We start from the raw sequence: 72,089 nt of genomic DNA, 5'->3' as shown, positions 1-72,089 counted from the left end.
ATCTCCGATTCATGGTTGCATCTTGACACACCGGAAATGCTCACTATTTGAGTCAATGGCAGAGTCAGGTAACTCTTACTTAAGGGAGAGAATTGGACAAAGAATCATTGAATGGAGGTGGAGTAATAAAAATGATTATAGTTTTCTAAATTTTTGCCATTTGTTGCTTCTTGCTGTCTCCACAGATAATATCAGCATTCTGTTTCCTTGCTTCCTAGATGGCCTCTGTTGTGGCATGGGTAAGGCAGTGGTAAGTCTAATTAAACTTCCCCTGCAATTTCTGTGCTGTGAAGATGTGGTTTAAGCCTGTCACTGCACTACCTATGCGGCCATGGTGGCCATCTTGGAAGCCGTAAGATTGGAATGCTGATCTAAGAAGAGGAGGTAGCAGAGGCAAACTTTTCAGTCCCAGGTTAGAGAGTCCATTTAAGAGAAGAGATCATAGCTCGAGATGAGCAAATTTGATCAAGTCAGGGCTTATTTGGCAAGCTATAGCACTTACCAAATAAACTGCAGAGGGAACCCGGCTTCCTGGATTACTCCGGCTGTTCAGCTCTTTGGCTCCGCAGCTGCATGTGTCACGGCTGTGTGATAGTCACGACACATGTATGGAGAGTCTTCAATATTTTATTTCCCCCACTGTAAATAACCCACAAATTTGTTGGAATTCTGTTCTGTTGAATGATGAAATGTGGAAAGTGGAATATATTGGGCTCATGGATCACCAGCATGTCCGTAGGGGGAAGAATGACAAATATACTGTAAATTACACCCTGCTTACAGTGAAGCATGGCGGCAGATCAATAATGTTCTGGGGCTACTTTGCATCCTCTGGCACTGGAAACTTGCAGCATGTGGAGGGCAAAAAGAATTTAATCAAGTGTCAGGAAATCTTGGGAGAAAACGCTATGCCTTCTGTGAACCCCATTTAAATTATTTGGTGGGATTTGAAGATGATTGTTGCAGCATGTAAATCCCCATACATTACTAAACTGGAAGTCCATGAGAACTGCCCTATGATCCCTCAGAAATGCTGCTAGAAGCTGGTGTCTGGCTAAGCATCACATTAGCAGCAGTTCATAACAGTCAAAGGGTCTCTAAATAGTAAGATGCTTGTCATGATAAAAATAATTCTGAGACTGCAGTAGTCTGTAAAAATTACATTTTGTGCTGAATTTGCAGAAATCACTTTTTACTATTTACATTGTTCTTATTTGATTGTTTTATTATTAGCATCATAAAGTTTGTAAATGTAGATAATAAACCTAATTTGCAATGAGGTTTCAATAAGCTTTACATATACTGTATATATACACACATATACGGTACAAGTGTATATACCATATATATTTAAACACTGGTATATATGCACACACATATTATAAAGTAGATATGTTCATATTAATATTTCAGCTTGCTCTGTACTCAAAAAGACTTTAGTTCAGAGTCTCATAAATAGGTCTGAAGGAAGCTGGCAAATCGATTAGCAGTAATAATTTATTTGCTATGCCAGGCACAGCCCAACTGTGCTGATAAACTCAGTGAAGTGAAGCAGACAGCACTTACAAGATCCACAGTGAATAGATGCTGAACGGCTCAGTCTGAAATGATTGGATTTTTCTCTTTTTTTATACCTCTTATTTTATACTTTGCAACACATTCCTGCACATATACATATATATATATATATATATATATATATATATATATATACATACACTAGATGGTGGCCCGATTCTAACACATCGGGTATTCTAGAATATGTATGTAGTTTATTTATGAACATTTCAGAATAATGCAATGAATACACAGGATTCAGCCGGCTGGGCGCAACCAATTAGCAAAGCGTGGTTCAAATCCCGAGCCAATTCGCGGCCAGCCTGTGTCTGTTGCTAATTGTTCGTGGCCGGGCGCGACCAATCAGTGAAGCCAGAACTAGCTGCAGGTTTGTGAGGGCCCCATGCGAAAGAGTGTCACAGGCCGCATAGCATATAACCATATAACACAGCCCACGTAGTATATAGCACAGCCACGTAGTATATAGCACAGCCATGTAGTATATAGCACAGCTACATAGTATATAACACAGCCACATAGTATATAGCACAGCCATGTAGTACAGTATATTGCACAACCAAGTAGTATATAGCACAGCCATGTAGTATGTAGCATAGCCCACACAGTATATAACACTGGCCATGCAGTATATAGCACAGCCCACATAGTATATAGCACAGCCCACACAGTATATAACACAGCCCACACAGTATATAACACAGCCCGCATAGTATATAGCACAGCCCATGTAGTATATAGCACAGCCCACGCAGTATATAACACAGTCCAAGTAGTATATAACACAGCCATGTAGTATATAGCACAGCCACGTAGTATATTGCACAGCCACATAGTATATAGCGCAGATCACGTAGTATATAGCACAGTGACACAGTATATAATAGAGCCCACGCAGTATATAACACAGCCCACACAGTATATAACACAGCCACGTAGTATGTTGCACAACCACATAGTATATAGCACAGCCACATAGTATATAGCACAGCCCATGCAGTATATAACACAGCCCATGCAGTATATTGCACAGCACACATTGTTTATAGCACAGCCCACGCAGTATATCACAAAGCCCACGCAGTATATAACACAGCCCGCGTAGTATATAGCACAGCCCACGTAGTATAAAGCACAGCCCATGCAGTATATAACACAGCCCACATAGTATATGGCACAGCCCACGCAGTATATAACACAGCCCACGCAGTATATAGCACAGCCCACGTAGTATATAGCACAGCCAATGCAGTATATAACACAGCCCACGTAGTATATAACACAGCCACGTAGTATATAGCACAGCCACTTGGTATATACCACACCCCACGTAGTACATAGCACAGCGACATAGTATATAATACAGCCCACGCAGTATATAACATAACCCACACAGTATATAACACAGCCCACGTAGTATATAACACAGCCCACGTAGTATATAGCAATGTGGGCACCATATTAAAAAAAGAATTAAACTAAAAAACAGTGTAATGCAATCCGTTAACACTGCCATTATCCCTGTAAGTGTGACCAACTTTTTACTATTGATGCTGCCTGTGCAGCATCAATAGTAAAAACATATCATGTTAATAATAATAAACCAAAAAAATCATTATATTCTCACCTCCCTGCATCTGCGGCAGCATTTCCCGCTCCTCGCGATGCTCCGTTCCCAGTAATGCCTTGCGGCAATAACCCGTGATGATGTACTGGTCTCGAGAGACCGCTACGTCATCTGGGGTCATTGCCGCAATGCATTCTTGGGACCGGAGCATCGCGATGAGCGGGAAATGCTGCCGCAGACGCCAGAAGGTGAGAATATAATGATTTTTTTTTCTTTATTATATTTAATATTATATGTTTTTACTATTGATGCTGCATAGGCAGCATCAATAGTAAAAAGTTGGTCACACTTACAGGGTTAATGGCAGAGTTAACAGACTGCGTTACACCGCGTTATGCTGCGGTGTAACACAGTCCATTTAATGGACTGCAAAAACGCTATGTGGGCACTGACTGGAGGGGATTATGGAGGGGGAACTGACTGGAGGGAGTAGGGAGGGGCCAATTCACAGCCGGACTGTGCCTGTCGCTAATTGGTCGCGCCCAGCCGGCCACGACCAATCAGCGATGCGGAATTTCCGGGACAGACAGACAAACAGACGGAAGTGGACCTCAGACGATTATATATTCTAACGCATCGGGTATTCTAGAATATGCATTGTAGTATATAAAAGGGTGGTGGCCACTCTTGCACAGGGGCCCACCCGAGGATTCTCCTGTTCCCCTGTGGGCTAGTCCAAGCCTGGATGCAGATGTGAACAGAGTGTTAAGCAGGGGTCACACTTGCGAGTTCAATGTGAAAAACTCGCGCGAGTATCTCGCCTCAATACCCGGCACTGCTTCCGGCACTCGGGACCGGAGCGTGCAGCTACATGTATTTCTATGCAGCTGAACGCTCCATTCCCGACTGCCAGCATCAGTGTCGGGACTTGATGCGAGAGACTCATGCGAGTTTCTCACATTGAACTCGCAAGTGTGACCCCGGCCTTAGAGTAACTCTCTGTTACATCATTTTAATTTAATAGGTATATTTTGTCTGCCATTAACATGTAATATATTTATTTATGACTTGCATGGTTTTTTAAATTATTACAAGTGTTTTCTGCTTAGCTGCTGCCATTAGTGATGAGCGAGTATGCTCGTTATTCGGGTTTCTCCAAGCATGCTTTGGTGGTCTCCGAGTATTTTGGCATGCTCAAAGATTTAGTTTTTGTCGCTGCAGCTGCATGATTTGTGACTGCTTGACAGCTTGAATACATGTGGGTGTTCCCTAACAAACAGGCAACCCCCACATGTAGTCAAGCTGTCTAGCAGCCGCAAATCATGCAGCTGCAGCGACGAAAAATAAATCTCTGAGCACGCCAAAATACTCGGGGACCACCTGAGCGTGCTCAGAGAAACCCGAGTAACGAGCATACTCGCTCGTCACTAGTTGTGTGTAGTTGTCATTACTTGACCACAGGACAGAGCTCTTGGGACAGTGCGAAATACTGTAGCCTGCAAAATAATTATGACTATGGTTCATTTATTTGTTCTAACTTCAGCACAAACAGTGGATTAGGCATGGAATTTTTTTTTAAACTTTATTATTAGCTAAACTGGTCTTTTGTGTCTAGTTGCCTTTGCACTGGATTTAGCTTCATGCAATGAGTCTGATCTCTAGGGTAAGGCTACTTTCACACTGGCGTTTTTTTTAATACGACGCAATGCGTCGTTTAGGGGAAAAAACGCATCCTGCAAAGTTGTTTGCAGGATGCGTTTTTGCCCCATAGAGTTACATTACCGACGCATTGCGACGTATTGAAACACGTCGCAACTGTCGCAAGACGGTTGCGCCGTGTTGTGGCGGACCGCCGGGAGCAAAAAACGTTAAATGTAACGTTTTTTGCAGCCGACGGACCGCTTTTTCCGACCGCGCATGCGTGGCCGGAACTCCGCCCCCACCTCCCCGCACCTTACAATGGGGCAGCGGATGCCCCGGAGAAATGCATCTGCTGCACCCCTTGTGCGGCACAACAAACGCTAGCGTCAGAATCTCGGCCCGACGCAATGCGACGGGCCGAATCCGACGCTAGTGTGAAAGTAGAATAAGGGATAGAGATGGGCAATAGCAAGTAGTGTTTATACAGGCCAATACATCAAGATGTTATCTTAAATTTATTTTTTGACCTTTTTAACTTTTTTCCCTAATTTTTTTATATCACTATTTATATTAAAAAGAAAATCCTTGGAGTTTGCACAATAGTCACTAAACCAAAGATTAGGCAGGTATTGTTCAGTAGTTATCTCCCTATTATTAATGGCAGGATAACAATGGTAGGTAACATCTATACTGTGAGCCCTCATGGGCAGGGTCCTCTCTCCTCCCGTACCAGTTGTGACCTGTGTTGTTTAAGATTACTGTACTTGTTTTTATTATGTATACCCCTCCTCACATGTAAAGCACCATGGAATAAATGGCGCTATAATAATAATAATATTAATAATACAAGGGCAAGTGAGTGCACATCATTTGACTTGCATCGTTAAATGAACACCAGTCAGCTAACTCGTTTCCTCATAGGTGGTCGTTTAGTAGCAAGATTACGTGCACAGAACTGTCAGTAATATCATGTTTTCCCCAAAATAAGACAGGGTCTTATATTATTTTTTGCTCCGAAAGATGGGTTAGGTCTTATTTTTTTCCATGAACATCAATCCACATTTATTTTTTAACAAAAATTCAATATTTATTCAAATACAATCCTGTCATCACATACACATGTATATACACACACTGCACATACTAGTTTTATACACACACTGCTTATACACGTTTATACACACACTGCACATATGGTACTTAAAGGGACATAGAGGCGGGGTTTTTGGGTGTTTGATTCACCCTTTCCTTACCCGCTGGCTGCATGCTGGCTGCAATATTGGATTGAAGTTCATTCTCTGTCCTCCATAGTACACGCCTGCACAAGGCAAGATTGTCTTGTGCAGGCATATACTACGGAGGACAGAGAATGAACTTCAATCCAATATTGCAGCCAGCATGCAGCCAGCGGGTAAGGAAAGGGTGAATCAAACCCCTGATAACCCCGCCTCTATGGCTGAAGATTGTTCCCTCCAAATTCAGGTGACAGAGTCCCTTTAAGGATAGCACCATGAATGGATCCATTATTCACAATAGATGATGGTCACAGCTTACCTCCTCCTCCTCCTCTCTGCACAGAATACAGAGCATGCATATAAAACTTCCCTTTAAAAATCAATGTGTGAGATCCTGTCAATTGCGGTATGGCCCAGGTGCCTATGGAAAAGCATACCTGAACATGCTGTTATCTGCAGTTAAGACAACATGTTCGCCTCCATTATCAAATAAATAAAATAAAATAAAAATAATACAATAAAAACAATAAAAATAGATTAGAAAAATGAATATGCAATATATGCATTTGATTAATTAAATACTGTAGGTGATAAATTCCCTTTCAATGAAACTTCTCTTTATCCAAGTCTCTATCAGATACACTTAATGTTAGCTATTCTTTACTATTTCCTGGTCTAATGGGTGGAGTAGGAACATCTGGAAAAGAAAACATTTTTTTCGAGGCACTGATTTGATTTTATGAGAGGATAAATAAGCATCAAGTAAATTGTAAGAAAGGAATAAGATTTGATGATAGCTGCCACTGAGTAGCACACAATACCCAGGCAGGAAGGAAGATGAGGACATGGCTTAATGTAAGAAAGGAAAATAACATTAAAACAAACATGGGAGATCCTGACAAAACTCTTGTTTTTCAGGGAATTAAAGTAAACAAGAACTACAGGAACAATATGGAAAGTTCCATCCTGAAAGAAGAATCCAAAGAAAATCCTAATGGCATTGTGTATTACAGATTGGTGGATTGGCTTCTTCCTGAAGGACAACATTTTAAGAATCTAAACCTTCTTTATATCCATTGTGCTAAATCTTATCCATGCTGGTTTGCCAGTGCTTTTTACAATATGAGATATGCAAAATACAACTCTCAGCATATGTGGTACCCCAGGAGTCCAGTTGCTACAGTGGCATTGCCTCCCTCACAGGGGGTGAAGTCATGCCTGGAAGTATGGAGGGGTCCCCTTACCAGGTAATACCAGCATACAACACCTTCCTGACTCCAGACCAGAACGGGGAGCTCTAACACCCGGTTTCAGGGGAGCTTCCCTATAAGTTCTGGCCTGGAGGCGGAGTTAGAGACTGAGTCCGAGAGGGAGAGGAGAGCAGGCAAGTCGAGGAGAACTTCATTTCAGCCTTCTTTTCTGCTCGCTTTCTACATTTGAACATGAACAAAACAGAATTCATCATCTTTCCCCCATCTCACTCTACCCCTCCACCAGACCTATCCATCAATGTCAATGGCTGCTCACTATCCCCAGTCCCACATGCCCGGTGCCTCGGGGTGATCCTCGACTCTGCCCTCTCTTTCAAGCCACATATCCAAGCCCTTGCCTCCTCCTGTCGTCTCAAACTCAAAAATATTTCCCGGATCCGTGCTTTCCTTGACCGCAACACTGCAAAAACGCTAGTGCATGCCCTTATCATCTCCCGCCTCGACTACTGCAACCTCCTACTCTCTGGACTCCCCTCTAGCACTCTGGCACCACTCCAATCCATCCTACACTCTTCTGCCCGACTAATCCACCTGTCCCCCCGCTATTCCCCAGCCTCTCCCCTGTGTCAAGCCCTTCACTGGCTTCCTATCGCCCAGAGACTCCAGTTCAAAACCCTCACACTGACATACAAAGCCATCCACAACCTGTCTCCTCCATACATCTGTGACATGGTCTCTCGGTACCTACCTACACGCAACCTCCGATCCTCCCAAGACCTCCTTCTCTACTCCCCTCTCATCTCTTCTTCCCATAACCGCATCCAAGACTTCTCCCGTGCTTCCCCCATACTCTGGTACTCTCTACCCCAACACATCAGACTTGCGCCTACCATAGAAACCTTCAAAAAGAACCTGAAGACTCATCTCTTCCGACAAGCCTACAGCCTGCAGTGATCCTCAACCTACTGAACAGCCGCACAGCCAGCTCTTCCCTCTCCTAGTGTATCCTCACCCACCCCCTGCAGACTGTGAGCCCTCGCGGGCAGGGTCCTCCCTCCTTATGTACTCGTGTGCCTTGTTATCTGCTCATGTTTAATGTATTTGTCTATATTTGCCCCATATTCACATGTAAAGCGCCATGGAATAAATGGCGCTATAAAAATGTATAATAATAATAATAATAACCTGGGGAGTGGAGCTGTAGCCAGGCTCACCCTAGAACAGAGCACTAACAAAGAGGACGCTAGAGTCCTTGGCTGTGTGGGTGCTGTACTCCTCGACAGCCGAATCTGGAGGGCAAGGAACTGCAAGCTCCCTGGCCACACTGAACGCCTGGAGGTACCGCAGCAGACCAAGAGCCAGGGCTGCCAGTGAAAAGGCATTGCCCGTGATAGGCCCATGTTGTCTGCCATACAGGTTAGAAGCAACATGCAGGAGAGGAACTTGAACAGAGCTTAAAGCAGCAAGGACCTAATAGAATAGCACAGTAGGAAGGCCTCCAAACCCACCTGGCTAGGTGAACCCTAAGTTGCTTCCAGGCTGCCTGGACCCCATCATTACCTGTCACCCATGCCCCAGAATGCACCTGCACCTAACAAGTAAAGGTAAAAGAATCTGCAATCCTTGTGTCCTCCAGTCATTTCCTGCACCCTCAGTCCTTTACCCCATTGTCCACGATCCAACTATATCAGTAGCCCTGGGGCCCCGCTCCACCTGTGGGGAGCAGAACCATCCCAGCTACATCACCATCGGTCCCAGTGGTCCCCTTAAGCAGCGTCGGCCATCCATTGCTGAACACCACAGGTGGAATCACGAACTAACTCCCTATAGACTCTGTTTCCCTTCATTTCATTAATTTTATTGGACGCCTGGGACCATGGACCGGGTCACTGCTGCCGTGACCACCCCCTTAAGAACCGTCGGACCCGAGTACCCCATGGCCCTAGAGGGCGCTCCATAAATGCCAAATTGATATTTTGTTTGAATAAATTTACATTTTATTTGCTCTCCTTTTTTATGTTCAGACATTATTATTTATTATTATACACTCCCTGACAGAAGTTATGTTGCTTATCCATGTTATGTAAATAAAAGCTTATAATCTGACGTTAAATTCATCCATTGGTTGTATAAATGATTCCTTTGAAAGCTGAAACCCTCCGAAATGTGGTTTAGGTTAAGAAAATAAATTGGTATCAATGCAGAAATATTGATCAGTTAATGGACACAGAATGGTCAGATTTTGGCAAGACAAATGTTTTGTCGCCTGGTCATATAATGCACCCAATCCTAGTTTACATCCTCACCTGTGGTCAGTAAATGATCAGTTAATTAATATGTGTGTGTATAAAAAGAAACCCAGCACCGCAGACCTTCACTTGAACTGCAACTTAAGCTCTGACAACATGCCGAATATCCACCCTGCACCCAAAAACTGGATTATCAAGAGGTTGAAGACCAGATCCACTGCAGAGGTGGCTGGTACCTTTAATGCTACTCAGCGTCAAGCACAAAGAATTAAAAAAAGGTTTGAAGACACTGGAGATGTGTTTGACAAACTCAGGTCCGGCAGACCCCGCAAGACAACTGCTCAAGAGGAACGTTTGTTGGTTAGAAAATCCAAAGCAAGCCCCTCTTCCACTGCAGCAGAGCTCCAACAGGCCTGGTCACCTCAAGTCCCTGTGTCAACTAGAACAGTTTGTAGGATTCTGTCTTGAAATGGCTTCCATGGTCAAATCAGTGCCCAGAAGCCAGCACTAAACAAAAGGCAAACAAAAAACCGTGTGGCATTTGCAAAGTCCCACAGCCTGCTAAACAGATGGATGCTGAAAAAAGTGGCAGTAGTTGGATTTCTCTTATGAATCTTCAGTAGAATTACACCACAGCCACCTCAAATACTGCAGGAGACCTATTGGAGCCTGTATGGATCCAAATACACCCAGAAAACAGTTACATTTGGTGGTGGAAAGATCATGTTCTGGGGTTACATTCAGTATGGAGGTGTGCGAAACATTTGCAAGGTGGAAGGCAATATCAAAAGCCTAAAATATCAAGAAGTATTAGCTACCTCTTATATTCCAAATCATAAAAGGGGTCAAACTCTGCAGCAGGATGGTGCTCCATCTCATACATCCATCTCTACAACAAAGTTCCTCCAGGCAAAAAAGATCAAGGTGCTCAAGGACTGGCCAGCCCAGTCACCAGACGTGAACATCTTTGAGCATGTTTGGGGTAGGATGAAAGAGGAAGCTTGGAAGACAAAATCAAAGAATCTAGATGAACTCTGGGAGGCATGTAAGACTGCATTCTTTGCTATTCCTGATGACTTCATTAATAAATTGTATGAATCATTGTTGAATCACATGGATGCAGTCCTTCAAGCTCATAAGAGTCACACAAAATATTAAATATGACTCTAATAGCACCACAACTTCATTCACCAATGTTATACAACATATATTTGTATTTTAAGTTAATTATTTGTTTGAATATCACATTACCTTCTGTGGGCGACAAAACTTTTGTCTTGCCAAAATCTGACCATTTTGTGTCCATTAACTGATCAATACTTCTGCATTGATGTCAATTTATTTTCTTAACCTAAACCACATTTCGGAGGGTTTCAGCTTTCAAAAGAATAATTTATACAACCAATGGATGAATTTAACGTCAGGTTATAAGCTTTTATTTACATAACATGTACAAGCGACATACCGTATATACTCGAGTATAAGCCAAGATTTTCAGCCCATTTTTTTGTGCTGAAAGTCCCCCTCTCAGCTTATACTCAAGTCACTAGAACAGAAGAAAAGTTTGGCACTCACCCTTGTAAGCTGTAGAATTCGTGTTCTTTTATTTGGAAAGTGACAAAAATTTTTTTTAATACATCCGTTAAGACATCAGGTCAGATACAAGGGTGCGGGAGTGGAGAAAGGACTTTCTCCACTCTCGCACCCTTGTATCTGACCTGATGTCTTAACAGATGTATTAAAAAATTTTTTTGTCACTTTCCAAATAAAAGAACACGAATTCTACAGCTTACAAGGGTGAGTGCCGCACTTTTCTTCTGTTCTAGTGGACTGTTTTGGCTGTATGCTTTCAGTGCAGAGCACCATATGCCCAGCTTATTCGTGACACCTGCACATATGTTCGGTTTTAAGATAGAGTCCTAAGTCCTTATGCAGATATACTCTTCTAGTGCCGTCCCTTTCTATATTTCTGTTTTACCTTGGGATTATACTCAAGTCATACCCAGGGGTCGACAGGGGAGGGGAAGCGGGGGCTGTCTAATTATACTCACCTGCTCCTTGCGCGGTCCCTGCAGGCCCCAGGCTCCCCGGCACCCCAGCTTCTTCCTGTATTGAGCGGTCACCTGGTACCACTCATTACAGTAATGAATATGCGGCTCCACCTCCCATAGGGGTGGACCCGCCAATTCATTACTGTAATGAGCGGTAACGGTGACCGCTCCTTACAGGGAGGAGCTGCGGCACCGAGGAAGCAGGGACTGTACAGCTCCAGAAGCAAGTGAGTATAATGGGGAGGGGAGCACAGCGCTGCGTGATATTCACCGGGTGCCGCTCCGTCTTCAGCATCTTCTGCAGTGACGCTCAGGTCAGAAGGCGCGATGATGTGGTTAGTGCGCGCCCTCTGCCTGAACGTCAGTGCAGAAGACGCTGAGGACGGAGCGGCACCGGAACAAAGTCAGGTGAATATTGAAAGTGCCTGGGGCCTGAGCGACAAAGAAGTATGTGATTTTTTTTTGTTGCAGCAACAGCAAATGGGGCAAGTGTCTGTATGGAGCATCTTATGGGGCCATAACGTTTGTGCAGCACTATTATTATTATTTATTTATATAGCACCATTAATTCCATGGTGCTGTACATGAGAAGGGGTTACATCAAAATACAAATATCACTTACAGTAAACAAAACTAACAATGATAGACTGGTACAGAGGGAAGAGGACCCTGCCCTTGCGGGCTTACATTCTACAGGATTATGGGGAAGGAGACTGTAGGTCGGGGGTTGCAGTAGCTCCAATGGTGTTGAGGTGGCCATGTGGTCTATACAGGCTGTAAGCTTCCTTGAAGAGGTGGGTTTTCAGTTTTCTTTTGAAGGATCTAAAAGTAGTGGATAACCGGTTGTGTTGGGGCACTGAATTCCAGAGGATGGGTGATATTCGGGAGAAGTCTTGGAGGCGATTGAGTGAGGAGCGAATAAGCGTGGAGGAGGTCTTGGGAGGACCAGAGATTACGTGAGGGAAGATATTGAGAGATTAGTGTGGAAATATACGGAGGAGAAAGGTTATGGATTGCTTTTTAGGTCAGTGTTAGTAATTTAAACTGGATACGCTGGGAAATTGGGAGCCAGTAAAGGGATTTGCAAAGAGGTGAAGCAGGAGTGTAGCGAGGAGAGAGATTAATTAGTCGGGCAGCAGAGTTAAGGATAGACTGGAGGGGTGCGAGAGTGTTAGAAGGTAGGCCACAGAGGAGTGGGTTGAGGAAAGGACGGATTCTGGAAATATTTTTGAGCTGGAGGCGACAGGAGGTGGCAGGAGCTTGGATATGCGGTTTGAAGGACAGGGCAGAGTCAAGGGTTATTCCGAGGCAGCGGATTTTGGGGACAGGGGAAAGTGTGATTTCATTTATTTTGATAGATAGATCAGGTAGGGAAGATATGCGTGATAGATGAAAGATAATGAGTTCAGATTTGTCCACATTGAGCTTGAGGAAGCGAGAGGAGAAGAACGAGGATATGCCTGATAGACACTCTGGGATTCTGGAGAACAGAGAGGTGACATCTGGGCCAGAGAGGTAGATCTGAGTGTCATCGGCATATAGATGGTACTGGAAGCCATAGGACCTTATGAGTTGTCCCAGGCCGAGTGTATAGATTGAGAAGAGTAAGGGTCCTAGAACAGAGCCTTGGGGGACTCCAACAGAGAGGCGGCGAGATGAAGAGGTAGTATGGGAGTAGGAAATGCTAAATGTGCAGTTGGCAAGGTATGAGGAGAACCAAGATAGGGCAAGGTCTTTGACCCCAAAGGAAGAGAGGATCTGTAGTAGGAGGCAGTGGTCAACTGTGTCGATGGCAGAGGACAGGTCTAGGAGGAGGAGGAGTATAGAGAAGCTATATATGGGGCAAGTGTCTGTATGGGGCCATAATCAATGTTTGTGCAGCACTATATGGGACAAGTGTCTGTATGGGGCCATAATTAACGTTTGTGCAGCTCTATATTGGGCAAATGTCTTTATGGAGCATCTTATGGGGCCATAACGTCTGTGCAGCACTATATGGGGCAAGTGTCTGTATGGAGCATCTTATGGGGCCATAACGTTTGTGCAGCACTATATGGGGCAAGTGTCTGTATGGGGCCATAATCAACGTTTGTGCAGCACTATATGGGGCAAGTGTCTGTATGGGGCCATAATCAACGTTTGTGCAGCACTATATTGGTCAAGTGTCTGTATGGAGCATCTTATAGGGCCATAACATTTGGCAGCACTATATGGGGCAAGTGTCTGTATGGGGCCATAATCAATGTTTGTGCAGCACTATATGGGGCAAGAGTCTGTATGGAGCATCTTATGGGACCATAACGTTTGTGCAGCACTATATGGGGCAAGTGTCTGTATGGGGCCATAATTAACGTTTGTGCAGCTCTATATTGGGCAAATGTCTTTATGGAGCATCTTATGGGGCCATAACGTCTGTGCAGCACTATATGGGGCAAGTGTCTGTATGGAGCATCTTATGGGGCCATAACGTTTGTGCAGCACTATATGGGGCAAGTGTCTGTATGGGGCCATAATCAACATTTGTGCAGCACTATATGGGGCAAGTGTCTGTATGGGGCCATAATCAACGTTTGTGCAGCACTATATTGGTCAAGTGTCTGTATGGAGCATCTTATAGGGCCATAACATTTGTGCAGCACTATATGGGGCAAGTGTCTGTATGGGGCCATAATCAATGTTTGTGCAGCACTATATGGGGCAAGAGTCTGTATGGAGCATCTTATGGGACCATAACGTTTGTGCAGCACTATATGGGGCAAGTGTCTGTATGGGGCCATAATCAACGTTTGTGCAGCACTATATGGGGCAAGTGTCTCTGTATGGGGCCATAACCAACGTTTGTGCAACACTATATAGGTCAAGTGTCTGTATGGAGCATCTTATGGGGCCATAACATTTGTGCAGCACTATATGGGACAAGTGTCTGTATGGAGCCATAATCAACATTTGTGCAGCACTATATGGGGCAAGTGTATGTATGGGGCCATAATCAACGTTTGTGCAGTAATATATGGGGCAAGTGTCTGTATGGGGCCATAATCAACATTTGTGCAGCACTATATGGGGCAAGTGTCTATATGGAGCATCTTATGGGGCCATAGTTAATGTTTGTGCAGCATTGTATGGGGCAAATGTCTGTATGGAGTATGGAGTATCTTATGGGGTCATAACATTTGTGCAGCACTATATGGGGCAAATATCTTTATGGAGCATCTTATGAGGCCATAATTAATGTTTGTAAAGCATTATATGGGGCAAGTGTCTGTATGGAGCATCTTATGGGGCCATAATCAAGGTTTGTGCAGCATTATATTGGGCAAATGTGTCTATGGAGCATCTTATGGTGCCTTTATTAACCTTTACGCAGGATTATATGGGGCATATTTTAATATGGAGCATCTTATGGGGCCATCATAAACTTTATGGAGCATTGTATGGGGCTCCTGATTAATATGAATATTCAAAAACACTTAACCTACTGATGTCTCAATTAATTTTACTTTTATTGGTATCTATTTTTACTTTTGACATTTACCGGTAGCTGCTGCATTTCCCACCCTAGGCTTATACTCGAGTCATTAAGTTTTCCCAGTTTTTTGTGGCAAAATTAGGGGTCTCGGCTTATACTCGGGACGGCTTATACTCGAGTATATACCAGGGAGCCAGGGAGTGTAGTGGCATTTATTCCATGGCGCTTTACATGTGAAAAGGTGTATACATAATAAAAATGAATACAGTAATCTGAAACAATAAAAGTCACTACTAGTACAGGAAGAGAGGGCTGCGAGGGCTCACAATCTACAAGGGATGGGTGAGGATACAGTAGGTGAGGGTAGAGCTGGTCGTGCAGTGGTTTGTTGGATTGGTGGTTACTGCAGGTTGTAGGCTTGTCGGAAGTGATAGGTCTTCAGATTCCTTTTGAAGGTTTCCACGGTAGGTGAGAGTCTGATATGTTGGGTTAGAGAGTTCCAGAGTAGGGAGATGCACTGGAGAAATTGTGTATGCGATTGTGTGAAGAGGAGATAAGATTGGATTAGAGAAGGAGATCTTGTGAGGTTGCGTGCAGTTAATACTTAGGCATACTTATGTATATCGACATAGGTTTACCTAACGGACACTTTTCTGCTATATATGCTTCAAAGCATATGTATACCATAGGAGGGGAGAACATGATTCTGCTATGCTAACCCTTGGAGAGAGGAGGTCCAGCACTGGCAGGTTCTATGTTCTTTGCCACTAGTTAGACCTGTACAGGACTACTTTAATATCAACAGTGTTATTAGCAAGAAAATGGATGGAAATTGGCACAAATGTCATGTAAAGGCTTCCTCTTCATAAAGTTGGCCATACATATGAGTATACTGTCAATGGATGGTGTATTCAGTAGATAGCTTTGTCTCCTGGCATGCACATGGTGTATTTCTCAACTGAGTGTTCTGTTCACAGCCAAACACCTCTGAAAACCACTGTTTATATTCCAATGTTTGTCAATTTCTCTGCCCCAACATCATCTGTCGGGCAAGAGTCGAGCAATCGCCATACACATCAGGTAGTGGAAGAAATCAGGGAGTTTGGCCAACTTTGACCTAATGTATGGTATATGGGAACCTTGCCGAAAAAAATCCTGGAACTAAAAGCACCAGATGCTGCTCTTCAGGTTCCTTTTTTGATACATACAAAAAAATCATATGAGACGTTTCGGCCACACAAGGCCTTTATCAAGCAGCAAACGTAAATGGATTCATCTAATGCAAGTATATGGGGGCCTTATTATGTGACATGCTTAGTGGCAAAACTGCAAACATAAGGGGTGCAAGGCATTTTTACCTTTGCTACAGGGACCCCTTTCTTCTGGAACATTTGATTGGGAAACTGAAGAATGTCAAGCATAGCATAAACATGGTGTTTATGCTATATATGCTGTGTAGATCTTTCACTCATTCACTCATGTATTGTCTCTTAAATATTGGATTATACCATTGTACTGTACTAGCCATGGAAATGACTTCGTCAAGTTGATCGATGATATGAACTACATGCAAGGTGAATGAGCTTTTAAAGACATGGCTACTATTATTGTGTTTAGTATTGTGTTGGAATGGGAATAACTTGCCATACCAGTCGCATCCTAAGAACAAAAGTGAAAAATCTCATAGACAAAATCCCTTTAAATATTCTTTCATCAAAGTGTCTGCAGAATGAACAAATTGTAAAGAAATTGTTTGCTGATCCCAAGCAACTTGTAAATGTAACCACTCCTAATTCTTAATGATTAATTCTGACAGTTCACAGTCCTTTCTGACATACCGGTATATTATTTGCATCAAAAATGTTTCAATCTGCCAATACAGAATACACTTTTAATCAGCTCAGCAATAGAAATTAAATAAAGGGATTCATTTGTGCCCCATAGAAAAACCCAAAGCTAAATGTGTTCATCACCTCAATTAACACATAGTAATATGCATGAGCCAAAATGATTTCATGCATCAATGTCTTCTGTGCAATTTAATCAGTTTTTGTAATTTACTTAATTTTATGCATCAAATTGATTGCATAAAAAAGAGGTCACATTTTCCAACAAAACTATTTGTATGACGTGCAGAACTTGACAGTTAACATTGCACTTTTTAAAGAGTTTCTGCGGATAGAATTTGAGTTTGCTGGAGTGGTATCTATCTTGATAACATGCACAGAGCAGGGAATATTTCTTGGGGATAGTTAACATGCAAGATATACTCAAGGGCATTTTAATAATGCAAATGTATTGTGATCCAATACAAAAATACAATGTTAAATGTGTAGATTGTTCATATATAGAATGTTTCTATGGAACTCACTACAGACACAGATGGCAATCCGGTAGTAACTAACAGCCCATTTAGTAATAGTGCACACATTTCATGTTTTTTAAAAATGATCCAAAAATTATCCCTCTTAGTCATTTGTGATCAGACTATTCCTTGCAGAACAATGACTTAAACTGATGATGTCACTTTCAGAGGTAACAGCACCTTGCTGTGACTGAAGCAAGTGATGTGCCATACAGCCTTTTTTACCTCTAGTAAGCATATTCATGGGTAGGAAGAAGAGGTCACTTTGCTTATTTGACTCTCCCCCAATCAATTAAATGTTTGTATAATTCACAGACACTTTTCTTCTTCAGTGCTGCAGTTGTACAACAAAAACCTGAATGCATTTGCTCAATATTATAGGACTTTGCCTTCCTTTCTCTATTGCTGAGTTGAACTCGAATGTCCTTTAGCTATCCTATATCACCCTAATATGGCACTTGTATTCCCTGCATTGACATTTATACAGGCTATGATAACCCTTCCTGATTGGCTGTGCTATGCTACGTAATGTGACAACTGCAAGGCATTATATGAAAGCCCTTTTTCACCTGAGGTCATCAGACTTCTGCCGGTGATGCAATTTTCTGCAGGCATTTTTGGGTGACTTGCAAAAATCGAATTGCAAATTACTTGAATTCATCTGAAACAGTGAATTTCATAATATTTTACATGAATTTGATTTACATCAAATCAATTCACTCACACCTGGAATATTAACATGAAGCTTTCTACAGAGCTGTCTGCACAACTGTACTGATCCTTGCTTCTGCTTCTCTTGGTGATCAGGTGAAGAATGACTGTCCAAGGCCAAAATGCACTGGACCATCTAATCACTAATGACGATCCTGTAGGTAAACCATCTTTCAGACAATTGTTCTTTACCTCAATGGTGCCAATGGGGGCTTTTCTTTTTCTTCTAACCAGAAGTCTACAATGGGTAATCCACTGGAGCTTACTTACACAGGTTACTGTTCATATACGACTTGACCTGCAGCTTAGTGGCTTCATGGATTTTATGACCAAAAAGTGTTCATAGATTTGTGCTTAGTTTGAGAGAGGACATCTGAATTCCTATATCTGGACTAAAAGAGTGAATACAAACGTTTTACATATAAAATCAAAAGAAATCCGACACTCAAAGTCTGCAATTAAGTTTATTTAGATCACGCAATCCCATGGTTCATAACGTTTCGGTCCTACACTTGGACCTTCATCAGACTAGGATTGAAAACAAAAAAAAACAAATAGATCAATGTATAAATATATGCCTTACACACGACAAATTCATATAACAAATAACGGTTTCCATACAACGTCACATTAGGTAGCAATAATTTAATTTAAGAGGGGACTGGATACCTTTCTGGAAAAGTATAATGTTACAGGATATATACACTAGATTCCTTGATAGGGCGTTGATCCACAGAATTAGTCTGATTGCCGTATATGTGGAGTCAGGAAGGAATTTTTTTCCCCAATGTGGAGCTTAAGGCCCCTTCACATTAAGCGACGCTGCAGCGATACCGACAACGATCCGGATCGCTGCAGCGTCGCTGTTTGGTCGCTGGAGAGCTGTCACACAGACCGCTCTCCAGCGACCAACGATGCCGGTAACCAGGGTAAACATCGGGTAGCTAAGCGCAGGGCCGCGCTTAGTAACCCGATGTTTACCCTGGTTACCATCCTAAAAGTAAAAAAAACAAACACTTCATACTTACCTAACGCTGTCTGTCCCCGGCGCTCTGCTTCTCTGCACTCCTCCTGTACTGGCTGGGAGCACAGCGGCCGGAAAGCAGAGCGGTGACGTCACCGCTCTGCTTTCCGGCTGACCGACGCTCACACCCAGTACAGGAGGAGTGCAGACTGCAGAGCACAGCGCCGGGGACAGACACCGTTAGGTAAGTATGTACTGTTTGTTTTTTTTACTTTTAGGATGGTAACCAGGGTAAACATCGGGCTACTAAGCGCGGCCCTGCGCTTAGTTACCCGATGTTTACCCTGGTTACCAGTGAAGACATCGCTGGATCGGTGTCACACACGCCGATCCAGCGATGTCCACGGGAGATCCAGCGACGAAATAAAGTTCTGGACTTTGTTCAGCGACCAACGATGGCACAGCAGGGGCCTGATCGTTGGTCGCTGTCACACATACCGATTTCCTTAACAATATCGTTGCAACGTCACCAAAAGCAACGATATCGTTAACGATATCGTTATGTGTGAAGGTACCTTTACTCTTTGCCACATGGGTTTTTTGCCTTCCTCTGGATCAACATGTTAGGGCATGTTAGGTTAGGCTATGGGTTGAACTAGATGGACTTAAAGTCTTCCTTCAACCTCAATAACTATGTAACTATGTAATAATGAACAATAGTATACATGATAATGATAAACGTATTGAAAGCAGTTGAGACAACTAGGCATCATGATCACTAGTGATTTCATAAGAAAGTATGCAATTTGTAAGAATATAGATTCCATACCATAAGTTCAATGTCACTGCGGACAGCTGTGACACATATAGAAGTAATCAAGCACCATGCGGGTTTTCCGGAGGTGAAATGAAAAAACTTTTTAAGAAAAAATTAAGAGAAAAAATTAAGGGAAAAAAATATAAAATGTAAAATATTTCTTGGAGGGAAAAAAAAGACGCCAACCAACTGTGTATATTCATGGCACAAACTTTTTACACTTAGGATAGTTCTCCTCCGTGGGGTTGCCAGTTCTGAAGACCCTTGGCACATGCCCTGGACTTTTTTGCCTCTTCGAAATTTCCAGGCAAAGACCCCTCAAACTATATCGTTGTCAACATTGGTGTTCCTCTGTTTTTTTTCTCCTTTTAATTTTATCTTCAAAGCTTCAAATAATTCTTAACATATAAAAAATGTTCATGTTATTCAATGATTGGAGTGAAGATGAAGCTGATACCATGAAGTGGGAGGTGTATGTCTTTGCACTACTGATCCACAGGAAAGCACAAAAGAAACTATAAGGAAAAAATTCTCACTATCCGTATGCTGCAATCAGGCTTCATACAAATTATAAATTTTTAATTTTACTTTATTTTTATATCACCGACTCACAGTATTCAATAGAACTAACAGAAAGTGTTCATTCACAGTCCACACAAGTAAATAATCCTCTCCATTCAGGCATTGACCTTGAGATCGGGTCTCGAAGGGCAAATTTAGCAAATTTGCGCACTACATGTTCTATGTTATTAAAGAACTATTTATATGAAATGAAAGACCGGCATAAAATGTGTTCTTTAGTTTAGAAATCTACAAAAAAAATATTGAAAAGTCCATTGACTTGAAAAAAGGTTAAGAGTTTTATTCTGTAGGTACGGAAAAAAAGTCTCCAAACATATTTTTTTTTGCATTCTATTGACAACATTAACATTTGGAAGTGAATTTGTCAAGGTTATGTTGAACATTATTTTTTATTTCCTTTTGTCAGAAAAAAGATAGTTTGCTGAAAAACATAAAAAAGGAAAAAAAGTATGAAATGTTGTCATTAACATAAAACATAACATAAGCAACATAAAACAGATAACGCCATCTGCCAAAGATGTAAAGGTAAATTTCATTTCTGCTGCACATAGTATGCTGAAGTTCAAAATTAAATAGATATTGGAAAGTAGTACTTAGGCTGTGGTCACATGTGAAAAATGTGGTGGATTTTTTTGTCTGTGATTTTTTTGAAATTGCCGCAAAACTAGAGCGTTTTTTGTACAATTTTGGAATATCTCACCATTGGTTCAATTTGTACACTTATTCTTATAAATTCAGTTTATAAAATAGTTTCCTTAATTAACCTCAATTTATATTTATATATACTGGGCTCTATAGAGACTGAGATGCTACATTTTAATTTGGTCCCAAAACATTTATTATGCATGGCTCAAAAGCAAATTGTTCTGCATTGGTAAGCTAAAATTACCACAAACCTTATGAGTTCGCTGATGAATTGAATTGGTTAATTGGAAATGAAAAAGGGATTGACACAAAACAGAGAATCCTTAAAGGGAACCTGTCACCAGGTTTGGCCGATATGAGTTACGGCCATCCCCTTTCAGGGCTTATATACAGCATTCTATAATGCTGTATATTGGCCCCTAACCCAACCTGTAAGAGAAGAAAAATAACTTTTATTATACTCACTGGCGGGGTGGTCTGGTCCGAGGGGTGTCACTCTTCTTGGTCCAGCGCCTCCCATCATCTTACATTCTCCGTCCTCCTTCTTGGTTCCTGTGGATGAAGCGCCCCTGCATCATCCACACAGCATCGTGCTCATGCGCAGGCGTAATTATCTGCTCTTTTGAGGTCAGAGCAAAGTACTGCAGTGTGCAGGCGCCGGGAAAGGTGAGAGAGTGATTCTAGGAAAATTGCGACCAAGTGGTTACCATTTTACTAGATTCTGAGGGCTGTGCAGGATTTCAAGACCAACCTATTAATCCCATTTCCCCTCTTTCCTACCCATTTTTGACCTGCTGCTTCCAGATCCTTTGGTCCTCTATTCCCCTGTTTCTCGTTTTCTCCTTTTTGGACTCCTTTTTCTTTTGAGTCTTCTGAAGTCAATGATGTGTATTGTGTTCAATGTGGCGGTGTGAGTCCTATTCAGCTGTGGTTCCTGCGGTAAGAACCAGAAGATGGAAGCTGATAAGAAGAAGAGGAACAATCAGAGCACCTGGAGGTGTAGGGACAGGTATGGGGAGGCGAGTACATATTTTACCCATTTCCTGCAGACTCAATTCACACCAAATTTATTTATCCCCCTGGATTGAGTGAATTTGCCAAAACCAAACGTTGGGAGATTTGCTCAGTTCTTATCTTTTGCCTTTTCATACATAAATGTTGGCCATTGGTTCTAATAAAAGTTTTAACGGTGCTTGGAGCAAAATTGCCTTTTCACAACAGCACACCCTTGTGCACTCAAAGTAATAAAGATGTATGCAACCCATAAAGAGAGGATTAAACAGCAGAAACCTCAGAGATTAAAAAAAAGAAGAAAAGTAATTGAAAGCAAGAAAGAAAACTCCAAACTGTAAATCTGGCATAGTACTCAGAAGATATCTTATATGCTGTCCTAATACATAGTCATTTAACTGCTCCATTCAGTTTAAGTCAAGGATTAAACTGTTTAAGGACCTTTCTATTAAAGGGAAGCTGTTAAGATCTATAGGATGATCATTGATCTTCCCGAGAATCTGCCTCCATAGCATGTAGATCAGGAGCGCAGACTGTCAGTCATTACATGTCTCACACTGGTAGTGTCTCCTTTCATTTAAAATAAACTCTGGAGGCAGATTCTCGGGAAGATCTATGTCTGGCCCATGGATCGTAACAGCTCATTTACATATTAAGAAAACATGAATTACTCAGGAATAAGACATAGGATCACAGATATTAAGGTAATTATGCAAATTGTCTCTTCAGAGAGGCAGAGGGCTAGAACTCTAGTGCCACCTATTGGAAATTAGCAATCCTACAAGTCAATGTTGACTCTTTAACGAGCCTTGTCACATGATTTAGGATAATAGCTAAACCAGAATCTCAATTTGCAGACACTGTGTTACAGGATACTACCCCTCATCAGTGCAAAGCAGAGATCTGGTGTGGCTGTGTGAGAGACGTCCGACCGTTAACCAAGAAGTATCGTTTCTCCTTGCGGAGATCAACATGCTAATCATGCTGAGATGAGGAGACTTAAAGCTACAATGCTCCTCTGGGAAATATGCTAATTATACAAATTGTCTCTTCATCTCGGCATATTTAGCATGCTGATCTCCGCAAGGAGAAACAATACTTCTCGGATAACAGTCGGACGTCTCTCACACAGCCAAACCAGATCTCCGCTTTGCACTGACGAAGGGCAGTACCCCGAAATACAGTGTCTGCAAATTGAGATTCTGGTTTGGCTATTACCCTAAGTCATGTGACAAGGCTAAAGGGTCAACATTGACTTGTAGGATTGCTACCTTCCAATAGGTGGCACTAGAGTTCTAGCTCTTTTCCACTCTGAAGAGACAATTTGCATAATTAGCATATTTCCCAGAGGAGCATTGCGGCTTTAAGTCTCCTCATCTCGGCATGCTTAGCATGTCGATGTCTGCAAGGAGAAATGACACTTCTTGGATAGATATCAAGGTATCATTTTATTCAGCTTCCTAGGATCTACATGCCCATATAAACGGCTTAGGGGAGTTGATCCTAGATTCTCTTTAAGTGCAATAAAGAAGACTCAGGTCATGAAACATGCTACTATTTTAGACAATTATTGCTCAATACAAGCTGTATTTATTCTCTTCCATAGGAAACATAAACTTCTTGGAGCTGTGCTTGGATATTACAGTCGTAAAAGTTCTTAAATCTAAGGTTCTACATACAACTTGGATATAGTCTGTTAGAGGAATTTCTTACGATGCCCATTTTCCTCAATAGCTGTGTTTTACTAGTTTCTACCATTGCCCTATTATATTATAGAATAAAGATTAATCTGTTATCTAAATAAAGAAGCCAAATATTGTCATTATAAAAAATAGCATATCCTGCTATTTCAGATGTGTATGAAAACTCAAATTTCATTTATACTTTTGGTATTATGATAGAATGGCAAAACTTCATCAGTTCCTTGGTCACTTGATGATTACTCCTGATATTTCACACAGATCTATAGAATGGTATTCACACATGACCAGCGGATCATATATCCTATAAAGTTCAGTAGCTCAGGGTACCATGTGACCTGTATTTTGTGACATCTGTTATTACAACACCGTCACATGAAATACCGGTAATGTATATATGAGTAGGATGATGACCTATTCCTTTTTTCCTACCTAAGATTTAAAATCCAATTTTAGCAAAAGCCCAAGTTAAACTCAATAAGGATTCAATGAACTCTACAGGGATTTCATTGGTTACAGATGTATTTCAGTTTCTGGTTATGTACAGGATAACTATAGCATTGAGAATGTGTTCCTATTGGGGGTCATTTGTACATTGTGTAAACTCCACACACAGCCACTGTTGGTCTTGCTTGTAGTGTTCAATAGGAAATGTAACATAAGTTATATAACCTTAAAAAATGTACAGCCCTTTAATAAATGATTTACCCTGTACTAAAGGAGTTGTGTGAAGCGAATCTGGAAACTGAGCACCTCAATAATGACTATGGCATCTAAGTGGTTATACAGAAAGGGTTCCTTTGTCACATCAGTGCTTTCTTTGACAACATAATTGCAGGACATTAAAGGGAATCTGTCATCCCATTTTTCGCCTATAAGTTAAGGCCACCAGCATCAGGGGCTTATCTACAACATTCTGTAATGCTGTGGATAAGCCCCCGATGTAACCTGAAAGATAACAAAAACGAGTTAGATTATACTCACCCAGGGGCGGTCCCCATTTGGGTCCAATGGGCGTCGCGGTCCGGGTCCTGCGCCTCCCATCTTCATGCGATGACGTCCTCTTCTTTGCTTCCAGTCACGGCTCCTGCACAGGCGTACTGATTTGCCCTGTTGAGGGCAGAGCAAAGTACTGCAGTGCACAGGTGCCGGGAAAGGTCAGAGAGGCCCAGTGCGTGCGCACTGCAGTACTTTGCTCTGCCCTAAACATGGAAAATCAGTACGCCTGTGCAGGAGCCATGACAGGAAGCAAAGAAGAGGACACCATTGCATGAAGATGGGAGACGCTGGACCCGGACCACGATGGCCATTGGACCGGACCGCACTGGGACCGCCCCTGGGTGAGTATAATCTACATTAACTCATTTTTCTTATCTTTTAGGGTACATCGGGGGCTTATCTACAGCATTACAGAATGCTGTAGATAAGCTTGTGATGGCGGTGGCCTTAGCTTATAGGCGAAAATGAGGTGACAGATTCCCTTTAACGGATTGTCAGGCCATCTGGGGACCTAATCAAGTTATAATAGCTACAGTATGACAGCCCTTATATCTGCCAGGGTTTAACAGAAGAATGTTCACAGGACAATACACTGCACTACAGAAGTATTTCAGTGTATTGTACCAACAGCCAAGCAATCACATACTTGAGCTTCCCATTGAGATAAAAAAAAAGTAAAGCACACTGTGTAAAAGTTCAAATCCTCCCATTTTAGCATTAGTCAAAAAAAATAAATAATAAAGCATATACATAATTAGTATTATCACATCTGTAAAAGTCTGAACTATTATAATGTCATATTATTTTTCCTGCCAGGTAATAGGTATAAAAAGGCAAAATTGCTGTTTTATGGTTACCTTACTTTCCAAAGAAATTGAAACAAAAGCAGTTATAAAGATGCAAATATTCTTAAATGATAAAATTATAAAAGTAAAATATATTTCTCGTTCTTCCAAAAAAACGAGCCCTTGGTGGATCATGAACCCACTGCACTATGGGCCGGGCTTACCCTGGAGGCGTGTAACTAAGCAGCTACCTGGTTTTCACTGGAGCCTGTGATGGTGAGGTCAGGCTTGGGCTGCAGGTAGCCACCAGGTACCACTCATGGGCAGTGTCTGGAACTGTAGCAGCTGACCCCAAGGGTAAGGTATGCTAATTCAGATTCAGAGTCCCAGGCAGGACTGGAAAATAGTGAAGGTGCAGACAGTGTGTTTTTTAGGTACAAGACGGGGAGATCACTGGTACAGGTTCAGACTGTGCAAAAGTCATTTTGATTTTAAGTAGAAGAGTAAACCCTTATATGTCCATTAGTGGATTTCAGTAGCTGATGAGATATCCATCAAAATGAATAACATTTCAGAACCTCTGAGGCATAAAAAGAGGTTTTAAAAAAATTTGTAAAAGCAATAAACTAGACCTGCACAACATATGGCCCGTGGGCTGCATGCAACCCACCGAGGGATGTTTTGCGGCCTGCAGAGAACCGGCAGACTCCCGTACTGATCTTTCTGTGTTAAACTGTTGTGAAAAATATTGGAGACATAATTCCAAGTCAATCATCTGTATACTATTGGGCATGGAATTGAAAAATATCCTTCAGCACTTGCTGCGGTAATATGACGCCTGATTCAATCAGACAAAGGATTCATCCCCACCACCTAGCTAGCTGGGCAACCTTCTACAGGAAGACCCCCTGTGGATCCAGGCCATGTGGCCTGAGCCCTTTTTTCAGCCAGCTAGGATTTTATAAAGGACTTATGGAATACTATATGTCCTCGCTGTACAATGTATATATTTCCGAGATCCCCAGACCAGGGCAAGCACCTGTCTGGGTCTTGAGTCATTCTAACACGCACGTGAAGGGAAATATATAGAGCAGCCACCAGCAGCTATGTAGCAAAATTGTGTTAACTCTCTATGAGTAAAAAGGCCCATTTGGATCCCATGGTACCAGAACCGCCGCCCTACGACTGCCCAGAAATGTGTTAGAATCTTTTATAGGTTTTGGGAGATTTATCTCCAAACCTCCAGGGGAGAAGATTTAGGTTCAGCCCAGTGTGTAGGAGGGTTGTGACCCAGAGGGTTAAATGCTTGTGTGCTGCATTTCCTATTGCTTTTGTGAGGACATTGTGTGAGGACAAATCACACACTGAGGGGAACACAAGCCTCCCATGTGGCAGCCCCTCCCCACTAGCCAGGCCTTTCATCTAACTGGTAACTGATTATAGGTTCTGTTTACACCCTTTATTCTACCTCTATTGTATGTGCATATCAGACCATTATATATTTATAACCATTGTGTATATATAGTGTACTGTCCAGTGTGCCCTTAAGGATATAAAATATACAGTATAATTTAGCCAAAGGCTGCTCCTTTATCTCGATCCATGAATCCACAAGTCCATTTCTTGTCTTAATCTCACATGCTACTGGAAGCTGGTCCCTGGCCCTATATAACTCTGTCAACAGACCAAGCATATATATCAAACAAGGAACTGGTGGCAGTCCTACTGGGTTGATAAGGTTCTGTTTCACTGGGACTAGTGAAAGGGGCCTCTCAGCCTGTCAGGGATGTGGGCGAGTGTGGTGCCACATCGATGACTGTGTGGACCACCTTCTATCACTCCCCATGCCACCCTGTGCCTTTGAAGACAGGGTGGTGTCGGTGTAAAACTGTGACAAGCTGACCTTACGTGTCCCTAGTGGGTGTGGAATGTCATATTGGTACAAATGGGGAGACCTTGCCATATGATCCCGCTGATGTAATATTGATGTCAGGCGGGGTGGTGAGGTGTGGCTCCTTCGCATTTCCTTTACAGCTGTGTTTGCATCCTTCAGATCTGAGCACAGATAAACACTTTGGTGCTGAGATAGGGATGGAGCAGAGGAGCGCTCATCAGCCCCATCCCCAACGTGCAGAAGCATCATGCTGTGACCTTATCACACTACTGCTGTCGCAGGTGTCACAGTGCAGAGGAGGCAAGGACGCTCCGGAAAACGTAAATTCTCCTGGAGGAGCCGAGGATTAAATATATTATAATAGGAGTAAGTATGGAGGTTCCTCTTACTGTGAGGCTATATTATGGGGCATTATGTTAAAACTGAAAAATCCTCAAAACTTAGTTTTGAGATTATGAGGAGGATTTGGTTGAGTTTCTGCTCCAAAAACTCAGTGTAAGTTTGGATGTGCTCAGATTGATATTTTGGAGCAGAGACTCTTCAAATCCTTCTCAAATGCTTGTTTCTGATTATGTATTCATGTAAATTGCATACCCCTATACATTTTTTGCAGCCCTTTGAATTAGTTCAATATGACAATGTAGACCTTTGTTATGCATTGCTGTGTGATGACACAGCATTTATTTTTAATTATGCCAGATGTATTTTCTAGTAGGTCAAAAGACCTAAGCCATTGTTGATATGAGCTTGAACGATGATTTTCTAGTAGGTCAAAAGACCTAAGCCATTGTTGATATGAGCTTGAACGATGACTTTTGAATTGATATTTGTTGCAACTTATTGTGCTGCTATCCTTTGAAAACAGGGATGCAGGGTAATTGAACAATCAATGTTTGCTAATATGTTGATTACCCATTGCATTAGTCCATGCAGCTGGTTGCCCTGCTATCAGTGAAGGACAAACTATGCAGATTTATTGAGTACTCAAACAATGAGAGTTGACCTCATCTCACCATCCCCCTTACCTGTTGATAATGCCGTGTAGGATAGCTGCTGGTATAAAAAAGGGACCCCTATACTTCTGCAGGAATACTTTACAGAACAGCAGCCAGGGAACCATGTCTCCAACCAGAGGAATACAGATTTGAGACTCTTCATGATAGTAACCAAGACACTATGGCTCCAATCGGAGGAATACAGATGTGACACTTTGCAGAATATCAGCTTAAGGGATCATGGCTGGAGGAATGCAAATCTGCTCCATTGACCATCACTGAACCCTCAAAGACGTTTGTAGAATCCAGATTGGGACAATCAGGTCACCTGGCAACATACATCAATGTACTTTGTCTGCTTCCTAAGCTTGCCATTACCTCCTCTCTGAGGGTGCCCTCCAAAAGCGGGGTGCCACTGGTTGGGGTAGTCGGCCCAGGAAGCCCCGAAGTCGCAGATGTTCGCTTATTCCCATCAAGCCAGCGGAAGCTTGAGACTTTGTCATTTGGTCATTTGCACTATCTTATGTACTTGCTGGGACTGTACTATATATGTTGTTGACTGTTGGTGATCCAACAAATTATTACTGTAGTGTGTTACCCTCACCTTGTGTTGTCTGAGTAGTATTCTGCTCATGCATAAGAAGTGCAGGCGTTCAGTGGGATAAGCCCTGGTCCATGTCATCTTCCTAACAAGAGCACCCACTGACCCTCGTGTCTCTACACCTTGTAATAAACATTAAGGTTGATTAGTCAGGAAAACAAAGAAAACATGGATAATGGTTGAGAACAAAGTAGTAGACTTGGAAACTTTAGATGTAAAAATAGCATTAAAGTACTATAGCAGTAAGTAGAGAGGTACTTCAGAAAACCCAATAATAATAAAACAACCCTACAACCATCTGATCACCTGATTTGTTATATACAAGTGTCCTCCACTACATTCATGACCAAAGTATATTTCTGACATACATGAATATGGACGACTCTTCACATGTATTGTTTGGAGTTGAGAAACTGAAAAAGGGAAATATTGCAGCTGCAACATAAAGTAGGCATTCTATCTCCTATACAAGTATTTTTCTTACAACCTTCACTCATCCCTTGATTTCTGTCAATTCATTTCAATTTTTTAATAGGTTCATACAGTGAGTATAGTGAGAGCAAGGAATGAAAATAGGGCCAATCTACAGCCAAAAGACAAAAATATTTCTCTATGACGAGAAGGCTTCGCAATTTCAAGTTTTACCCTTTAAAACAAAGGTTCCTATACCCTTGTGGCTAATTAACAGTTTTCTTCCTATAATTCTATATTCTGCATAGGTAGAAAGTTGTCAATTAGCATCAGGAGAGTGGGAGTCAGGGTTGCCAATCATCCGGAAATTCCAGGACAGTATATAAAAATATGGCACTTATTGCCGTGTTAGTAAAAATACTTTAAGGTGTCCATGATTTTTGGAAGTTGAAGAAACCTATGCAGATTATTTTGCCTGCAATTGACATTTTATACTGACTGCAGCTGGTGTCTTCATATCAGAATTATTTGCCGTAGACATAGATCACATAAAATCATAATGATTTATTATAGTTTTTTCAGATATTATCAGATTTGTTACATGCTATCCATAGCGCCTGAATCAGGGTTTGTCACCAATTTTATGCTCTGTTCAGATATGGTAGCATAGAACAGGTGACAGATTCACTTTTTGTATATTTCAATCACTTGGATGTCTCTTCTACATACTGGTTGCTTTAGATTTGAATGGATTGCAATCAATATTTTTCAAACTTTTTCTAAATTGGCTAAGGGTGGTGGGAAGATAAGTTATTTTCACCCACCAGTCGGACACTGCTCTTCCATACACCACACTCTCCAGCCAATCTTCTGGCTTCTTCTTTTGTTAGGGAAAATCACATGACAGCTGTAGTGATCGGTTGCAGTCTTCACATTTTGTTGAAGCCAGAAAAAAAAACAATTTCTCAGAATGTGAAGGCTGGAATAGATCAGCAGCTATAGTATGAGAGGATTCAGTGCAGAGTACAGAGGAGAGTCACTGGTATCATTTTTTCTGTGAGGCAGATTCTCTTGGTAGGAGGTCAGGGTGAGCAACACGGACCAAAGGTGAGGCACAATGGACCAAACTTGCTGGATGGCACATGGAAAAGGAATGACCAAGATAGCAATCTATGCAGGATGGCAAGCAGAGCCAAAATTGTGGATTAATACAAGAACTGAAGGAAGTATTTAAGGACTTGCAGCAGACAAATGGATAATCACAGAGTTGCCTGCGATCAGGAGACAGATAGACAATAGCAGAGACATTGGCAGTCAGCAAACCAATAGTTAACCGCAGGCAGAAGTAATGAACACACAAAATGGATACTTGCTTGAAGAAGCAGCATCAGAGTTAATTTTACTTACAGCAAACAAACTGATATCTGCATGTCGGAGCTAGGAAGCAAATTAAAGTGTGTGTTAATTAGCAGCAGAAGGTGGAGGTAACTATTGGGTCCTAGAGGGAGAAGGATATCACTCCATAACAAAGATGCAAAAATCAAGAAGGTGCCTGTAGCGTTAAATGCAATGACCTTCCATAGCCGGATCCGGGATGACTTGCCTGCTACACCTGACCCACTCGCGATACTACTGCCATTTTTCTGCACCTTGGTTCCTATGTTTTCATGCACACTTGAGTCAATTGGCTTTGTTTCTATTCTGAAGGTATAGGTTGTTGGCCAAAATTCAATGAAGAACACTCTTGGCCAGACATCTATGGACATCTTCCGATTTAAAAGGGAAGTAAGCGCGATGTGTCTTTCATCTGCCGAGCTAAGTTTCCTTGGCCGACCACTACATCTTCAGTCCTCAATGTTGTCCATTTCTTGGTGGTTCATCAAAAAAGCTTGAACGGCACATATCAGAACCCCAGTCTGTTTTGAAATATTTGCTTTAGCGAGACCTTACTCATGCAATATAACTACCTAGTGTCTTGCGGATGTGCTCAGTCTTGCCATGGTGTATGATCTGTGCCATGAAAATGTCTTCAATAACGGCATTGTTACCCAGTGTTACGCTTCCTTCACTGCTGATTTAGTTAATGGTTGTGTTTCAATCTATATATTTGGTATAATTGGTTACTCGTACACTGAATATGATCATCCTGACTTTGGGCAAGTGTAACTAGAAGAATTGGTGCTGTTTGTTGAACTTTGTCCACTAGTTGTGTCTGACTGAAGAATCTATTGAGCATGTGCTCATTGTGAAGGGAGGAAGAGCGGGCAACTGTGACAACACCAATTTGTGGATCTTGTCTTTTCAGTTGTGTAGAGGTGTCACCTGTCCTTGTAATCCTGACTGTGATGATAATTAGACTTCTGAAAAGTTACAGTATAAGCCTAAAATTAATGCCAGTGGTCAGCATACACAATACAAGATTTATAGAGATTTTGATATAAATAAAAAAAAATATGTAACACAAAAATCTATAATTTTCTGATGAGGTTACATCTCTTAATTCTCTGTTCATTGCAGTGCATTGAGATGAACTACAATACCAAGTACAACCAGTGGACTGGTGTGATGCTGTTTTTATAAGAAAGCAGCTATGCTTGTATGATCTCCAATTCTGTACTGCAAGGGATGATAACTTGGAAGAAAGTATAGAAGTAGTAGCCGTGGTGGCTGAGGGGGGCACAATGGCCATTATGTCACATGGTAGGTTAGGGGCTCGTCATGGATTTGACATTGGAACCCAAGAGCTTGTTTGATAGTTGTGATTCAGCGGTAGGACCATATACAGTGAAACAGCAGTGACAAAAGCAAGTTCAAACAAAACGTTCTTTTATTGTGTTACTTCACACAGTCAATATAGTATACAGCTTCTTCATACAGTCCATTAATAATGCATGGCTATATGATGCAGTCAATACATAGGCCGAACTTCCCTCTGTCCAGTTTCCCTGGGTGACCGCACGCCGGTAACAAGTCTCTGTACTCACTCAGCGCACTGCACTCTTTATCCTCTGGAGTGCAGCCGGGTACACATAAGACAGCCCAAGATGCAGGATGTCAGTCTCTCTGGTTCTTTTAGCCTCTGTGCTGCTCCACACAGAGAGAGCTCTGCAGACAACTGCCATGTCTGCTTCCAAGAACACACTGACACACCTCCCCCAGTACTGCAGGGCTTTTTAATCAGTCACTGCTTCACTATTCTAATTACAGCCACACCTGTGTCTGTAGTACACCCTCATGGCTTCACTACGCTTCCTTGCACATTCTGGAGAGCACATACAGTGCCCCCTAGCTGTAACAGGGGTCACTGCCTCACATATCCTCCCCCTGTTCATACCTGTGGGGTTGAACATTTGTTACCCCGTAAGGGCGAAAGACAGGGCATCGGTATGCCCCCCTGACATCCCAGCTCACTACATTAAGAAACCAAAGCAGGGACCGGAACCATCGCTCAACGCACACATCCCTCCCCTTTGGGTTTCTCCTCCATATTTCATTATGGGACCACCCACCCCAATCTCCATTGCAGAAGCCAAACCCTCTTTTCTGATTAACCGCACATTTGGGCCCGTTTTGGGTGGTCTTTACTTCAGGTTCACCAACCCCACGGGTCATCCTGTCACTTAAGTATCTGCGTTCGGGCCCCTGGTACCGCTTCCTCTGTACCCTTACCCATGCCTCGGCGACTATATCACGCTGAAACGCCACGGACCATGCTGGCAACTCTGAGCATTTATCTGTACTACGCCGCACCCGAACCGGAGCCTCCCGACAATGCTGTCTAGTGAGCACTCTATCAAATTTACTCTGACCCCCGGCCCCATCCTTGACTGGTGCCAGAGGGTTCCTTGTGTGCACGTCCCCAGTCGCCTCTGCGATCATACACTCACGGCTCTTCTCATACCAGCGTCTTTTATATCTGCGTCTCCGAAAGAGACCCTGGATCTGAGCTGTCCCAACCTTACCAGGGAACACCCCCAGCTCAGGGTTCAATGGGGTCGCCACAACCTCTACTGCCACAACCTCTAGAGGGAGCCTATCGGGATTACACTTTATTCCTAAATTGGTGACCCCTGTGGCATACATCTTATGATCTTCGGGTTCTACGCCTGAAACAACATCTTTAGCTTCTCCTGCCACAACCTCTAGGGGGAGCCTATTGGGATTACACTCTGTCCCTAGGTTGGCGACCCCTACGGCAGGTATTTCAATATCTTTGGGTTCTGCACCCGGTATAACTTTTTCCATGAGAGGGTTTACCCTGATCTCCCACAGGGACCAAAACAGGGGAAAATCTCTTCCCAACACAGTCCCATAGGGAAGGGTCTTTGCCACTTCCACCACATGTCTAATGTCTCCACATGGTGTAGAAACATTGACCTCCGCAGTCGGGTACTCCCGGATTTCCCCATGAATACCCATCACCTCCACTTTCTGTCCATTGGTGTTGTCCCCAGCAACAAGGGAATGATGGACCAGAGTCACTTTACTCCCCATGTCCAGGAGAGCCTCTGTTCGGCACCCATTCACAAATACCTGGCACAGCTGGGTTTTGCTATCGGCGGTGCCTGTAGTGGTGGTACCGACTGGCTGAGCATACATAGAAATACGGCGACCATACCTCTATCCCCACTATCCCATAGAATGTAAGTCCACAAGGACAGGGTCCTCTCCCCCTGTACCAGTCTGTCACTGTAATCCTGTTTACTGTAAACGATATCTATAACCCTGTATGTAACCCTTTCTCATGTACAGCACCATGGAAATAATGGTGCTATATAAATAAATAATATTAATAATAATACCTGCAGTCCATGGGTTCAGACACCAACGGGCAGTTAGCAGCCACATGGCCAGGCCCTTGGCAGCATCAACACCTGATCGCTGTGGCACGACTGTGCCCAGGAGCCGATTTAGTTTTCCCCGGCTTTTGGGCTGGGGAAACCTTACCTGACAGCCGAAATGGAGCAGTGTCCCGTATAAAGTCCTGAGTGGCTGTATATCGCTCTACCAGTCCCACCACTTCATCCAGAGTGCCTGGGTCCCCTTATCCCACCCAACGCTGTATGGCTGCTGGCAGAGCTCTCACCAGGCGGTCAACCACCACCCTCTCTACCATCTGGAATGGGGTTAATGTCTCAGGCTGAAGCCATTTTTTAACCAGTTGCAGCAAGTCATCCGCCTGAGATCAGGCAGGGCGCATCTCGGAAAAAGACCACTGGAACACCCGTTGGGCCCGCACATATGTATTAACCCCCAGTCTAGCAAGGATCTTACCTTTCAGCTTCCCATAGTCCAGGGCATCGTCCCGACTGAGGTCTATGAAGGCTTTCTGGGCATCTCCCGTCAGGAAATTAGGCACCACCTCAGCCCACTGAGTCACCGGCAAGCTCTCCTGCTCTGCAGTACATTCAAAGATGGTGAGAAAAGCCTCCATGTCGTCCTCAGGCTCCATCTTCCTCAGCGCTGACCGGACCTTGTACCGAGCTTCAGACCAGAATGCTGTCCCTGGTGGACCTGCCTCTCGCATAGCCGCGATCTGCTGCACCAACAATTCAATAGTCTGCTGCTGTTGCTGCTTTTGTAGCTCCAACTGTTGCCGCTGCAACTGCAGCGCCTCTTGCTGCTGCTGCTGTGAGCTGCCAAACTCCTTCAAAAGCTCCTCCATTTTATCAGCTGGCTTAAACTGTAGCTTTGCAGCTTTCACATGGCCCGCATTCTTTCCACCATATGTGATGCAGCGGTAGGACCATATACAGTGAAACAGCAGTGACAAAAGCAAGTTCAAACAAAACGTTCTTTTATTGTGTTACTTCACACAGTCAATATAGTATACAGCTTCTTCATATAGTCCATTAATAATGCATGACTATATGACGCAGTCAATACACAGGCCGAACTTCCCTCTGTCCAGTTTCCCTGGGTGACCGCACGCTGGTAACAAGTCTCTGTACTCACTCAGCGCACTGCACTCTATCCTCTGGAGTGCAGCCGGGTACACATAAGACAGCCCAAGACGCAGGATGTCAGTCTCTCTGGTTCCTTTAGCCTCTGTGCTGCTCCACACAGAGAGAGGTCTGCAGACAACTGCCCTGTCTGCTTCCAAGAACACACTGACACACCTCCCCCAGTACTACAGGGCTTTTTAATCAGTCACTGCTTCACTATTCTAATTACAGCCACACCTGTGTCTGTAGTACGCCCTCATGGCTTCACTACGCTTCCTTGCACATTCTGGAGAGCACATACAGCGCCCCCTAGCTGTAACAGGGGTCACTGCCTCACATAGTCCACTGACTGCATAATTGATCTTGTAATATTTTCAATCACTATTATAAATAACTTATTTTATATTACGGGAAATGAGACTAAAACATGATTTACACGTCCTTTATATTTCTTCTTCTTTTCCCTATTCTCTAAAGTATGTTAGACTTTCTTCCTCCACGCAGCCTGTATATTTGTGCTGGTGTCGTGTGAATTTCTAGCCATTGAAGAATAGCCTCTCACACAATAAGATACAAGTCTCGGCGGATTTATGTTATGCACCAAACATCCTGCTGGAGGCAATGACTTTAATAACAGGAAACATATTTTAAGCAACTGAATGGCATCTGTAAGAAGTTGTAATGCAATGTTACAAGTAATGCTAAAGCCCGCGTTCGATTCATGTCAGGAGCCAATAATATGTATTGTAAGTGAACATTTGGGATGCTACATTGTCACATTTAATGTGACTTTCACACAATAAGAATTCATTTATTGCATCATCTATAATATCCTGGTAATATTAATCATTCTTGTCTTTGGGAAGAATAGAAATAAAGCATTAAATCACTGATAAAATCTCCTGCACATCAATTCTATGTTATAAAGACTTACATTATATTTTTCATCAAGGACTTACTAGCATTATTTCTTAAAGGAGAAGGAGTCTCACATTTAAAGAGGTTTACCACTACTTTGGCATTGATGATCTATTTATAGGATAGGTTATCAATGTCTGATTGGTCGGGGTCCAACACCCAGCACCCCTACTATCACCAGAAAATTACCTATTGTTTAAATCTAGGTATTTGTGTATTTTTTTCATATCAAAATATGCATTAAAATAAAAAAATAGATATAATGTAATTTTCCCTCTAGCCACTGGGGCTTTTTTCAGTCTATAACTCCCTGTTATTTTAGAAAATCTACACGTACATAAGCCACCATGAACAGAATCTGACCCTATCTTTTGTAGTGAAGACACAAAAGAGAATAGTGAAACCAAAAACACTCAGTTTGAAAAAATGTTGCAGTAATCCGCAAGTGCTAGTAAAAGATGTAAAAAACAGGGTATTTGGTTGATACGTTTTTTGCAAAAAATGTATACTAAGCTGCTCTACCAATCTTCACGGTATACCCTTATCAGAGCAGTCCTAACTAATGTATGCAATCCCTATCTGATGTATTTAAAAACCTGATCATCTGTATATAACCTGTGTGAACAGGGTTCAGAGAGGAAAAATCCATGTGTGCATACAGGGTAGAACAGCTTTTGTGCAGATAGCCCAAGAGGAGTGGTGGAACTCCCCAGTCTTGTAGACACAAGAGAACAATTATGGAAACAGGAACACATGGGCTACTTGCACAGTGAACAAGTCTGTATGATCATGTTCACACACCACCAAGAAACCTGAAGACACAAAAGAGAATAGTGAAACCAAAAACACTCAGTTTGAAAAAATGTTGCAGTAATCCGCAAGTGCTAGTAAAAGATGTAAAAAACAGGGTATTTGGTTGATACGTTTTTTGCAAACAATGTATACTAAGCTGCTCTACCAATCTTCACGGTATACCCTTATCAGAGCAGTCCTAACTAATGTATGCAATCCCTATCTGATGTATTTAAAAACCTGATCATCTGTATATAACCTGTGTGAACAGGGTTCAGAGAGGAAAAATCCATGTGTGCATACAGGGTAGAACAGCTTTTGAGCAGATAGCCCAAGAGGAGTGGTGGAACTCCCCAGTCTTGTAGACACAAGAGAACAATTATGGAAACAGGAACACATGGGCTACTTGCACAGTGAACAAGTCTGTATGATCATGTTCACACACCACCAAGAAACCTGAAGACACAAAAGAGAATAGTGAAACCAAAAACACTCAGTTTGAAAAAATGTTGCAGTAATCCGCAAGTGCTAGTAAAAGATGTAAAAAACAGGGTATTTGGTTGATACGTTTTTTGCAAAAAATGTATACTAAGCTGCTCTACCAATCTTCACGGTATACCCTTATCAGAGCAGTCCTAACTAATGTATGCAATCCCTATCTGATGTATTTAAAAACCTGATCATCTGTATATAACCTGTGTGAACAGGGTTCAGAGAGGAAAAATCCATGTGTGCATACAGGGTAGAACAGCTTTTGTGCAGATAGCCCAAGAGGAGTGGTGGAACTCCCCAGTCTTGTAGACACAAGAGAACAATTATGGAAACAGGAACACATGGGCTACTTGCACAGTGAACAAGTCTGTATGATCATGTTCACACACCACCAAGAAACCTGAAGACACAAAAGAGAATAGTGAAACCAAAACACTCAGTTTGAAAAAATGTTGCAGTAATCCGCAAGTGCTAGTAAAAGATGTAAAAAACAGGGTATTTGGTTGATACGTTTTTTGCAAAAAATGTATACTAAGCTGCTCTACCAATCTTCACGGTATACCCTTATCAGAGCAGTCCTAACTAATGATTTTTCCTCTCTGAACCCTGTTCACACAGGTTATATACAGATGATCAGGTTTTTAAATACATCAGATAGGGATTGCATACATTAGTTAGGACTGCTCTGGTCATTGTGAAGAGAGGGGGAACATGGTCAGCTGGGATATCCCCTAATGTTATTGGAGGGGGCCTGAGCTATCAGCTGTGTATAGAGGTAATCCTTCTGCTTATAAGGAAATTGCTGTAAACTCTTCCTGAGAAAGCAGGATGATAAAGGTCAAAAAATCAACAAAATCCATTGTGAAAAATTGTAAGATTACTGATTGTTTCTTTTTATAAAATTTATAATGAAAAAACATTAAACAGTTTATTGCCATTTACAGTATTAAAGGGGTTGTCAACTACTTAGACAACCCCTTCACAATCAACATGTTTTTCTACAGTAAAATAATAACACTTATACTCATTGTTCTTGGCATCACTCGCTCTCCCGGGGATCGCATGACATTATTATGTCACACAATCCCTGCGGCCAATCAGAGGAAATGAGTGGCCAGCAGCGACTGTGACATTCCTCTTGATGTCTGATTCGTCAGAAGGCGGGGAGCGTGAAACCATCTCCGATTGGCCACAGGGCTAGAGTGAATGCCGACACTGCTAGAACGGCGCTGGTATCAGAAGGCAGTATATGTATTCTTATTTTATTGGGGGCAACATACTAATTGAGATGTGGCTGTCCAAGTAGTGGACAACCGATTTAACTATTTCAGCTTCCCCCAAAACCCTTGCTCTTGCCCTCATTGTACTATTTTTTAGGGGCAAATGTAAGTTGTCACACTTAGTACACAATAAAAAACTTGCAGATACTGTAGTGTTAATAATTTTAAACTCTTTTTCCCTGATAAAGCCGCAAGAAACTTTTGGATCAAATCAGAAAGCTAAACTTTACGATCCATCATAGCTCTTGAACATGTTATTTTAAGGATAATTGTGGAAAACAAGTGTTTACTATTTATAGTCCTATTTCTATATCTTGTTACATCGTCTTGCAGTACTGGACTTGGGACAGAACGTATGAATGTGTTAGGGTGGTGATGGGGGAACAAGCGAGCATTGATTGCAATTAGAGAGACAGTTCTTAGAAACAAAAGGTTTTGGACTGAATTACAAAATGCTCTGTGAGCTTTTTTTTTATTATTTCTGATTTATATGTGATCATTTATTTATGGTCTGGTAATTTTTATATAGATTTTCTATAAAGCGTCAAGTTATTAAGTATTTTATCTGCATAAATCAGGAGTGGGTCAAGTGGAAAATCTCAGCTGCTAGTGTCTTACTGCCCGACCTTCGGTCGGTCCTACTCTGGAGGACACTTCACATACATTAGCTGATATTATGATTAGTATACATCGGCATCAGTTACACAACTCTAATCTTCTTGTAGAATCTGGTTTACTGCATTAGGTAAGATGGTGTTGTATCTATAGATAGCGCCAGGGAATTAATGACGCTATAAAAATGAATAATAATAATAATAATAATAATAATAATAATATATCCACAGTATTTAAGGTAAAGATACCCCCAGAAGAATAAGAGGATCGGACATTGAAATTCAACATGTTCCATTCATTTTTTTCATGTTGTCATCTGTGGAGGGAGAGTCGGGAGGCCCCCGTATGCATTAAATGGTCACTTCGTACAGTTAGAATCAGGGGATTGAACAACTTTTCGCTAATGTGTATGATCTACCCTGGAATAATTGTAAATGTTGAGATCTGTCTGATTTCCAATAGGGGGCAGTAATGTGCGTTTCCACACTATTGCAAATTGGTTCATGTCTGGTGACTTTTTTTTATCTTAATCTGTAACACTCAAAGCATTGTAAGTCTACTTGGTTGACCCTGATGGCCTTTTTAATGCACTATGTAGCATAAGCACCTAATGAGCTACTAAAAGTTGCAAAATTTTTTTTGTCTCATTAAATGGTTGGTTCACTACTGGACAACCTGTTCTTAAATGCTTAGTTCCATATATATATGGAACTCATATGACATGACAATATCTCTACACAGCGCCAGTCTGAGAGGTGAGAATATGTTATATATATATATATATATATATATAACATATTCTCACCTCTCAGACTGGCGCTGTGTAGAGATATTGTCATGTCATATGAGCGCTGCAGTTTATCAGTGTCTTCAGCCTCTTGATAATCCAGGCTTTGGTCGCAGGGTGAATTTTTGGCATGTTGTCAGAGCTCAAGTTGCAGTTAAAGTGAAGGTCTGGGGTGCTGGGTTTCTTTTTATACATACACACTAATTAACTGATCATTTAATGAGTACAGGTGAGGATGTAAACTAGGATTGGGTGCATTATATGACCAGGCGACAAAACTTTTGTCTTGCCAAAATATGACCATTCTGTGTCCATTAACTGATGAATATTTCTGCATTGATGCCAATTTATTTTCTTAACCTAAACCACATTTCAGAGGGGTTTAGCTTTCAAAAGAATAATTTATACAACCAATGGATGAATTTAATGTCAGGTTATAAGCTTTTATTTACATAACATGGATAAGTGACATAACTTCTGTCAGGGAGTGTATGTGGGACTGTAGAATTTAAGGCAACCACTTTAACACGTGTTATAAGGAGGAGTTAGTAGAGATTATCCGTAATTTAAGGTCCTCATTGAAGAGGTTGTCTAGGCAAAATAAAACTTTGCCCAAGGGACGGGAAATGTAAAAAATAATAAACTCAGTTGTACTCACCTACTGGCACCAAACTGAAGCCAGTGCAGGCTGCTTTGTGGTCTGCACAATACAGGAAGCGATTATGTCACTGTTCCATCAGTCGCCAGACCATTGTGGCCCATGAATGGCTGCAGCAGTCAGGTGATGTTTTATGATGACGTGCTGACCGCTGCAGCCAATGACAGGCCACAGCTGATAAAACTTTTATATTGACCAGAAAACACTTTATTGAGTGGCTACATGGATGTCCTTTGCCCTCAAGGACCTGAACTACTCTACCATGACAACTGATTGATTTCTATAAAAGAGAAGTTTAACCCTTTATTTCCCTTATACAGCAGATATATTGATCTCTAGTTGATTGGTTCTCCTATAAATTGCAGCCAATTGTTCGATATCAGTAGTGGGGCAGACTTTAATCATCTTAACCTTAGGGGAACCTTATCAGTAGTGGGGCAGAGTTCGATCATCTTATCCTTAGGGGAACCTTTTAGAAAGAAGACAATGTCTATGGATGCTAATACTCTCAAAGAAAAATTGACATTTGCATCGTTGACTCCAATGTGGTTTAATACTCAGAACCTTTTGCTCTAGCTGCTCCTGGGTATGGTGTGTATTCCAGAGCAGCTCGGTTTTATTACTGTAGCACATCTTTATTTATATTGATATACTACGTGTATTGCAAACCTGCAAGACATCTTGCAGACAGATCTGCAATATTGCAGTCTTGCTTAGTCTCCTTTGTACTTGATGAATAGTCGATATCACAACCTGGAGCAGATTTTTCCACCATGTGTTGACTCATTTTTATTTGATCGCATGCTAGTGGAGGCAATGTTAATGGCGATGGCCTGGAACATCAAAGTGCAATAGCTAGGCAGATGTTTGCTGAATAACATAAAATAAAGTGATTCCCATTTACACTTGTTGTGCATGGAGTCTGCTTCGCCTTCATCCCGCGCAGAACATGTCAGACCTACTTACACGCCACAGGGAATGTCACTGCATGAAGAGGTGTCTCCAGGTGGTTGATTATGTTCATTATTTGCTGTCCAAATGTCCTCTGGTGTTGATTGACCTTTGCTAACCTGAAACTCTCTTTGTCAAAACCAATTACTGTACATTTTATATCATTTCATGGCAAAACTAGAAATATGAATGTAGATCGTGAAGAGTCATAAATAAATAGATCATAATGGAATACGATTTAAGGAGATACTAACGCAAGAAGAACGAGTCCTAAATGAAGCTATCTTGTATAGAGGATGGAGCTCTCGTGCCGTGTAGTTGCTGCAGAGTCGGAGCACTTTCATCAGATTGGGACCATTTGCAGACTTCTGTCGGAGGCAGACAATCAGGCTTGATCATCAACACCGGCTTTTACTCCCAACAAATCATTGTACTTTAATCTTGCTGCTTTTACTTTTCAGGACCACATGCTGTACCTTCCGGCCCGCAATGCGATGCAATTCTGTCCTCTCTTAGGCTGATTGCTTAAAATGAAAGAGAACTACATTTTTCTTCTCCATTTGATGGAGTTAACCTTTTCTTAAAATGTTCTCAAATAGAGATTTAACTTTTTAAGCTGTTTCTGGAAGTGCAAGATATGTTATAGTTTTATTTCTTAAGTTAGAGTCTGGATTCTTCTTACTTTATTAAAGGGTATCCAGCATGAGCTTTAAAGAGGTTGGCCATTGCTTTTTTTATTGATGGCCTATCAATACCTGATACAGGGGGTACAACACCCAGCACCCCTGCCGATCAACTGTCACTTGTTCCGGTGGGTGCTGGAAGTTCTCGGATGATGCCGTAACACAGCAGCTCCATCAATTCTATAGTGGCCATGCCAGGGTACTGCAGATCCACCCCATCCATCATTTAAATAGTGGCCATAGTCAGATATCTCGGATACACGCCCTATCCGTTAATTTTATAGTTGACATGGGCCAGGTACTGAAAATTCATCCCTAATCAATTGAATTCAATTGAATAGGGGGTATATCTGCAGTACCTCTCTATGGCTACTATAGTTTTGACCAAGTTGCTATGGTCCAGTAGTATCCAAAAACTACCCAGCCACCAGGGTAACAGCTGATCGGCGGAGGTGCAGGGTGTCCCACCCACACCAAACCAATCCTGAAGATAGACCTTTGTTAAAAATTTGGTTGCCAAATCCATTAAGCCCCCCATACACTTTAGACCACTGTCAGCTGAACGATAGTACAGCTGGTCATTTGGCCAGCAGCTGTCTTTCCTGATTCCACCATACACTGGACAACTAAGTAAGCAAAGTGCTCCTGTGCTCTTCTTAAGGGAGCTGATGCCAGACTTGACCGGCGGCAGCTTTTTTCTTGGAGAACACAAGGATTGGCAGTCTGAAATCTGACATTCTGGATCCTTCTATCTCCCAACATCATCTATCAGGGGATTGTCAGAACTCACCTATACACATTAGACTGTTGGCTTTAACCGACTGTTTAGCCGACATTAGTCAAATGTGTATGGGGGCCTTTATGGTCATCTAACTTATGACATTGTTGGGTAGGGTTGCAAACAATAAGTTCAATTTCACCTTCCCAGCCGCAAATAGATATTTTATTGCTGAGTAAATCAACTTGAAGTTTGTTCAGTGCTGCTAGATAACTTACCAGCAGCTACGTAATTGTTTGCACTTGTCTTATATCCTACCCAGCTATGTTACTAGTTTTCTGACCCTAAAACTCCTGACCATCAATAAACCTACAGGTACAAGTCAACTTTTTCTTGCAATATTTCTTTATAACAGACTTCAATTCACAGTATACATTTCACTTCATATGAATATAGCACAGAAAACCTCTCTCACCAGGGTGAAGCATGTCCGTATAAATGAGGTAGAATTGGCTTTATTCCAGCTAAATGTATTGCATCAGAGACAAATTGTCTGCACCTGTAGCAACTTTTCATGGACCTCCTCTTTATTAAGCACATAACTTTTGAATAAAGTTGTACTACAGTATTCTAATAGTGAGATTTCCTATTACGGGCTATAAGGGTCGTTGCATTAAATTGACCTTTAAGCCCCTCCCATTTCTGAACTCTCCCAGCATTCTGTATGATCCCACACTGTATGAAGGTGCCTATATGCCTTAATATCTGTGGGAGAAATGTTTGTTTGTCTTACAACTATTTTTCAAACCCCTTTTATGTACATGCAAACTTAATTTGTTAATTCGGTCAAGTGTGAACGTTTTTGATGGGCAAAGCGGAGTAAGTTGTTACCACCCACCTCAGAGGGTGACATCCTCCTGTTAGAACAAAAATAACTAAGCTTGAAATTCAAAATATTTTTTTTCTCTATCATCATCTGTCAAAGGAGAGTCAAAATGACCCCATATATGTAACATGGTTGAGCCATCTCACCAAAATTGAAGGGTTTCACTGACATTCCTCTATTGTCTGTGGGTATCTTAATGAAGCACTCCTCCTCCCATCAAAGTTTTTATCCACTAAATATATTGCAATCATCATATTATATAGCACTGTGTCGACTCATTTTGCTTTTTTACTTAGTTTACCCTTCTCCCTGCTTGAATCATTCCACTCCTGTCTCAGTTGCTTCACCTCTCCCCCATGCCATGGACTTTTTGCAGTGACTTATCAGTCATACATGGTCTCCTGGTACTTACCTACACGCAACCTTCGATCCTCACCTCTCCTTTTCTACTCCCCTCTTATCTCTTCTTTCGAAAACCACATCCAAGACTTCTCCTGTGCTTCCCCCATACTCTGGAATTCTCTACCCCAACACATCAGACTCTTGCCTACCATAGAAACCTTCAAAAAGGACCTGAAGACTCACCTCTTCTGACAAGCCTACAGCCTACAGTGATCCTCAACCTACTGAACCGCCGCACAACCAGATCTACCCTCTCCTAGTGTATCCTCACCCATCCCCTGCAGACTGTGAGCCCTCGTGGGCAGGGTTCTCCCTCCTTCTGTACCTGTAAGTGCCTTATTTTTTGCTCATGTTTATTGTGTTTGTCTATTATTTGCCCCCTTTTCACATGTAAAGCGCCATTAATCAAGTAATGACACAAACCTAATGGAAAAGAGAAGAATTAGCTGGGTAGAAAGGCAAAATGAGCAATTGTAAGTAGGGTTGAGCGACTTTTCTTTTTATAGGATCGGGTCGGATTTCACGAAACCCGACTTTTTCAAAAGTCGGGTCGAGTGAAATCGGCCGATCCTATAGAAAAGTCGGGGACGGGGTCGGCCGAAACACGAAACCCAATGCAGTGCATTGGGTTTCTAATGGTTCCCAGGGTCTGAAGGAGAGGAAACTCTCCTTCAGGCCCTGGGATCCATATTTAAGTGTAAAATAAAGAATCAAAATAAAAAATATTGCTATACTCACCCTCGGACGCGCCCTGGTTCTTACTGGCAGCCTTCCTTCCTAAGAATGAGCGCCTAAAGGACATTTGATGATGTCGCGGCTTGTGATTGGTCGCGTGAGCAGTCACATGGGCGTCACGCGACCAATCACAAGCCGCGACGTCATCGAAGGTCCTTCAGGCGCTGATTCTTAGGAAGCAAGGCTGCGGGTTAGAACCAGGGCGCGTCCGAGGGTGAGTATATACCTATTAGGAATATACTCACCCTCGGACGCGCCCTCGGACGCTTCCTTCCTAAGAATTAGCGCCTGAAGGACCTTAGATGACGTCGCGGCTTGTGATTGGCCGCGTGACCGCCCATGTGACCGCTCACGCGACCAATCACAAGCCGCGACGTCATCGAAGGCCCTTCAGGCGCTTATTCTTAGGAAGGAAGGCTGCCGGTGAGAACCAGGGCGCGTCCGAGGGTGAGTATAGCAATATTTTTTTATTTTTATTCTTTATTTTACACTTAAATATGAATTCCGATACCGATTCCCGATATCTTAAACATATCGGGAATCGGTATCGGATTTCCGATTCCAGATCAGAAGATCGCCGACCTCATGGCCGACCCCACACAGGGGTCGGGTTTCATGAAACCCGACTTTGCCAAAAGTCGGCGACTTCTGAATCTGGCCGACCCGTTTCGCTCAACCCTAATTGTAAGTACTCAGTGCTGTAAAATATGATGATTGCAATATATTGAGAGGATAAATATTTGTAAGCTTTATCAAAAAAACTATATTTTCATATACTGTATGTCTGCACATTAAAAGCATAGCCAGGGTCACAGTACCGAGGAGGAGAGAAAAACACATCTTAGCAGACTTGAAATCCAATTAAAAAAGGTTTACACTTACAAGGCACATAGTAATTATTATAGATATAGTGGAAATCCTGGAAATCAAAAATTCTATTGATAAGCATGAGGGCACAAGAGGAGAGATGTGGTGATATTATTGCACTGCTTGCGCAGACACATCACCATCATGTACGTGCCTCCTCCATTCTGCAGACTGCTGGCTACCACTATGGATGAAAGCGTGGAGTAATCCAGCAACGGCAAAAATTATTTTTTGTAAACTTGTAGACCCGGTGTCCACCATGTTATTTTATACTATCTTCATTTTTAGCCATCTACTATATAATTGTCTAAGGGTCACTTCCATCTGTCTGTCTTTCTGTCTGTCTTTCTGTCTGTCTGTCTGTCACGGAAATCCCAAGTCGCTGAATGGTCGTGGCCAGCTTGCCGCGACCAATTAGCGACGGGCACAGTCCGGCCGCGAAATGGCCGCTCCCTACCCCCGGCACTCAGTGCCCCTTCCATACTCCCCCCCAGTCAGCACTCACACAGGGTTAATGGCTGCGTTACACCGTGGCATAACACGGTGTAACGCAGTCTGTTAACGCTGCTATTAACCCTATGTGACAAACTTTTTACTATTGATGCTGCCTATGTAGCATCATTAGTAAAAAGATCTAATGTTAAAAATAACAAAAAAATAAAAAATTGTGCTATTCTCACCTTCCGGCGCCTTTCCCGTTCCTCGCGATGCTCCGGGCCATGCATTGCGGTCTCGTGAGATGATGACGTAGCGCTCTCGCAAGACCGCTACGTCATCATCTCGCGAGACCGCAATGCATTCTTGGGACCGGAGCAGCGCGAGGAGCATTGCTAAACGCCTCGCCTGGATCCGGGGACCACCGGAGGGTGAGTATATAACTATTTTTTATTTTATTTTTATTTTTTTTAACAGGAATATGGTGCTTACACTGCTATATAGTACTTGGGCTGTGTTATATATTGCGTGGCTGCTACAGTATATACTACATGGGCAGTGTTATATACTGCATGGGCTGTGTTATATACTACGTGGTCAATGTTATATACTACGTGGGCAGTGTTATATACTTCGTGGGCTGTGTAATATACTGCGTGGGCAGTGTTATATACTACATAGGCAGTATTATATACTGCGTGGGCTGTGTTATATACTACGTGGTCAATGTTATATACTACGTGGGCAGTGTTATATACTTCGTGGGCTGTGTTATATACTGCGTGGGCAGTGTTATATACTACATGGGCAGTGTTATATACTGCGTGGGCTTTGTTACATACTACGTGGGCAGTGTTATATACTACGTGGACAGTGTTATATACTGCGTGGGCTGTGCTATATACTACGTGCCTGTGTTATATACTATGTGGGCTGTGTTATATACTACGCGGCTGTGCTATATACTACGTGGGCAGTGTTATATACTAAGTGGCTGCTATATACTAAGTGGCTGCTATATACTACATGGCTATGCTATATGCTACGTGGCTATGCTATATACTACGTGGCTGTGCTATATACTACGTGGCTGTCTGTGTTACGTGGGCTGTGTTATATACTATGTGGCTGTGCCATATACTACGTGGCTCCTATATACTACATGGCTGTGTTATATACTACGTGTCTGTTATATATTACGTGGGCTGTGTTATATACTACGTGGCTGTGTTATATACTATGTGACTGTGTTATATACTACGTGGCTGCTATATACTACGTGGCTGCTATATACTATGTGGCTGTGCTATATACTACGTGGCTGTGCTATATACTATGTGGCTGTGCTATATACTACGTGGCTGTGCTATATATTACGTGGGCTGTGTTATATACTATGTGGCTGTGTTATATACTATGTGGCTGTATTATATACTACGTGGCTGCTATAAACTACGTGGGCTGTGCTATATACTACGTGGGCTGTGCTATATACCACATGGCTGCTATATACTACGTGGCTGCTATATACTACATGGCTCCTATATACTACGTGGCTGTGCTATATACTATATGTCTGCTATATACATACATACATATTCTAGAATACCCGATGCGTTAGAATCGGGCCACCATCTAGTCTACTATATAATCATCTAATTCTGTCTGTCTGTAATGGAAATCCCGCGAAGCTGATTGGTCATGCCAGCTGCTCGCAACCAATCAGTGACAGGCGCAATCCGGCCGTAGTTCAGTCACATTTACTGAACAAGTTCTGTCAGTCACAGTGCTACGTAGTTCAGTCACATTTACTGAACAAGTTCTGTCACTCACAGTGCCACGTAGTTCAGTCACGTTTACTGAACAAGTTCTGTCAGTCACAGTGCGACATAGTTCACTCATGTTTACTGAGTAAGTTCTGTCAGTCACAGTGTGACGTAGTTCAGTCACGTTTACTGAACAATTTCTATCAGTCACAGTGCCACATAGTTCAGTCACATTTACTGAGTAAGTTCTGTCAGTCACAGTGTGACATAGTTCAGTCACGTTTGCTGAACAAGTTGTCAGTCACAGTGCCACATAGTTCAGTCACATTTACTGAACACGTTCTGTCAGTCACAGTGCGACATAGTTCACTCAAGTTTACTGAACACATTCAGTCAGTCAGAATATTCTAGAATACCACCCGATGCGTTAGAATCGGGCCACCATCTAGTATCCAAATAAATGTGATGTGGCTGCTGGATTTTGCCACTAATTTTTCCATGGTTTCAGCTCAGGAGTCAGCCTGATCCCTCCGTGCATCGCACCCTGCTTCGATATATCTTCTACACCAATGAACTGATGAACTGTTCATTTCTCTCGTACCAGTTAAGAATGGTCCTTGCCCAAAGAACCATATGGACCCCTCTGTGTTAAATGGGTCTGTGGTTAATGCACCCATCCCCTCCCTTGCTAGCTATTTGCTACACATGGGAAGAAAAAATAAAACTTTCTACCAAGTTGCCTTTCATGTAAATTCAAAGTAAATGCTTAGACTGAATTATGACTTTATATATGTGTGAGAATTCCCTTTCTGTCACAGACTCGCTTACTTATCACAACTAACCAGATGTACGATCTTATCAGCCATATATTGAAAATGCCGGAGACAGGAGAAAGTAATCCTCACAGTTGTCATTTTGTCTTTTAAACAAAGCATAAAACCTGTATATAAAGCTATGTAAGAAGCCTACATGGCATTTAGCGTAAGTCTTCTGATTACTATATCATTGAAATCTCGTAGGGTTCACAACAAATCCCAAAGGTCAACGCTACTAGAGGATTAAGAGCAGATTAAAGAGGGAAAAATTGGCAATTATAAAGACCGTTCAGCTCATCCATTCATCAAATCAGGCTTAGCAGGATCTTAATATGACTCTTGCATGATTCAAGATGTATTTTCATGAGCGTCCTTCATGAAAAATAAGAACATAAGATAATGGGAACCTTAAAGAATGTGATTTTTATTCAACAAGGCTCCTTTCTAAATCACAAAAAATGCTTAACATTGTAAATTGCTTGTCTAATGTACTGGAATTTTATATTAGATCATGGTCATCAAAGGTGTCTTAGATGGCCAACATTACCCAAAAAGGAACTGAATCACTTATAGATAACTATGTAGCCACCACTACATGGGAATATTACATATGATTATTTAAAGGGATAGAAATAAATATAATACATGGAGGGGAGGAGGTTTGGTTGCCTTAAAGGGTACCTTCACACTAACGCATAAAAGGATTGTTCATAGTTTCATCCAGAAGAGAAGGACGATTTTCTCACTTGTCATCCATGTGCAATCAGTTTTTTTCAGACTTCAGTCTTAGAGAGGTTTTCACACTAGACACGTTAGGACCCAGCAGATTTCAGACCCCCTTGTCGTTGGCTGCTGGGCAGGCATGAATTGGCCATATTATGCCCTAAACGTCTCATTTTTTTCCTAGTATCCATAAGCAGTATTTTTTATTAATTTTTCATATATTTCATATTATTATTATTATTGTTATTTATTTATTTATATAGCACCATTGATTCCATGGTGCTGTACATGAGAAGGGGTTACATACAAGTTACAGATATCACTTACAGTAAACAAACTAACAATTACAGACTGATACAGAGGGGCGAGGACCCTGCCCTTGCGGGCTTACATTCTACAGGATTATGGGGAAGGAGACAATAGGTTGAGGGTTGCAGGAGCTCAGGTGTTGGTGAGGCGGTAGCTTCAGTAGTGAAGAGGAGGCAGCGGGGTAAGTGCAGGCTGTAAGCTTTCCTGAAGAGGTGGGTTTTCAGGTTCCGTCTGAAGGATCCGAATGTGGTTGATAGTCGGACATGTTGGGGCAAAGAATTCCGGAGGATGGGGGATATTCGTGATAAGTCTTGGAGGTGGTTGGATGAGGAGCGGATAAGTGTGGAGGAGAGAAGGAGATCTTGGGAGGACCGGAGATTACGTGAGGGAAGATATCGGGAGATTAGTTCAGAGATATATGGAGGAGACAGGTTATGGATGGCTTTGTAGGTTGGTATTAGTAATTTGAACTGGATACGCTGAGGGAATGGGAGCCAGTGAAGAGATTTGCAGAAGGGGAAGCGGAGGAGTAGCGAGGAGAGAGATGAATTAGTTGGGCAGCAGAGTTAAGGATGGACTGGAGAGGTGCAAGGGTGACATGCTTTAGCACTACAGAGTGCAACTTATTTTGTTTATTGTATACGGAGATGGCTGCTCCTAGTATGCACCTGTTCACACTAGCTTGGAAGTGCCAGTCAGTCTTTTGTCATTTGCTGATTTACTGCAGGGGTCTAATCTGGCAGAAACATTCTCTTAGCTCTTCTGAATTGAAAAGATCTTGACTCTTTTAGGTAGCCTGTGGCTGCTGTTTGGCTGTAGTGGTTCTCTGTTTCCCCCCTGACCTGAAGAGAAAGCCAGAAGATCAGTAGGGGACCCCAAATAACAAAAGACTGACCATCACTTCCAAACAGACTGGTCTCAACAGGTGCATAGTAAGAGTAGCTATCTCCATACATATCTAACAAATAAAGTTGCTCTTGGTATTTTTTAATGCTAAAGAATGTAAACATGAAATATATGAAATTTGAATTGCATTACTACTCTAGAAAATAGGAAAAAACAAAAAAAATCTTAGCACATAATTTGGCCAATTTATGCATGCCCAGCAGCCATCGACCAGGTTATCTTCTTATGCTGGGAACCTATCCTTAAGTTCCCAGCATGAGAAGATTGCCTTGCCATCAACAGGGTATGACATATTATGAGCACACCTTGGAAAAAAACTGATAATTCATATTAGACAAGAGTATGAAAAGTCATCTTTCAGCCAAGAAAAAAATAAATTCTTTTCAGCTCTGTGGTGCTCCTTATATCCTCCGTATCTCTGTTTTTGACATCATTATAGCATCAGTTTTGAAAATAAAGAATCAAAAATATAAAACATAGCCAGTTTCTTTAGTAATCTTTACCATGGATCTGCTGTCATCCAGTCATCCACTTCTCTGGAGGCATCTATTGAGTTTACTATGTGAGCTTGACCTGAAAGATATATCCCAGTGGTATATTCAAAATTTTTTTTTTCTGATGGTCCAAGTTTCTAAACGTTCTTTTAAGCCACCACATTCACTTGTATTAGTCAGAATGCTGTCTATGTGTGGTCCGTTTGACACGTCAACAACATATGGACTGATAATAGACAAGCCCTTAAAGGGTTTATGCAGTATTACTTTATTTTTTTACTACTGGCCAAAAAACTAACAGGCAGGGAGTTGCCAACTACCTGCATGTTCTACCCAGTGCCAGCACAGAATGGTCACTGACTGCTCCTGCTGATGATTCAGCTGTTCGACGTCAACAGAGCAGATCTTAACCTTCCAGTCTCCTCTGTTGATGGGGCACGACTGACCATATTATGCTGATTGACAGATAATCCCCGCAGTTAGAGAGCAGAGAAACGGATGTCAATCAGCATGACGCCATGTTCCATTAACAGAACCAAGCGGAAGAGAAGCCGCTGCTCTGTCGACATGACATCAGCAGAAGCCGCATGTCACCCCTCTGTGCTGGCAGAGGTCGGCGCTGGGCACAACAGGCATGTAGTTACCAACTACCTACCTGTTAGTTTTTAGGCCTGTAGTAAGCAAAAATGGTCACTGACCACTCCTGCTAGTGATTCAGCTGTTCGACGTCAACAGAGCAGATCTTCTACTTCCAGGCTGCTCTGTTGATGGGGCGTGACTGACAATATTATGCTGATTGACAGATGGCTCCCCGCAGTTAGACAGCAAAGAACCGGATGTCAATCAGCATGATGCATGTTCCATTAGGCTACTTTCACACTGGCGTTTTTTGCCAGACGTCGCAATGCGTCGTTTATGGCAAAAAACGCATCCTGCAAAGTTGTTTGCAGGATGAGTTTTTGCCCCATAGATTAACATTAGCGACGCATTGCGACGCTTTGACACACGTTGCAACCATCATGCGACGGTTGCGCCGTGTTGTGGCGGACCGCCGGGAGCAAAAAACGTTACATGTAATGTTTTTTGCTCCTGACGGACCGCTTTTTCCGACCGCGCATGCGCGGCCGGAACTCCACCCCCACCTCCCCGCACCTCACAATAGGGCAGCGGATGCGCCGGAGAAGTGCATCCGCTGCACCCGTTGTGCAGTGCGTCAAACGCTAGCGTCGGAATCTCTGCACGACGCATTGCGACGGGGAGATTCTGACGCTAGTGTGAAAGTAGCCTTAAAAGAACCAAGCAGAAGAGAAGCCGCTGCTCCTTCGACGTGACGTTAGCAGAAGCCGCATGAGACCTCTCTGGGCTGGCAGAGGTCGTGCCGGGCACAACATGCATGTAGTTACCAACTACCTGCCTGTTAGTTTTTAGGCCTGTAGTAAAAAAAATGTAAAAAATCCTGGATGGAGTAGATTGTACTTACAGGAAACTTGTATGATCCACACTAGCCTAATATCTTCAATAAGAAATATGTTTATCGGGTAATGGGTAAATGGAAAAATGTATTGTAGGTTTACTGTACGCTACCAAACTCGTCACATATCACATTGTTATTGTCACCATTCATTACCATTGCAGAATTACAATTTGTGACTTTATATCCCTTATAGGTTTATGGAGCCCTCTGATAAGCAGCCAAAAAGCCTTCCCAACAGAATCAATTGTTCATCTGTATAGAGACGTACAGAAGGCATTTATGTGTTGTTTTTTTTTTATTCATTCAGCAGCACCAATGTATAGTACAGGAAATCACAACACAATAAGCTTTGCAAAATCGAAAAAAACACATGGTAGGAAAGGCAATGCTTTCCCTTGAGAAAGGACTCTAATCTATTGAAAGGCGGCAGATAACAGGAGGGCTGTGCATTTTGGTGGCTACTTCTATATTGTTATATTGTTAGCGCCAGTTTCTGCCTTGCATTCAACTCGGACAATAGAAAATATTCCGTGTGTGATGGTCCTAGAGATTCAAGAAGGAAATAAGTCCAGCGAGAAGTGGTGTAAACCTCAGCAATGTATTCACGGGAGCGAAGGCTGGATCTCACTGTGTGCTCTGCGGATTAGGACTAATTGGTTAATGAAGAGTCTTCCTGACTAATCATGAGCACTCAATCTGCTATATTAACTATATGAACATGTTTGTGGCCCCTTCTAGGTCCCTCAGTAAACACGATTTAACCCTTTTAGTACCTCTTTTATTTTTTTGCCAAGGATCACAGTATGCTTTTTTTTTACAACTGTGTAGAGTTTGTTTTAGAGGGTCTGGGTTTTTACCAATGGCACAATTCTGGAAACTTATATTTGGTCATTTTTGTTTAGTGACGAATGTAACCGCCTTCTTGCAATTCGCCATTTTTTTTTTTGCATATTTTTGATGACCATGCAGTGTAAATATCATAAAATATTATAGGTCATTATGATTTCAGGGATAACAAATATATTTTATATCCTCATAAAAGGTGTTTTCCATGGAATAAAATGCTTTTTCTCTTTTTTCTTTTTATTTCTGGGTATACTTTTGTTTTTAACCCCATAATGAGATCTGAGATATAAGAGAATAGAATCCCCATGCAGGCGACAATCCAGCAGAACTTGCTGTATCAGCCATGATCAGTGTTGTCACTGCCCATATCTGTTTAACCCTTTAGATGCTGCTGTCAATACTGACTACATCATATAAATGGTTAACAGAGTGTGGGGGTTTCCTCTTTATCCCCATCGGCACACTGAGATCATGATTGTGTGATCCTGAAGTTTGCCATGGCAATTCGCTGTCAAATAACGGCCTTAGGCAATGTTCACACTTTGCGGATTCCACTGCGGAATTTTCTGCAGCGGAATTCCAAAATCCGCAGTGAAAACCCATTGCAGTTTTTACTGCGGATTTATTGCGGTTTTTACTGCGGTTTCTTATGCGGATTTTCATCTGCATTTTCCTATTGGAGCAGGTGAAAATCCACAGAAAAGAAGTGACATGCTGCGGAATGTAATCCGCTGCGTTTCCGCGCGGTTTTTTCCGCAACATGTGCACAGCGTTTTTTGTTTCCAATAGGTTTACATTGTACTGTAAACTCATGGGAAACTGCTGCGGATCCGTAGCAGTCAAATCTGCTGCGGATCCGCAGCAAAATCCGCAAAGTGTGCACATAGCCTTAGAGTCTGCCGGCTTCAGTGGCCTGTTCAGACGTTAGCGACATTTAGGTGATAAAAATACATTTTTTTCATTCTGTCATGTCACTTGGCATTAATTCGTAAAAAGCACCTGAAGGCAGTTTTCAATAGGTCGAGGGGTGCTGTTTTTAAAATGATAGCACTTTTAGAGTATGTGCACACGTAGGTGGGATGTCTGCGGATTTTTCCGCACCTGTTTTTGTAAATCCGCAGGTAAACCGCACTGCGGATTACCTGCGGATTAACTGCGGAATTACCGCGGATTTACAGCGTTTTTTGTGCGGATTCCACCTGCGGTTTTACACCTGCGGATTCCTATTGAGGAGCAGGTATAAACCCCAGCGGAATCCGCACAAAGAATTGACAAGCTGCGGAATGTAAACCGCTGCATTTCCATGCGGTATTTTCCGCAGAATGTGCACTGCAGATTTTGTTTTCCATAGGTTTACATGGTACTGTAAACTCATGGAAAACAGCTGCAGATCTGCAGCAAAACCCACCGTGTGCACATACCGTTAGGAGTTTTCCAATATGTAGGACCCCCTAAAGTTACTTCAAACCTGGTAAGGTCTCAAAAAAATAATTCTAAAATATTTCCTTGAAAAAATTAGAAATTACTGGTAAATTGTTAAACCACCTAAAATGCTACCAAAGTAAAAGAACATTTTACAAATGGTGCTGATGTAAGGCAGACATGAGGGAATTGTTATTTATTAATGTTTTTCTGTGGTATGGCTATCTGGATTAGAGGGATAATCATTCAAAGTTTGAAAAAAGCTATTTTTTATTACTTTTTTTTGACAAATTTCTGAAATTTTTGTAAAAAATAAACACAAATTATATCAACCTAAATTTACCATTTTCATAAACTATAATGTGCCGCGAAAAAACTGTCTCAAAATCACTGGGATTTGCTGAAGCGTTCCAGAGTTATTACCCCATGAAGTGACACCGGTCGGATCTAAAAGAATTTGGCCCGGTCACTAAGGGGTTAATAACATTTTATTTTACATTATGTCTTTTCTTTCACCCCTGGGGACTTGATCTTGTAATCTCCTGATTGTAATCCAAAGCATTGCTGCTAGTTAGGGCTCATCCACATGACTGTGTTTACAGTCTGACTGCTCTCCGTGGAAAAAAAACGGGAGGGACAGACTGCTTCCATGCTGTAGGTTTATGAAAACTTACGAGGGGGTCTGTCTTGCTTTTTTTTGTCATTTTAAAATATTTATGTTTTTAGTTAATTTTAGCTACTGTTACAAGAGGGGCCAACATGGGGCAACACACAAAGGATATGAAAGTATAGCCCACTAGCCACTTTGTCTTGCCTAGGTATTCCATATAAAGAACTTTACAAATTAACTGTCTCCAAAAGAAAAAAAATTGTTTTGTCTTCCATTGTGAGCTGGTATTTTTAAAGTGTTGCAGGATCTTCGATACATTTGGTGCATCCTTCCATATAATAATCCTGTACGTCTGAAGCTATTTCGTGGACTTTTACACCACCTCTCATTTTTAAAATGTCGCAATTCATCAATCTGATTTAGACCTAACTGCTTAGCTGACCACGTCTATTTTACTGCCAATGTTTCACAAAAAGTCGCACAGTTTGAATAATGTGAAACAAAATTTGCAACTTTTCGCTCCCAGAAAATTAGTGCAAAAGCTTTGATGATTTCCCCTTCCATTTTTTTTTCAAAGGTTTGTAAAACTGATAAGACTCAAAATTTACGTGCAGTTTGACATTGGCCAAATATTTTGTTGCTTGAAATTTTCACACCATCTTCTCTCAGCTCTGACCAAATGAATGGCACAGAAATCATGACAATCTGTAGTTTTCCGTTTTATAGAAATCTTACTCCAGTTAATGACTGTGATTTGTGGCGAGGCACACGGAGACGTGCGCCACTTTTCAGGTTCACCTCTTTAGGAATAAGGAGTGTCTGACTTCAGCACGACCCATCATTAGCAGTGAACTACGCCGATCTTGATGAATCAGGGCCAAAAAGTCAAAATGTATTGCAAAAAAAATGTACTCTGAAAGGATTTGTCTGATAAAGTATACCAGACCCAAGACCGGAAATGCGTCAAGGCGAATAAACCACTGCATGTTTTATAACTCATCATTAAAGGAGCAAGACTTAAAGGGATTGCCAGGCTCTTTTGCGACTGCTGAATCACGACAGTGTGCAGTTCACACGTTGTCACGTTACTACGGTATTGCTGGGGCAAGTGTTCGGTCACATAACAGGCACCAACTAGATGAGTTCGGTTCTGTTCATAGAAGTAAATTAAGAGAAGCTAGACACCAAATTTGCTCCAAATTTTGGTGCAAATTTGGTGTCCGGCTTAAAGTTAGCTATCCTAAAGTTGGTGTAAAGTTAGACGATAGTGCAAGATGCACAAAATGTATTATCAGCATAGGGTGCTGTCATATTGCATTTAGATACACATTCAGTGGCCCCCTTAGGGCATACATCCAATCTCCCCCGCAAAAGGAGATGGGGACATATGCACCAACGCGGCCATAGACTGTAAAGGTACCAGCAGAGCGAACGTACGCTGTGCCGTGCATCATTTTCAGGTGTCCACCTCCAGTAGGCGTATATGCCCAAAAATGACGCACAGCGGTGCGCATGTTCGCTCAGCTGGCACCATTATAGTTTATGGCCCCATCGGCGCATGCGTTCCCATCCTGTTTTGCGAGGAGTTCAGATGTGTAAGTTCCGATGGGGCCACTGAACAGATGCCTGAATGTAATGTTAAAGCACCCTAAGCCAATGTGATAATTCTGCAACTTTAGACTGCCCGGTTTAAGTTTATACTGTCCCTTTGTGTTTAGTCTACAGCGTTATCCATATACAGTATAATAAAATTCATGGTATTCTTACTAAAACTCAAACATATCAGGGCCTTTTTCATTTTAATGACCCACATGAAATATTGTGAAAAATTTAATAGCTGGCACAGAGAAATATAAAGAGGCAATTTAAATTGAGGGCTATAATTGGTCACCATAACCGTCCTATGATAGGTCAGCTGACCGACTTCTCTGATTAGCTGGCCAACACTGGCCTCTACCGCTATAATAATAATAATAATAATAATTTTTATTTATATAGCGCCAACATATTCCGCAGCGCTTTACAAATTATAGAGGGGACTTGTACAGACAATAGACATTACAGCATAACAGAAATACAGTTCAAAACAGATACCAGGAGGAGTGAGGGCCCTGCTCGCAAGCTTACAAACTATGGGGAAAAGTTATTCGGACCAGCTATAGTGTAAGGCTCAGGTGTTCATGTAAAGCTGCATGAACCAGTATGTAGCAGTACAGACACAGAGGGCTATAAAGTGTATGAGAACATGATGCGAGGAACCTTTTTTTTTAATTTTTTTTTTTATTATAAATAGGCCACACAGGGATCGTTAGGTTAATGCATTGAGGCGGTAGGCCAGTCTGAACAAATGAGTTTTTAGGGTACGCTTAAAACTGTGGGGATTGGGGATTAATCGTATTAACCTAGGTAGTGCATTCTACTGCTAGCTGAGCAGTAGAGCGTGTATCACCCAGCATTCCTGTCAGATCTGCAGAGAATACTAAGATCAGGGGCAGAAATACCACTGGAGCAACCTGGGCAGCCGCACCAGGGCCCAAGAGGTGATGGGGCCCACTTCTACCTTCAAAACAGGTGGACTTGTGCATTATGATGAGCTCTTGGACTGCAGAGGGTCCATATACTGTTCTTGCCCAGGGGCCTTTTCTGTCTGTGTCCACCAGTGACGAGGGTAGTGGTAATCGGCAGGAAGAACTGTGGGGACGCGGAACGGTAAGTCTATTATAGTTTGTCATTGTAATGATCGTTTTTCGACTCTAGCAGTTTCCCGAATGAATTATTTTTTGGCTTCACTATTTGCTTAGTCATTACATAGTTGTGTTCTTAAATTAAAGTTTTAGGTACTGCACAATATGTTATTACCTAAAACCCTTTAGGGCCTAGCAAACATTCAAAAGAGTACAGCATGGAATTACGTTAAAAACAGATTGCTGGCAACGAAAAAAGAAGAAAAGCAGAACATTTGTAAAATATATTGGCGAATGACATGCACTAATTCCGTGCCAGGTCTTACCTGGTGCAGACAAGCGGCAGGTGTTTTGCTGCAAGAGATGATTAAACATCATACCAGGTTCCCACTGATCAGTGTTGGCTCTATTACGGCCAAGAAGTGTCTGATTATCAAACCAAGCAACATGAAACGCAGAAAATGTCACAGCTACACCGCTCTGCTGATTGCCAAACTTGCAAAATAGTGATTTTGTAATTTGCTTTTCTTTATTTCTTCTATTTCTATTAACCATAGGCATGGAAAAGATATTTCTAGGGACTGTCTACCCATTTTATTAACTGACCCTCAAATGGCCATCTGCGTAAAATCAAGAGAACAATATTAAAAATGGTGGTGGGACCAGGTTGTGTATCAACGGAGCTGAGTGATGGGAGGCAGTGGAGTGTTCAACAGAGCCCCAACTGCCATAGCAACCTATCAGCGCCCCGAAGTCACACCATGGGGGCGATTTTGAGCGTATAGAATCATGTGATTCCATGCTGATGCAATGTTAAGGCCAATCACACTTTCAGTATTTGGTCAGCCAAAACCAGGAGTGGGTGAAAAATGAGTGAGCGTGGCCTATTGCAGCTGTCAATGATTGGCAGCAGCACTTAACAAGTTATCAATTGCAGGCTCAGCTTTTAAGCCCTTCACATACACACACTCTCGACTTGCACAATACATGTATGGAGGATATTGGTAAGGGGTTAAAAAGAGGCCCTTTTACAGAAATTTCTGGGACCCCTGCAGGTAACTGAACTCAGACCAGCAAACAACTCCTGTCCCTTACTTCATCCTTTGGACTTACTCAGTGGTCCTCCTCAGCCACCCACACAGACGGACACACATTAGCCCTTGTCTTCACCCGTTTCTGCTCCTTATCTAACTTCACAACCTCCCCTCTCCCTCTATCTGACCACCATCTACTCACTTTCTCATCCCTGTCCTCCTCACCTGTCACCCATGTCCAGCATCATGCGCACCCACTCAGGAACCTCGCACACCTAGACACCCACACACTCTCTGACTCTATCCTACCACTAGCATCCATATCCTCACTCCACGACACAGACACTGCCCACTCCTGCTTCCCTCCTTTGCAAATCCCTTCACTGGCTCCCAATTTCTCAGCGTATCCAGTTTAAACTACTAACACTGACCTACAAAGCCATCCATAACCTTTCTCCTCCGTATATTTCCAAACTAATCTCCCAATATCTTCCCTCACGTAACCCCCGATCCTCCCAAGATCTCCTTCTTTCCTCCACACTTATTCGCTCCTCACCCAATCGCCTCCAAGACTTCTCCCGAATATCCCCCATCCTCTGGAATTCTGTGCCCCAACACGTCCAGTTGTCCACCACATTTGGATCCTTCAAAATAAACCTGAAAACCCACCTCTTCAAAAAAGCTTACAGCCTGTAATGAACACACGGCCACCTCAACACCATTGGAGCTACTGCAACCCTCGACCTACTGTCTCCTTCCCCATAATCCTGTAGAATGTAAGCCTGCAAGGATCTCTTCCCTCTGTATCCGTCTGTTATTGTTAGTTTTGTTTACTGTAAGTGATATTTGTATTTTGATGTAACCCCGTCTCATGTACAGCACCATGGAATCAATAGTGCAATATAAATAAATAATAATAATAGTATAAATGTAAAATGTTAAGATGTGAGAGTCCTCAGTGGTTGATACCTTTTAATGGCTAACTGAAAAGATGGTAACAAATTGCAAGTTTTCAAGACTACTCCGGTTTCTTCATCAGATATAGACTAATACAAAATTTGAAGAGTCACATATTTATACACAACACGACACAGGAATAATGAAATGTTGTGTATAAAAATGTTACACTTCAAATTTTATATTATTCTATGCCTGATGAATTGCAATTTGTTACCATCTTTTCATCTAGCCATTAAAAGATATCAACCACTGAGGACTCTCAAATCTGAATATTTTTCTATCTTCTGGCTAACATGGTAAAAAGATATATATCTTTCCTGTAAAAGAAATGTACTCATTTGATTTGAGCAACAAGTTACATTTTGGGTTTCTGACACAGAAATGTTCCCATCGGAATAGTTCAAGATTTTTTAGCAAAGCAAATTCCTTGCAGTTCGATGCAATTATTTTGGGGTTAACCAGGTATTATAGTCTGCAAGAATACTGACGTATGCACAGTATAGATTGTAATTGTTGGATTGATATGGTTCTCATTGGCAGGGCCCCTTCAATGGCCAAAAAGTCCCTTGTTCTCCCTACACGATACCTTCCAGTTGGAATTGAATAAAGAGTCTGGTCGCACTTATATATAATCTATAAGAGATCATTTTTGCAGAATGTATATTATTACCCCTTTATTAATTGTATTGATTGTGTAACTTGTGTTGTGAATTCTGTGGCTGAGTTCACTTCTGTGGTCACAAGTGGTATTGCAGTCTCTGGGCTTCCTCCCTCAGGTGTTTTGGTGAGCTCGTTGGCTGCCTTGCTATTTAGCTCCACCTGAGTCTGTCTTCCTTGCTCCTTGTCAATGTTCCAGTGTTGGATCTGAGCTACTGCATCTTTCCTTGGGCCTGCTGTTCTGCTAGATAAGTGCTTCTAGTTTGTTTTCTGTTTTTTCTGTCCAGCTTGCTATTAACTTTTGCTGGAAGCTCTGAGAAGCAAAGGGGTGCACCGCCGTGCTGTTAGTTCGGCACGGTGGGTCTTTTTGCCCCTTTGCGTGGTTTTCGTTTTAGGGTTTTTTGTAGACTGCATAGTTCTCTTTGCTATCCTCGCTCTGTCTAGAATATCGGGCCTCACTTTGCTGAATCTATTTCATTCCTACGTTTGTCTTTTCATCTTGCTAACAGTCATTATATGTGGGGGGCTGCCTATTCCTTTGGGGTATTTCTCTGAGGTAAGTCAGGCTTGTATTTCTATCTTCAGGCTAGTCAGCTCCTCAGGCAGTGCCGAGTTGCATAGGTAGTTGTTAGGCGCAATCCACTGCTGCTTATAGTTGTGTGAGGATAGATCAGGTACTGCAGTCTACAGAGATTCCACGTCTCAGAGCTCGTCCTATTGTTTTTTGGTTATTGCCAGATCTCTGTATGTGCGCTGATTACTGCACGCTGTGTTGCCTGATTGCCAGCCATAACAGTACAAGGAGCCACACCAATGATTCCCAATAGAGGGAAAAAAGAAATCCTGACATCATTTTTTTTTCTTAGCTCTGTCTTCAGTCTTTTTTTTCCCCTAGACATTAGAGTGCTTCAGGACACAGCTGTGGACATGGATATTCAGGCTCTGTGCTCCTCAATGGATAATCTCGTTGTAAATGTACAAAAGATTCAAGATACTATTGATCAGAAATCGATGCTAGAACCAAGAATTCCGATTCCTGATTTGTTTTTTGGTGACAGAACTAAGTTCCTGAGCTTCAGAAATAATTGTAAGCTATTTTTGGCCTTGAAACCTCATTCTTCTGGTAATCCTATTCAACAGGTTTTGATTATTATTTCTTTTTTGCGCGGCGACCCACAGGACTGGGCGTTTTCTCTTGCACCAGGAGATTCTGCATTGAGTAATGTTGATGCATTTTTCCTGGCGCTCGGATTGCTTTACGATGAGCCTAATTCAGTGGATCAGGCTGAGAAAAATCTGCTGGCTTTATGCCAGGGTCAGGATGATGTAGAAGTATATTGTCAGAAATTTAGGAAATGGTCAGTACTCACTCTGTGGAATGAATCTGCACTAGCGGCTTTGTTCAGAAAGGGTCTCTCTGAAGCTCTTAAGGATGTAATGGTGGGATTTCCTATGCCTGCTGGTTTGAATGAGTCTATGTCCTTGGCCATTCAGATCGGTCGTCGCTTGCGCGAGCGTAAATCTGTGCACCATCTGGCGGTACTGCCTGAGAGTAAACCTGAGCCTATGCAGTGCGACAGGACTATGACTAAAGTAGAACGGCAAGAACACAGACGTCTGAACAGACTGTGTTTCTATTGTGGTGATTCTACTCATGCTATTTCTAATTGTCCTAAACGCACTAGGCGGTTCGATAGCTCTGCCGTTATTGGTACTGTACAGTCCAAATTCCTTTTGTCCATTACCTTAATGTGCTCTTTGTCATCGTGTTCTGTCATGGCGTTTGTGGATTCAGGCGCTGCCCTGAATCTGATGGATTTGGATTATGCTAAACGTTGTGGATTTTTCTTGGAGCCTTTGCGGTGTCCTATTCCGTTGAGAGGAATTGATGCTACACCTTTGGCCAAGAATAAGCCTCAGTACTGGGCCCAGCTGACCATGTGCATGGCTCCTGCACATCAGGAAGTTATTCGCTTTCTGGTACTGCATAATTTGCATGATGTGGTCGTGTTGGGGTTGCCATGGCTACAAACCCATAATCCAGTATTGGATTGGAACTCTATGTCGGTAACCAGCTGGGGTTGTCAGGGAGTACATGGTGATGTTCCATTTTTGTCTATTTCATCATCCATTCCTTCTGACATCCCAGAGTTCTTGTCGGACTTTCAGGATGTATTTGAAGAGTCCAAGTCTGATGCCCTACCTCCGCATAGGAATTGTGATTGTGCTATCGATTTGATTCCTGGTAGTAAATTCCCTAAGGGTCGTTTATTTAATTTGTCCGTACCTGAACACACCGCTATGCGCAGTTATGTGAAGGAGTCCCTGGAGAAGGGACATATTCGCCCATCGTCGTCACCATTGGGAGCAGGGTTCTTTTTTGTAGCCAAGAAGGATGGTTCGCTAAGACCGTGTATTGATTACCGCCTTCTTAATAAGATCACTGTTAAATTTCAGTATCCCTTGCCATTGATTTCTGACTTGTTTGCTCGGATTAAGGGGGCTAGTTGGTTTACTAAGATTGATCTTCGTGGTGCGTATAATCTGGTGAGAATCAGGCAGGGAGATGAATGGAAAACGGCATTTAATACGCCCGAGGGTCATTTTGAGTATCTGGTGATGCCGTTCGGACTTGCCAATGCTCCATCTGTTTTTCAGTCTTTTATGCATGACATTTTCCGTGAGTATCTGGATAAATTCTTGATTGTTTACTTGGATGACATTTTGATCTTCTCAGATGATTGGGAGTCTCATGTGAAGCAAGTCAGAATGGTTTTCCAGGTACTGCGTGCTAATTCCTTGTTCGTGAAGGGATCAAAGTGTCTCTTCGGTGTGCAGAAAGTTTCATTTTTGGGGTTCATCTTTTCCCCTTCTACTATCGAGATGGATCCGGTTAAGGTTCAGGCCATCCAGGATTGGACTCAGCCGACATCTCTAAAAAGTCTGCAGAAATTCCTGGGCTTTGCTAATTTTTATCGTCGCTTCATCTGTAATTTTTCTAGCATTGCCAGACCATTGACCGATTTGACCAAGAAGGGTGCTGATTTGGTTAATTGGTCTTCTGCTGCCGTGGAAGCTTTTCAGGAGTTGAAGCGTCGTTTTTGCTGTGCCCCTGTGTTGTGTCAACCTGATGTTTCTCTTCCGTTCCAGGTCGAGGTTGATGCTTCTGAGATTGGTGCAGGGGCGGTTTTGTCACAGAGAGGTTCTGGTTGCTCAGTGTTGAAACCATGTGCTTTCTTTTCCAGGAAATTTTCTGCTGCTGAGCGTAATTATGATGTGGGCAACCGAGAGTTGCTGGCCATGAAGTGGGCATTCGAGGAGTGGCGTCATTGGCTTGAGGGTGCTAAGCATCGCGTGGTGGTATTGACTGATCATAAGAACTTGACTTATCTCGAGTCTGCCAAGCGCTTGAATCCTAGACAGGCCCGTTGGTCGTTATTTTTTGCTCGTTTTGATTTTGTGATTTCATACCTTCCGGGCTCTAAAAATGTGAAGGCGGATGCTCTGTCTAGGAGTTTTGTGCCCGACTCTCCGGGGTTATCTGAGCCGGCGAGTATCCTCAAGGAAGGAGTCATTGTGTCTGCCATCTCCCCTGATTTGCGGAGAGTGTTGCAGAAATTTCAGGCTAATAAACCTGATCGTTGTCCGGCCGAGAAACTGTTCGTCCCTGATAGGTGGACTAGTAAAGTTATCTCTGAACTTCATTGTTCGGTGCTGGCCGGTCATCCAGGAATCTTTGGTACCAGGGAGTTGGTTGCTAGATCCTTCTGGTGGCCATCTCTGTCACGGGATGTGCGTGCTTTTGTGCAGTCCTGTGGAATTTGTGCTAGGGCTAAGCCCTGCTGTTCACGTGCCAGTGGGTTGCTTTTGCCCTTGCCGGTCCCGAAGAGGCCTTGGACACATATTTCGATGGATTTCATTTCTGACCTTCCCGTTTCTCAAAAAATGTCGGTCATTTGGGTGGTCTGTGATCGCTTTTCTAAAATGGTCCATCTGGTGCCCTTGGTTAAATTGCCTTCCTCCTCTGATTTGGTGCCTTTGTTCTTCCAGCATGTGGTTCGTTTACATGGCATTCCTGAGAATATTGTTTCTGACAGAGGTTCCCAGTTTGTCTCGAGGTTCTGGCGAGCCTTTTGTGGTAGGATGGGCATTGACCTATCTTTCTCCTCGGCCTTCCATCCTCAGACTAATGGCCAGACCGAACGAACCAATCAGACCTTGGAAACATATCTGAGATGTTTTGTTTCCGCTGACCAGGATGATTGGGTGTCATTTTTGCCGTTGGCTGAGTTCGCCCTTAATAATCGGGCCAGCTCGGCTACCTTGGTCTCTCCATTTTTCTGCAATTCTGGGTTCCATCCTCGTTTCTCTTCAGGACAGGTTGAGTCTTCGGACTGTCCTGGTGTGGATTCTGTGGTGGACAGGTTGCAGCAGATCTGGACTCAGGTAGTGGACAATTTGACCTTGTCCCAGGAGAAGGCTCAGCTTTTCGCTAATCGCAGACGCCGTGTGGGACCCCGACTTCGTGTTGGGGATTTGGTTTGGTTATCTTCTCGTCATATTCCTATGAAGGTTTCCTCTCCTAAATTTAAACCTCGTTTTATTGGTCCGTATAGGATTTCTGAGATTCTCAATCCGGTGTCTTTTCGTCTGACCCTCCCAGACTCCTTTTCCATACATAATGTATTCCATAGGTCGTTGTTGAGGAGATACGTGGCACCTATGGTTCCATCTGTGGAGCCTCCTGCCCCTGTTTTGGTGGAGGGGGAATTGGAGTATATTGTGGAGAAGATTTTGGATTCTCGTGTCTCTAGACGGAAACTCCAGTATCTGGTCAAATGGAAGGGTTATGCTCAGGAAGATAATTCCTGGGTTTTTGCCTCTGATGTCCATGCCCCAGATCTTGTTCGTGCCTTTCATGTGGCTCATCCTGGTCGGCCTGGGGGTTCTGGTGAGGGTTCGGTGACCCCTCCTCAAGGGGGGGTACTGTTGTGAATTCTGTGGCTGAGTTCACTTCTGTGGTCACAAGTGGTATTGCAGTCTCTGGGCTTCCTCCCTCAGGTGTTTTGGTGAGCTCGTTGGCTGCCTTGCTATTTAGCTCCACCTGAGTCTGTCTTCCTTGCTCCTTGTCAATGTTCCAGTGTTGGATCTGAGCTACTGCATCTTTCCTTGGGCCTGCTGTTCTGCTAGATAAGTGCTTCTAGTTTGTTTTCTGTTTTTTCTGTCCAGCTTGCTATTAACTTTTGCTGGAAGCTCTGAGAAGCAAAGGGGTGCACCGCCGTGCTGTTAGTTCGGCACGGTGGGTCTTTTTGCCCCTTTGCGTGGTTTTCGTTTTAGGGTTTTTTGTAGACTGCATAGTTCTCTTTGCTATCCTCGCTCTGTCTAGAATATCGGGCCTCACTTTGCTGAATCTATTTCATTCCTACGTTTGTCTTTTCATCTTGCTAACAGTCATTATATGTGGGGGGCTGCCTATTCCTTTGGGGTATTTCTCTGAGGTAAGTCAGGCTTGTATTTCTATCTTCAGGCTAGTCAGCTCCTCAGGCAGTGCCGAGTTGCATAGGTAGTTGTTAGGCGCAATCCACTGCTGCTTATAGTTGTGTGAGGATAGATCAGGTACTGCAGTCTACAGAGATTCCACGTCTCAGAGCTCGTCCTATTGTTTTTTGGTTATTGCCAGATCTCTGTATGTGCGCTGATTACTGCACGCTGTGTTGCCTGATTGCCAGCCATAACAAACTTGTGTGCACAAAGACAATAGTATACTTAAGGATGCAGTTAGAAATAACCAAAAACATGTCAAAGGTTTTCTTTGGTGCTACCAATGTGCTTTAATTCAACATTGATGACCTGAAAAACATCTGTATGACAATTTTATAGGGAATCTGTCACCAGGCTCTTGTTATGAAATCTGAGAGCAACATCATGTAGGAACAGAGACCCTAATTCCAGTGATGCATCACTTTCTTGGTTGCTTTGTGCAGTTTTCATAGAATCCCTGTTTCCTCTGCTGTTTATGTAGCAAACAACTTATCATTCTGACCACTGTAACCTCGCCCACCCCCTGATTGTCAGCAAGCTGCCAATCAGTGGAGGGGCGGGGTTATACAAATTAGCTGGACTCTCTGGCACATGGCACCTAGTCCTCTATTGACAATTTCCAGCTGATACCACACTGATTGTACTGAAACTACAGCAAGCTGAGCAAGTGACACATCCTTGTTATCAGGGTCTCTGCCTGTACTTGATGCTACTCTCAGATTAAATATAAAAAAAACTGGTGTCAGATTCCCTTTAAGTTCTCTGTGTGTTCATGTGGAGTATTTTTGGGTACTCTTCTTTCACATACTGATTGGTCAACATCATGGGATGCCAATTAACCTTTGTCTGTGCCTACAATAAGAAGTTAGACAATGAGCTCCACTTCAGACTGGTGAGAGTGACTATGTTCTAGTACAGCGCCGTGGAATAAGTTGGCGCTATGTAAGCAACAATAATGTAATAAATGAAGTTCTCTTTATTACTGATACAAGATGGTTTACTGGAAGTAACTTCCAGACTTCACCATAGAGATACATGGTATATACTGTGTATATATATATATATATATATATATATATATATATACAATAGATTTTTTTCTACAATAGAAAATTGCAATTGCACAAAAAAGTTTCACTGTTCCATATTTTTCCTTTTGCCGCCCACATTTGTATTCCACCATCAGCTCCGAGTGTAAATAATAAATACTTATTAGGTTTTGATTTTGTTAGAATGCCACATGCATTGCGAACAATTACATAAGGGAAAAAAAGGAATGGAAGTTTGCCAGTTAATCAGAAATTTGCCAGATGGTTACACAATAGCAGCACACATGTTTATTGAGCCCACTTTTGCTTACAGAGAGATATTTTTTAATTGGCCTCTTATGAGTATAGGCTACAATTTTTTTTCCCTCTACAAAGAAAAGCATTAGCAAGATAGATTAATTGTGCGGCAAAATATGTCCACCACATTGAAAGCAGATTATAAAGCCCAGCTCCATGTGTGAGATTTTTTTTTAAAAGGACTTGAAATAATCAGTTCAATTGTTGTGTAATCAATGGATTTGTCATTATGGACAATGCAATTTAGACACTGCATGTATATGTAGACATGGAGCAGTAAAGGCGCAATGTAAATCAATGAAATAATAATATTAATAATAATTAATTCCCATATTCAAAATATACATCTTACTTAAACACATTGGACAGGTGCTATATGTATTGTGCTTCTAATCAGCCTCATGAGGTTAAAATAAAAAATAATTGAAAAAAGGTAATCTAAATAAAAATGGACTATTGTTTGCATATCTACAACACACACATTTAACCCTCTAATAGAGGACCTGTCACGTTCCATAAATATGTCATTTTTTTCATGGTATAAATGCTGCAGTTCTCCTGAATTTGATATATGTTTATATTGCCCACACGCTTCTTTATTACCAAAATATGATTTTTGTGCCCTATATATAAATCTAGTCTTCTTAGCCAAGCGGGCATGATCCTAATGAGGATACCCACAGGGAAGAGCTGAGGATCACGCCCCCTTGGCTAGCAAGACTAGAGAAGAAAAGACTAGACATATCAGGAACGTGCTTCTACACATTGCACTTATACCTACTTGTGTGTCAATCCATTAATTTGGCTTTGCTTTGTATTTTTGTACTTTGTACATACAGAGATGTGGTTCCCCCTTTTTTAGGCCGTGCTTTCCGCCCATATTACTTTGCTCTTGCAGGTGTTGAAACAGTTAGGTCTGGGTCCTGCTCTGCCCCATGTATGTTGAGGCCTGCTGGCACGTAGAAAGGTGAGTTGTTGCAGTTAGGAACCATGCTGGTTGGGTACACCTTGTCGTGGTGGGTTGCCTTTTATGCTTATAATTCTTTATTACAGCCTGATATCGTGTTATTGTCCAAATTGGCCACCTATCCTGGAGGAGATCATCCCTAAGCCATGAGGCAGCAGCAGCTGATATTGCACACAACCTGCTCAGGTGAGCACCATCCTTTTATTTTCCTTGTACCCAAAAGAGTATCACCCGATGGTCTTGTGCTCTCTTGCTCCCTACAGTTTTTCTACCACCAGATAAAAAATTATATACAGCTCTGGCAAAAACTATGAGACCACCACATCAAAACTCTGTCATGGTCAGCCCAATCTCCAGACCTGAACCCCATTGAAAGGCTATGTGCACACGTTGCGGTTTTTACCGCGGAACCGCAGCGATTTTGGAGCTGCGGGTCCGCAACAGTTTCCATTACGTTTACAGTAACCTGTAAACCCTATGGAAACCGCAAACCGCTGTACACATGCTGCGGGAAAAACCGTGCAGAAACGCAGCGGTTTACAATCCGCAGCATGTCACTTCTTTTGTGCAGAATCGCAGCGATTCTGCACACATAGAAATGCATTGATCCGCTTACTTCTCGCATGGGGCTGTGCACACCATGCGGGAAGTAAGCGGATAATGTGCGGTTGCTACCCGGGGTGGAGGAGAGGAGACTCTCCTCTAGGCCCTGGGAACCATATTTGTGTAAAAAAAAGAATTAAAATAAAAAATAATGATATACTCACCTCTCAGCGCTGTACGCGGCCGTCCGATCTCAGGGTTGCTATGCGAGCAGGGCCTGCGATGACGTCGCGGTCACATGACCGTGATGTCACGAAGGTCCTTCTCGCATAGCATCTTTGGAACCGGACCACCGCGTGCAGCCCTGAGTAGATCGGGGCATCAGGGGGTGAGTATAACCATTTTTTTAAATTATTTTTAACATTACTATTGATGTTGCATATGCAGCATCAATAGTAAAACAAGTGCAGGAGTAAAACCCGCAGCGGAAACCGCAAGACAAACCGTGATAAAGCTGCAGGGATAACCGCAGCGGTTTTGCCCTGCAGATTTATCAAATCCGCTGCAGGAGAACCCGCAGGGACCCTTCCTACGTGTGCACATAGCCAAAACCTCTGGAATGTAATCAAGAGGATGATGGATAGTCACAAGCCATCATGGTTATTCCACAAAATATTGATTTCTGAACTCTTCCTTAGTTAAAACATTAGTATTGTTGTTTCTAAATGATTATGAACTTGTTTTTTTTTTTTTTGCATTATTTGAGGTCTGAAAGCACTGTGTTTTTTTTTTTTTTTAATTTTGACCATTTTTCTTTTTCAGAAAAAAAAGGTATTGCTTGGAAATTCGGAGACATGTTGTCAGAAGTTTATAGAAAGAAAAGAACAATTTAAATTTTACTCAGAAATATACCTTTAAAGGTATATTTTTGAGTAAAATTTAAATTTTACTCAATTCTTTAGAGAGAAAAATCAGACAAACTGAACATTTTGCAGTGGTCTCTTATTTTTGCCAGAGCTGTATTTCTGGCAAGTGACAGATCCTCTTTAAAGACTTTGACCACTCTATACATTGTATTATTTGGCATCCAACTTGCCAATATACTTCCATTAACATTTCTATGACTTTTAGTCACCTATAATGTTAGCCAAATCTTCTTTCTGACAGCTTCACCATAGCTGGAGGGTCATGTGCCACAAACATACAACATTGCACATACATTAGCTTCTTTTAGAAGAGTTGTCGGCCAGAATATATTGATGACCTACTCATAAGAATAGGAGCTGTGCTACAGCACTCGGGAGCTGCCACTACACATTGAATGTTCTGTGCAGTGCAGCTCTGTTCCATGTGTTTACATCTGACTGCCGCCAAAGCTTGTAACAACTGATAAGAGGATGTGCCGAGTGTCGGACAGTCACCAATCTGATATTGATGAGTTATCTTACAGATAGGTAATCAATATATTCTTGTTGGACAACCCTTTTAAATTGGACGTGGCGTAATTAAAGGTGTACTCCCATCCAAGTATGGTTGGTTTCACACTAGGGTACGGGAGGGCTGCGGATGGCAGCGTACTTCCTCCCTTCTTCCTCCCTGGAACCATGCCTATGTTCCGCCTATGCCTCCTTGCGTTCTGCTGTGCCCTGTGTTCCTATCTTTAACATTGGGTATGCAGGGACGTACATTGTATGCAGATGCCTCCACATGCGCCGTTTTGGCGCTGCGCTGACCGCAAAAAAATGCAACATGTTGCGTTCGGCGCAGTGCCAAAACGGCGCATGCGGTGGCATCCACATACAGCGTACGTCCCTGCGTACCCAATTTTAAAGATAGGTACGCAAGGCACAGCAGAACGCAAGGAGGCAAGGGCGGAGTGTAGGTGTGGCTTCAAGGAGGAAGTACACTGCCATCCGCAGCACTCCCGTACACAAGTCTGAAACCAGCCTAAGATATAGCATATCATTAAGATATGATATCATTCAATAATCAGTCTCTACTAACCTCTTGGACTCCTATCAATTCAGAGATCTAAGGGGAGGTCCCCATCACAGGTTTTATATGCACAGGACTACCCCCAGGCAACTTGGTCTGCAGCCGGTCACATGCTCTTTGAATACAGTCGCGCTACAGTTTGTTGACTATCCCGATAAAGCATGTGAATGAGTAACAGTGCTGCAGTCCCTTTATAGTTAAAATAAGATAGACAAAGTATGGTACATAGACGTTTTAGTCATAACAGGACATTTTATTGGGAGAGAACTCATTTTGTGCATTTGGACTTTTCATTTTTTTCATTTTTTTGCCGAATACTCTCTTGACAGAAAAGACTGTGATGGGAGATGGAGGC

Source organism: Ranitomeya imitator, chromosome 6 (assembly GCF_032444005.1).
Source record: "Ranitomeya imitator isolate aRanImi1 chromosome 6, aRanImi1.pri, whole genome shotgun sequence".
Lineage (NCBI taxonomy): Eukaryota > Metazoa > Chordata > Amphibia > Anura > Dendrobatidae > Ranitomeya > Ranitomeya imitator.
The sequence above is the reverse complement of the archived record's forward strand: the minus strand, read 5'-3'. Positions refer to the sequence as shown.